We start from the raw sequence: 72089 nt of genomic DNA on the forward strand, positions 1-72089 counted from the left end.
TAATTTTAATCCTCCACAGCTTTTTGCAGATTTTAAAGTTTTTAGACTAATTCTTGCAGGTTTGTTGTTCCATAGAAAGCTTGATATGGATGAGTCTAATGTTTTGAACCATTTTAATGGCGGTTGTGTGGGAATCATTGAGAAGAGATAATTAACCTTGGGTAAGATTTTCATTTTAACCGTGGCTACCTTGCCCATAAGGGACAGAGGCAGGTTGGTCCAGCGTGTTAGATCGTCCTGTATGCTTTTTAGTAATGGGGTGTGGTTTAGCTGCACCAGTTCTGATAGTTTGGGGGGAAAGTAGATACCCAGATATTTGATATTTCCTGTTTTAACTGGAATTGTGAGTCTTTGTTCCATATTCCTGTTGAGTGGTAATAAAACAGACTTATTCCAATTAATGGAATAGTCTGATATGGAGGAGAATTCATACATTCTTGCTCTCACAGTCATATATACTCTCTTTCCCATACATATATTCTCTTACGCATACATATATTCTCTCTTGCACATACATATATACTCTCTTTCGCATACATATATTCTCTTACGCATACATATATTCTCTCTTGCACAGTCATATATACTCTATATCGCATACATATATTCTCACTTGCACATATATATTCTCACTTGCACATCCATATATTCTCTCTCTCGCATGCATATATATTACTTTACACATATATACATTCTCACTGTCATTGTCACTCTTAAAAAAGAATATATGTATGTGAAAGCCAAGTATATATGTACGTGTGAGGAAGAATGTATATGTGCGTGTGAGAGAGGAGAATGCATGAAACGGAAGTGACTTTGCATGAAAAGGAAGGCACTTTGCATGAACCGGAAGGCAGATGATTTCTCATGCTCTGATTGGACGAGAGGCCGCCACTTCCCATTTTGAACAGACGCTAACATGAACCAGCAAGAAGAAGCCACGGGGGTCCTGCAGCAGGCCATCGGAACCTTAAGAAATATTTTATCTTCACCTCAAGTGGTCACAAATCTGTCTGCATCTCTAGAGGCACAAAGGAATGTCTCAAATACCAATAATGGTAATAGAAGCGACACCGAAACAGAAAAACCGTATCCACCTTATTCCAAGCCCCCATGAGCCTTTGCATGAATTATGGGCGACACTTCCTGTAGACGCCGGAACACGCAATTACATTAAAACAAATTCCTCTTGTTATCGATCCATAACTACATGTAAATGTGGGAAAACCAGCTGTCATGTCTTAAAAAAGGCAATAGTGAGGTGAAGATAAAATATTTCTTAAGGTTCCGATGGCCTGCTGCAGAACCCCCGTGGCTCCTTCTTTTTTTTTTTTTTTTTTTTTAAACTTTATTGAATGTAAAAATTCAATACAGAACAATTTTAAACAGTGAACAACAACAACAAAGGAACAAGCCAGGGCGTTAATACATTTTATGCAGATATATTGAAACTAACACACAGATCTAATGTTTTGATGGTGTTCTTATTATCAGAGTTTCTTATTGTCTTGATGTATTGTTTGAACTCATTGATAAAAATTGAGAAATGAGGAGTATGATTCGTAACTTTTGATTTATGAATGTGCCATTTGCATAAAAACAACAAAAGATTAATGAGGTACAACTGTTCTTTTTAATGAGATGGACAGTGGGTGATGCCAAACATAACATTTTCTAAGTACAGGCGAAAGTCAGGGTCAATGTGGGCGGAAATTAAATGACAAACTTTAGACCAGAAAGTAGTGGAAAAGGGACATGACCAAAATAAATGTACAGCATCTTCAGGGTGTTCTTGACAAAAAGAGCACACGCACATATATACTTGGCTTTCACATACATATATTATTTTTTAAGTGTGACAATGAGAGTGAGAATGTATGTATGTGTAAAGTAATATATATGCATGCGAGAGAGAGAATATATGGATGTGCAAGTGAGAATACATGCATGTGCAAGTGAGAATATATGTATGTGCAAGTGAGAATATATGTATGCGTAAGAGAATATATGTATGCGAAAGAGAGTATACATGTATGTGCAAGAGAGAATATATGTATGCGTAAGAGAATATATGTATGCGAAAGAGAGTATATATGACTGTGAGAGCAAGAATGTATGAATGTGAATGGTTCAGAATAAATAATGTCTTATACGGCCCCTCACACGTGATCTTAGGTTAGTATGAATGTTCTGTAGATGTGAGAAAGACTGCTCGCATGCAGACGCGGGGCCAAACATATACTGACACGCTGAAGTATGTGACGGGCAGCATGTTTTATTTTTTATTTATTTATTTTTTTCTCTTAACTTGTCCTGTCCAACAGCTGGGCAGGCAGATGAGAACTGAGGGCCTCTTGTGTTGGACATATTTTACTTTAACAACAGGGGTTGTTAATCTTCAGACAAACCAAAGGTATGTCTGAATAAACCCCTTTTGTAATTGAGGCCAAACTTTATTAATTTCAATCATGTTTGAAAATCTTTGGTGTTGGACCAGACGGAAAAGGAAAGAAGGGAAGAAGACAGAGGGATTTTAGAGAGGGAAGGGGTAAGAGGGTGATGATAGGAGGGGGGGTAAGACCATGAAGCAGCATAGAGCAGACAGGTTTACTGGTTGTTTATCATTACGGTATGGTTCAAATGTAGTACAAAAAGGGCGGGGCCTGTCCACACACACACTCAAATGTTATCAACACACCTGCTAGCTGCAAAAATGTCCACATGTCAACATATACACAAAACAGATAGTGTTCACACACGCATACTTATGCCTTCAAACCAACTAGTGTGAAATATTTCATTCATTCAATCACACAAACTATAAGTGCAAAGGTGAGCTAACACCTGTGCCCAGGTGAGTGTTTAGACCCCCGCCGCAGCAGCAGCGGCAGCCGGAACCCCCCCAGCATGTTTTAAGTTTTGACAATCCCTGCACAATTCACCTTGCTACCTGTGCCCACAAGACCCCCCCCCCCCCCCCCTTTCTTCCTCACACATCCCGCTTCTACTGCGTGCTCTTTCTCAGATACGGGAGCACGCAATTGAAGGGACGGCGGTTCACAGGTTTTAGGCTGTTATAAACTCTGTGAAATAATATGATTTTTTTTCTCCAAGCACCGCTACTACTGCGCGCACCCCTGGCATCGCATCCCACCCGAGAAGGACTGGTCTGATGAATAAAAAAAAAGTATAAATAAAGATTTGTCTGCGAGCCACATAAATGGCTCACATAAATGGCTCGCGAGCAATAGGTTCCCGACCCCTGGGGCAGACAGACTCGCTTCTCTGAGCTTCATTGTTTTGTTCACATGTTCCACGGTATGACGGTCTGATTCTGTGGAAAGCTACACCGCTAAAGACGAGCTTTGGCTGGTATTTCTGTTGGAACTGAGAGACTTTATGAGCAGAATCTGAACAAGTGAAGACTTTAACCACTTCTGATTGGTCAGACTGCTGACGTGTGATTAAGCCTCCAAGAATGATTGGTGGAAACAGTTAAAGACTTTTCCACAAACAGCTGAAGCTACGGCTAAATCGCGGTACCGTCATTCTTATCAAAATGTCTTTAATAGAATCAAATAAACACAAAGAAAAAGTATTTTATTTTATGTAATTAAGTAAAACAACTTTGTTAAATTGGTGAATATAACTTAAAGAAAATTATGTTCAGCCAACCTGCAATGACGTCATCTGATCTGCGCATGCGCACACCATGCACCGGCCATTTTAAGACCAGATACGCGTGCTTCACTTTCACTGCAGACAGAACAGGGAGCGGGTTGAACGACGTTGCCTGGCTTTGGTAAGTAAAGTTTTCAAACTTTTTTTTGTCTTTTTACTTGAATTTAATCTTTTAAAATTGTTTTGACATTGGTCCACAAAGTTACTTGCCTTAACAATGCCTCGTGGTTTTGTTTTTAGCCAGCAAATTACCGTAATTTCCGGACTACAAGCCGATACTTTTTTCCTGCGCTTACAGCCCTGCGGCTTATTCAGTGACGCGGCTAATTTATGGATTTAATTAGTGGCCGCCATGTACGTACTTTCGAACTCAGTGAATAGTTTGAATTCTTTATCTAACACCAAGCACAAGGCATTTATATTCAACACACCTCTAAGCAGCCAAACAGCATGGACTTGACTTCAGGTCTTAGACACTTCAGTCATGGTTCAACAAAATGAAACACGCATGCCCGGCCACATCCCAGAATCCTTTGGTGCCATTAGAGCCAACGTGCACCAGATCGCCGCTACAATATGATGAAGCTTTCAAGTTAAAAGCAATTGTTAAAAGCAGCGTAAAAAAGTCCACCACCAACGGGTTTGGAAAAGCCGGTTTGCTGCGTGACGGAGAGAACAGCGCATGGAATGAATTTACACTCCATTTACGGTTTCTAAGGAAACCGTAAAAGCGGAATTTTGCTTTGAAAAACTCACAGCCTCCGTGTGAGCTGGAGACATCTTCTCCTGCTGATTGAGCTGCGGGGCCAATGGCAGTCTGAAGGCTCCCACACGTAACAACGCACCCGCCCCTCATACACAAAACGTACAGTATTAAGTCCGATTGCTTTGCACAGAAACGATTTGCTCCATCCACCGGCGCAATGGGGACGAAGTGCTCCTCCTTGAAGCCGCCCTGGCCAGAGGTGTCGGAGTAGATAGGAAGGGGAGACAAGGAGCGCGCGGGGCGGGAGCGGAGCGCAGACGCTTCTGAATTCTGACGCACGCGCCGCACTGAGGCGCGCGTATCACGCTGAGGCGCGCGCTTTTCAGTCGCCGCTGCTGTATTTTACCGGTGTGTTTTTTAACCAGCCCTGTTACTCCCATAACGCTGCCGCGACACAAGCGGAAGGAGAGCTGTACCCGTTCACCCCTCCATGCACTGCTGATACTTGCTCATTCTTAAACACGTACAACAGAATGGCGAGCCGGGCATTGGCCCCGCCTTTAGCCCCTAAGACTCATGGGAAATGTGGAATCGCGGATGTAAATTTCCTCATCATAACTGAGGGATGTAATGTTGATTATATGGTTACTGTTTGTAATTTTATGTATGATACCTAGATTGTCAATAAGTAAAAAAAAAAATGAAATAAAAACACCATAACTGAGGAACTTGTGAACAGAATATAGGTCCATGCTGTTTGACAGATGTCGATACACTCAAAGACATGAGCCAGAGGCAATGCTGGAACCACCCACAATGTGCTAATGATTTGCACTCACTCTGGAATGCTGGCCGTGATCTGTCAGGATGACAATATCGCCTAACACATTGCGCGGCTTGTACTCTGACGCGGCTTGTGTATGTATAAAACTAATTAAACATTTGAAAATGGGTGGGTGCGGCTTGTAATCGGGTGCGCTTTGTAGTCCGGAATTTACGGTAGTCATTTCGAGTAATTACTAGCTTGTTTTGCAGACTAGCCTGTAGAGCAGCTAGAGGCCGCGTTTTTGAAACTATTAGTGATACTTTATTACTGTTAGATTCTGGTTTTCATCCAAGAAACGTAACGTAGAAAATTTCAATTCCGGAGCTGACCCCTCTTGATGAGAGACTGGCGGCAATAATTGGGGAATCCCTTTTAAGTGGAGTGGTGACTGAGACGCAGGGGGAACACCGACGCCCCAGACGCACCGGGTGACACCCCCCCAAAAGCCCGCAGAGGTCCAACAGGACGGCTCGAGGAAGTCGGAACCAGCTCATGAGCCACTCGTCCTCGTTTGCCAGCAAGTCTTCTTGCTGTCTAAAGATTGTGCGTCATTAAGCATTGTGATGGGGCATTTTATTTCCCTCCATTTAATTGCATCTGACAAGCTACAGATGTCGGTAATAATCGATGTGGAAATGGGAAATTGATCAGCACAAATGTAATTTCTTGTTGCTTTCTGAATGGTTGAGACATACGCCATACATTGTTTTATCAAAAATAAAACAAACTAAAGGCAAATGCATGAATACCATAATTCCGTAGCTTATGAAGAAATGTTTTACTATGAAAACAACTTTCCCCAGTGGACAATTAATATGTCCGTCTGTCTGTCTGTCTGTCTTTCTGTCTAATTGCACCTATATCTGCTCTGCCAGACGGACACACTTTGTACATTATTTCGTTCTGTTAACTATATTATTTATGAGGATGAATTGCACAACATGCTAATATTGCAGAACATATTTCACTTTTCTTTCTGCAAATATGTGTTCATTTGAATTTCTGTTGTAATTTTCGTTTGATTTTTTTGTTTGTTTCACTGCTGATCGATCAAACGGGTGTTGGTGTAGCTGTTAATTGTAAGACTTGCTTTGTGAAGTCTTCATGTTATTTATGAGAGGCAGTATTGTCATTTTCACTTTCACGTGTTTCTTTCATCTGCCGACGGTGTCGCCGTTTCTCATTTCACCCGTTTTTGTGCGTACGCCTGGGTCAGAGCTTGCGTGAAGGACCACACATTTTCCCGTCAAGTTTTTTTTTTTATAAATCTCAATTATTGCGTAGAGAGTGGCGTACGCCTTCTTTTGTGCGTACGCAACGTTTATAAATGAGGCCCCAGGTCTCTGACAAATCTGATGTAATATGAGCACTTGCGTTGCTGATTGGACTTCAAATCCAGCTGTGCTTGTAGAATTGTCAGTTGGAGAAGACTTGTCCTTGTGGGAAGTAGTGTTCTTGTGTGGCGACTGAGTAGTCTCTGCGCTGGACTGGAGTTCAGACCTTGAGATGGTGTGTTGCGATGATCCAGCATGGCTAGATAAGGATCTTGTCCTGCTATTTTGGCCTTTAACAAGAGCTTTTTTGCCGTTTTCACTGCTGATTCAGCTTTGCCGTTGCTTTGGGTGTGTCCTGATGATGATGTCTTAGGATGGAATTCCCACTGTCTGCTAAACCTTTTGAACTCTTGTGAAGTGAATTGGGGACCATTTTCTGATATGACTGTATCTGGGATGCCTTGACGAGCAAAGTGAGCTTTCAGTTACTTTATCACTGTAGTGGGTGGATTTTGTGTCTGGTAGATAATCTATTTACCAAAAATTTGAGTAAAAGTCCACTGTGATCAAATAGTCTCTGTTGTCAAAACAAAAAAAAATCTGTGCCCACCTTTGCCCAAGGTCTATTTGGCATTTCATGTGGGAGAAGTGTCTCTCTCTACTGTTTTACATCCAGTGACCTGCAAATTTCACATTTAGCAACATGTGCCTTGATTTGCTCTGTCATTCCTGGCCAGTAGAACAGTAGCTTGTCTGAGACATTCTTCCACTCCTAAGTGGGAAGAGTGTATGCGTTTAATTATTTCTTTTATCAAGGAGTCAGGAATTATGGCACGTTCACCTCTGAAAATGATTCCATCCTGAAAACTCAGCTCTTCTTTGAATGAGAAATACAACCTGATCTGACTTGGAGCTTTGCATTTCTCATTAGGCCAACCTTTACTTATCGTCTGTTTGGAGTGTAGCATCTTGTTCTGTTGCCACACGAATTGCATTTAGGCTTTGTTCAGATATTGGCAAGTGGAGCACCATGTTTACAGTTTCTATTTCTGCTTCCACTGAGCCACAGGAAGAATGTTCTGGAAGATATGCTCTGCTCAAAGTGTCAGTTAACAGCATATCTTTTCCTGGTACATACACCACATCCACATCATACTTCTGGATCCTCAACATAATCCTTTGAAGTCTTTTGGGTACACTGAGAAGAGGTTTCTTAACAATATTCTCAAGTGGCTTATGATCACTCTGAACCGTAACTTTTCGACCATATGTGAATTGATGAAATTTCTCTATGCTGAACACAAGAGCTAAAAACTCTTTTTCTATTTGTGCATAGCCTCGTTCCGTTTGTGTAAGTGCTCGACTTGCAAAGGCAATGGGCTTACCATTCTGCATGAGTGCTGCTCCCAACCCTGTGTCTGAGGCATCACACTGTACCGTGAGTTCTTCCTCCGGGCTGTAATACTTCAGAACAGGAGCATTAGTAATAGTTCCCTTCAGTTTTATAAATGCATCTTCGTGTTGTTTGTTCCGGCTCCATTCACAGTCTTTATGTTTGAGTTTTCTCAACACCTCACACTGGTCAGAACAGTCTTAGTTTGTCAACATGATCACGTTCAGCAGCCTCTTGTGTCTCCCCTTGGCCGGTGATCAGTATATCATCTGCAATTATGTACAGCCCAGGTAGGTTCTCAAGAGCCTGTGTCAACTTCCTCTGAAAGATCTCTGGTGCAGTACTGATTCCCATTGGCATCCTGAGCCAGCGGTAACGTCCAAATGGGGTGGAAAGTGTTGTCAGGCAGCTGGACTCTTCTTCCAGTTTGACATGCCAGAATCCACTTTTGACATCACACACTGTGAAAACTTTTGCTTTGGACAGATCCGGCAGAATATCTTCGATAGTCGTCATAGGGAAATGGCTGCGCTTCAGTGCTTTGTTTAGGGGTCTTGGATCAATGCAAAGCCTTGGTTTTCCATTTGATTTTTGGACAACCACCATACCGCTAATCCAGTCTGTGCTTCGCTCTACAGGTGAGATTATTTCTCTGTGCACAAAATCTTGGAGTTCATTTTTCAGCGGTTTCATCATTGCTACAGGAACACGTCTTTTTGGTAACTGCATAGGTTTGATGGACTCATCTATTTCCAGTTTGTAAACTCCATCCAGACATCCATCTCCAGTGAACACGTCAGCATATTCCGTCTTTATCTGTTCTAATGTCCACTGCTCCTTTGAGGGAGTCTGTGAGGTGACGATGCTGTCTATTGCCATGATGTTCTCATAATGGACTTTGGTACGGAGCTCTCTGCCACTTTCACCGATAAGATAGCGAAAGAGTTTCACTTTCGTTTTTTCATCGTCGGCGGGAACCGTTAAATCCACATAGAGGATGAAGTCATCTCTCCCGGTCTTCCAAATCCGTGAAAGGTTACCGGACTCAAAACAGAACGGCTGTGGAGGTTTCAGACCTTCCATGGCTTCATGTAATCAATGCCGTAGTTGGTATTTTCAAAAAAGATTCTCCGCAGCTGCCACCATGTTATATTCTGGTTTTCCTCCAAGAAACGTAACACAGAATATTTCAATTCTACCCAACAGGGCAGTTCTTTTAATTAACTCAGGCAGGTTAAACTCTTACAGTGCAGCTCAGGTGCATGCTCCCATTCATTCAGACTGTGCAACGTCCGACTGGAAACCAAACATACAACAATAGTTCCTATTGTTACAATTACCGCAAATGTAAAGGCAGGTCTCTTTAGCAGTAGTAGGGCACAATCTCGACCCCCTCCCCCTCCCCCGTTTTTTTTCCCCCTTTTCTCGCTGGTTTCTCTAAACGGATACGCCACGTGAAGTTGACAAAATATGTGCGAGGGCGCTGCATAAGGCTGGCGGGGTGGGGGTGAGGTTCAACACCTGTAGCTGCAGATGAAGTGAACAAGTGTCTGACCCTAAGAGAAAAAGCAGTAGAGGGGCGGGGGAGGGGCTTAGAGTCATCGCTTATGATTACAGGCTTAAAATACACACTGCTGTTTCCAAGTTAGTAAATGATTGTTTTTTATTTATAAGATTATTGTTTTGTTTATTTATTATTGTTATTTATTATTATAATTATTATTTGTTTATTTATTATGTTTATTTATTATTTGTTTATGTTTTATTGGGTTACTTGGTTATTAAAAAAATAGAGGAAAACATTTAGGAACAAATCTGTACTAAAGTGAAGTTGTTTACATCATCTCATCTTAACTGTGGGTGTTATCAACAAGTAAGGTTGTGGGTGATGGACAAAAGATCAAAGGAATTATTAGTTGCTCAGTTTAGACCAGTGTTTTTCAACCAGTGTGCCGCGGCACACTAGTGTGCCGTGGGAGATGGTCAAGTGTGCCGTGAGAAATTGCCCTCATTAACTGATCTAAAAGCAATTACCATCTCCAGGAAATCAGTCTTTGTTCATCCAAACAGGCCCTGATAAAACACTGAGAAGTTAAGAATATGAAATATCATAAAATTAGTTTTTCTTTGTGTTTATATGATTCTATTAAAGACATTTTGATAAGAATGACGGGATTCCGCGATTTAGCTGCAGCTACAACTGTGTAAGGAAAAGTCCCGCCCCTTTAACTGTCTCCACCAATCATTCTTGAAGGCTTAATCACATGTCATCAGTCTGACCAATCAGAAGTGGTTAAAGTATTCACTTCCTTGTTTCGATTTAGCGCAAAAAAGTCTCTCTGTTCTAACAAAAATACCAGCTAAAGCTCGTCTTTAGCGGTGTAGCTTTCCACAGAATCTGGTATCAGACTGGAACAAGTGAACAAAACAATGAAGCTCAAACAAAGACGCTGTTCTTTCTGCGGTCGGCGGATTACGGGCACTACATCTCCCATGATGCAGTTAAGTGACTGTCTTATTGCACAATGAGTCTCTCCTCTTAACATCTTAAAACAACGAACACACATCAAACAGTTTTTGAATGTTTTGACTGAATTTTTAATACATCTTTTAGAAAAAACAGCTGCAGCTTCCAGCGTTTACTGCAACAATTATCACAAAAATGCATGTGAGATTGCAGAGCGGCTGTAGATCAATACAGACTGAGCTTTTTCTATTTTTTTTATTTATCTATTTTTTTGAATGCTGGTGTGCCGCGGGATTTTTGTCAAGGTTAAAGTGTGCCGTGGCTCAAAAAAGGTTGAAAAACACTGGTTTAGAGGACAAAAGAGAAAAACACTACAAATATTAAGGAATGCCGATGGTGTCCCAAATTAATACATGTTCCAAATGCGACCAAATTTGTTATTTAAAGAGTAAAATGTTGAAAACCTTTGCCACATGTCTGATGTTTACACCTTATGTTAGTCGGGGTAAACAGCTTATTGTTGTATTTTATCCTTGTCTTCTCTTTGAGTACAATGTACACAATTTGGGCTATTTTAAGATACCCACACCAATTAAAATTGTTTTGGTGCTTTTTAAATGGCAGTTAATAGCAGCTATTTTTTATATGGGCAACATGGGTGGATGCCCCATCAGAAGGGGGATGACAAAATGTGTTAGTTTTTTTTTTTTCTGATGGTTTATCACCCACACTTTATGCCAGCGTGAGTCTCTTTTTAAAAAAGTATAGGTAACAATCAGTTATATATCCCCCATTTCGGAAATAGCAAAGTGCATTTTGTTTTGCTGGCACAGCTAGGGGAGAGGCCTGCAGAAGCAGCTGGAAATGAAACTGCAATTTTCCAGTTTACAAAATAAAACAAAAGGAGCCGGTTTAGCTCGTGCTGGTTTGCAGCGCCTTCCGTCTGTGAAACCCAGATTCAAATCTGGGCTGCTCCCTGTTCCCTTCTCTGCCGGTCCCAAGCCCAGTTGCTTTGAGAGGGTTGCATCAGGAAGGGCATCCAGCATAAAACATTGCCAAGTTTACCATGCGACTCATTCGCTGTGGTGACCCCCGATGGGAAAAGCCAAAAGGGAAACAACAAAAAAATAAAACAAAAACAAGCCGCAAATGTAAAATCTGTTTCACATTTAGTGAGTCACTACTACTGTTTCCCACATTTCTTTACTTTTCACTAATTGTTTTACCCATGTACATTGTGTACTCCAGTGTGGCTGTTAATGCTTCACTTTTGGCAAGTGTCCATTTTTTAATAGTATTTTTGGATAGATATTTGAATTTGTGATGTATTGACTGGGCCAAAGTTACACTATGCTGACTGGACAGAATATACTAGATTAAGTTTTATAGTGATACATTTATTTATTTTTCCTTAACAGACCACAAGTAATGTTCATCAGTAAAGGGAAGCAGTTCTCAGAGCACTTTGTTGCTACCTGGGGGAAGAAGATGAGAGTCTAATTCATGAGTACAAGGTAAGCCTATAATCAAGATCTTCAGATTGTATTTATTTTTATTTATTTTATTTTTTTAATTATCTGCATCTGTAAGTCCATGTTGAAGAGAAACTTGCCCCATTTCCAGTGTCTTCTGCCACTTTTCCACAGTGGGGAAAAGTAAACTGTTTCCTGTATGTTAAGGATATTATTGTTTACATTTGTAAAGCACACTGTACACCAGGGGTGTCAAACTCATTTTCACTGAGGGCCAAATCAGCATAGTGGCTGTCCTCAAAGGGCCAGATATAACTTATACATGTAATGAAAAATGTCATGAAAAAGAAATGTAACTACTCCTTAATGTTAAATAACTCATTATTTATTTACTATAACTTTTTAAAGTGACAATTCCAGCTGCATATAATATATATGTTTGCTTGTTACTCTAGCATAAATCCTTTTACATTTGATTCTGTCAGGTTGGGTTATATGGACAGTGTTTAAGTCCTAATTTATAGCTGCTCAGTCCCATATTTCAAGTCTGATTCCCCCTAGATGTGAATAAATAAAGACCAATTTTTATCTTTTATTCCAAGAAATTGAAAACTTTTATGCTCTCACGGGCCACATAAAATGACATGGCGGGCCACATTTGGCCCCCGGGCCTTGAGTTTGACACGTGTGCTGTACACTGTGAGACATTTACTTGGAAAACACAGAGGTATGTGTATCACCCCAAAACAAATGCTTCCCAAATCTGAAATTGCTAAAGATAAACAAACACTGTAAATATGACATTCACTGAGTTTCTTAACATTTTTCTTCTTTTCCTTTGGGCTTTTCCCTTTAGGGCTCACCACATCCAATCAGCTTCCTCCATCTAACCCTTTTTTCTGCATCCTCTCCTCTAACAGCAGCTACCTTCATGTCTTTAATCACTGCATCCATAAACCTCCTCTTTGGTTTTCCTCTAGACCTCTGGCAGCTCTAGACTCGGCATCCTTCTACCTCTGGACATGCCAAAGCCATCTCAGTCTGACTTTATCTGCAAAACCTCTAACATGATGTCCTCATTCCTGATCCTTCCAGGTCCCTCCCAAGGAGAACCTCAGCATCTTCATCTATGTTACCTCCAGCTCTGCTTCTTGTCTTTTCCTCAGTGTCTCTAGACTGAACAACATGGCTGATCTCATTACAGTTTTCTACACCTTTCCTTTCTTTTGTGCTGAAACTCTTCTAGCACACCTGACACTTTTCTCCACCCATTCCATCCTGCCTGCACTCTTCTTCGCTTCTTTTTCGCACTCTCCCTCTGGACTGTTGCCCCTAGATATTACAAATTCTTCACCTTATTTATTTATTTCTTCTCCCTGTAGCCTCACTCTTCCACTTGGGTTCCTGTCATTCACAAACGTTCCCTGTCTTGTTATGGCTAACCTTCATTCCTCTCCTTTTCAGAGCAAACCTCCACCTCTCTAGCTTCTCCTCCAGATGTTCCCTGCTCTAACCACAAATCACCATATCAAACATGGTGACTCCTGTTTATCTGTTAGTCTGTCCATCACCATTGCAACCAGGAAGGGCCTCAGAGCTGATGCCTGATGTAATCCCACATCCACATCAAACTCCTCTGTCACCCTTACATCACACCTTCCCACTGTCATGTTCTGCGCTCTAACATACCTATGTCACTCCAGGCTACCACAGTTCCTCTCTTGGTATCTTGCCATAAGCTTTCTCCAGATCTACTAACACGCACCGTAGCGCTCTCTGACCTTCTCTGTACTTTTCTATAAAATCCCTCAAAGCAAATATTGCATCTGTAGTGCTTTTTCTTGGCATGAAACCATACTGCTACTCACAAATGTTCAGTTCTGCTCTTAGTCTAGCTTCAGCGACTCTTTCCCATAACTTCATCGTATGGCTCATCAGCTTTATTCCTCCAACTCCACACATCTCCCTTATTCTTAAAAATGGGCGCCATCGACCTTAACACAGTGCCTTGGACAGCTCGGCCATCCTGACATCCTCCACGAAAACCAATGGAAAGTTGTGGGCACCCTTCTCAAAAAGGACCTATGTGCTTAACAACTGCTTGTCTGTTCAGAAGGCAAAGATTGAATGGTGAAAACGGCCTTCTCTTTTTTAACTGAATTTAGACTACTGAGGTGTTTTTTCTTGTTGAGTAGCCATTATACCCAACAGTTACAATGTTGTGGAACTCTGTCTGTTGGCAGCACCAGGATGTTCTGCAGTCTACGGCATTAAGGAAACCTTGAGCGTTGATGATAGAAATGAACAGCCAGTGTGTTTCAGCGCCACATTAAATGCTGCTTCTTTGACTTCTTTGTTTACTATGAAATTTAAAACATGTGTCTCTCTTTTTGTGTCCAATGTTTACATTTTTATGACTTCACTGTAAACCCTTACTTAAAAAATATAAGTTAATTTGTACTTAGAAGGTCTGAGTTGAATGAAATAAGACTATTTATTTATTTATTTTTTCCTAACTTGTCCTGCCCAACAGCTGGGCAGACAGATGACAGCTGAAGGCCTCTTGTGTTGGACATATTTTAACAACAGGGGTTCTTAATCTTCAGACAAACCTTAGGTATGTCTGAATAAACCCCTTTTGTAATCAAGGCCAAACTTTATTCATTTTAATCATATTTGAAAATCTTTTTTGTTGGACCGGACGTAAAAGGGAAGAAGGGTAGAAGAGAGAGGGATGTTTTGGGGGGGGGGGGGGGGGGGGGGGTAGGAGGGTGATCATAGAAGGGGGGGGGGGTGCAGCCAGAACCCCCCACCCGGCCACACGGCAGTAGGCAGAGAACAACCGCCCCCCGGGCGATCACATCCGCCACCCAGGCCAGGGCCAGAAGGACCGCTGCGGGGCCCCCAGAGCCAGAGAGCAGGGAGGCATGGCCACGATCATCACAAAAATGCATGTGAGGTTGCTGAGGGGCTGTAGATCAATACAGACAATGAGTTTTTCTTTTTTTTTCATTTATAGATGTTGGTGTGCCGTGGGATTTTTGTCAAGGTTAACGTGTGCCATGGCTCAAAAAAGGTTGAAAAACACTGTACTAGAGGCCAGAATCACTTTTTTTAGTGTAGAAGTCTCTGCGAAGAACCAGAGTGCATAGATGCTTACTAGATTGGTGAATATAGACCATGATACATTGCGTTTGAGAAATTTTTTTGAGGAAAGTCAGAGCAGTTTGACAGTCGCTTCTTCTCTTGTTTTGAGTTCCATAGGAACAAAGTTTCACAGGTACGTTCGGAGCATAGTTACTACATACGTGACAAAAGTCTCCAGACACTCAGACTTTTCGGAAGAAACTTCCTAAAAAGCGCTGAAGCTCTCAGCACCATGGACAGCAGCCTTCAACTGACAGACAGGACTTGAACATAAGAAACTCTTAAACCGACAGAAATCAGCTTCTGCAAAGTTATTCTCTTTTAGCGCAACTTATATTTAAAATTTTTTTCAATTGGTTTGCATTTTCTTGATATTTTAACCACATTTTCAAATTTACAATCAATTGTGTATAAACAGATTTTGCAAAGTTGTACAGATCTGTTTTAGCTGGACTTTTTATGTCATGAAATGTGAAAATCCTGGCACGATGTGTAATGACTTTAAATCTCCACTAGAGAGCGCTCACATGGAAAATGTAATCTTCATTGTAATCTTCGTAATGAAAGAAAGTTGTCTAACATCCAACAAACATGTAATGGTTTAAGGAGAATAAAAGATTGATATTTAGTCTTTGAGACAAAGGAGTTTGGAATGAAGGAAGGTTTGTCTTTGTCTGCTCACGGATCAGAAAAGATCTGCTCTTGCTCTAAAGATGCAACACTGTAACTCCAAGTTCCTGAAACCGAGTCCTGACATTTATATAAGAAAATATTTAAAAATCTATATAAAATGTCTATAAAAAAGGAAAACAAATTTTCTGCAAACACTATTTCTGTGGAGCTTCAATGTCCTCCATTATACTGAAGATTGCATTTTACTGTCCAATGACTTGATTTTCTTCAAGTAAACAGTTTGATTCCTCAACAGAGTGAACTTTTTACACAAAGATTACGGGAACATTTATTTATTTTTGTTGACTTAGTGTGACATTTTCAAGCTTTTATCTTAACCTAATAAAACTAAGAACTAACGAGGTAATCCATAAATACTGAGGTTTCATCACAGGTGCGTCAATCAAAATGTGAGTCCAGCTGATCTGAGGAGAAAGACAATCAGCTGTTATGAACAGCAGCTGTGTTTCCTGCAGGAGGAACTTTTTTAAGCTCCTCTTGTTTGTTGGCTTCTCATTCCGTGTCTGAAAAGATGGGAGCTCAGTCGTTTGTGGCCCTTTGTGTTTTGGCTGTTTTCCTTAGCAATGGTATGTAGCTTTATTGGAAGGAGAATTTACTGCCGATTGAAATTTGTTTTACATAAACCATCAAAGCAAACATTTAACCTATAAAACTGTGTTTCTCCTTAGGTTTAAGCTTGCCAGTTGCTAGACAAACCCAGGATGCAAACCATAAAAATATTGGAAGAGGAGCTGGTGAGACTTGATGCTAGCAAAGTGTATCCAGAAAAAAATCCTGAGTGGATGTTTACTACTTTCTTTTCCTCCCCCTAAAGATTTGGCTTTAGAGAGCAGCTTTGATCTTCTACAGTCCCTGGATTCCAGGTTGGAAAATCTGGTTAAAGGTGAGAATTTGTAAAGAAATTTACAATATGGTGAACACGTGGCTTGGCTTTTCTGAAAAGGCTATGAGCGCCATAACAAACGCAAATGTTAAAGTAAATATTTGTTTTGTTAGTACAACTGGAAACCAATGAGGTGGAAGCTCATATAATGATAAGTCAAGACCAGACTGTGTCCGACGCCGCCAGCAACCAGACTGTGTCCGACGCCGCCAGCAACCAGACTGTGTCCGACGCCGCCAGCAACCAGACTGTGTCCGACGCCGCCAGCAACCAGACTGTGTCCGACGCCGCCAGCAACCAGACTGTGTCCGACGCCGCCAGCAACCAGACTGTGTCCGACGCCGCCAGCAACCAGACTGTGTCCGACGCCGCCAGCAACCAGACTGTGTCCGACGCCGCCAGCAACCAGACTGTGTCCGACGCCGCCAGCAACCAGACTGTGTCCGACGCCGCCAGCAACCAGACTGTGTCCGACGCCGCCAGCAACCAGACTGTGTCCGACGCCGCCAGCAACCAGACTGTGTCCGACGCCGCCAGCAACCAGACTGTGTCCGACGCCGCCAGCAACCAGACTGTGTCCGACGCCGCCAGCAACCAGACTGTGTCCGACGCCGCCAGCAACCAGACTGTGTCCGACGCCGCCAGCAACCAGACTGTGTCCGACGCCGCCAGCAACCAGACTGTGTCCGACGCCGCCAGCAACCAGACTGTGTCCGACGCCGCCAGCAACCAGACTGTGTCCGACGCCGCCAGCAACCAGACTGTGTCCGACGCCGCCAGCAACCAGACTGTGTCCGACGCCGCCAGCAACCAGACTGTGTCCGACGCCGCCAGCAACCAGACTGTGTCCGACGCCGCCAGCAACCAGACTGTGTCCGACGCCGCCAGCAACCAGACTGTGTCCGACGCCGCCAGCAACCAGACTGTGTCCGACGCCGCCAGCACCAGACTGTCCCCCCCCACCGCCGCCCCCACCACCAGACTGTGTCCGACGCCGCCAGCAACCAGACTGTGTCCGACGCCGCCAGCAACCAGACTGTGTCCGACGCCGCCAGCAACCAGACTGTGTCCGACGCCGCCAGCAACCAGACTGTGTCCGACGCCGCCCACCGACCGCCCCCCCCAACCAGACTGTGTCCGACGCCGCCAGCAACCAGACTGTGTCCGACGCCGCCAGCAACCAGACTGTGTCCGACGCCGCCAGCAACCAGACTGTGTCCGACGCCGCCAGCAACCAGACTGTGTCCGACCGCCGCAACCAGACCCACGCCGCAGCAACCAGACTGTGTCCGACGCCGCCAGCAACCAGACTGTGTCCGACGCCGCCAGCAACCAGACTGTGTCCGACGCCGCCAGCAACCAGACTGTGTCCGACGCCGCCAGCAACCAGACTGTGTCCGACGCCGCCAGCAACCAGACTGTGTCCGACGCCGCCAGCAACCAGACTGTGTCCGACGCCGCCAGCAACCAGACTGTGTCCGACGCCGCCAGCAACCAGACTGTGTCCGACGCCGCCAGCAACCAGACTGTGTCCGACGCCGCCAGCAACCAGACTGTGTCCGACGCCGCCAGCAACCAGACTGTGTCCGACGCCGCCAGCAACCAGACTGTGTCCGACGCCGCCAGCAACCAGACTGTGTCCGACGCCGCCAGCAACCAGACTGTGTCCGACGCCGCCAGCAACCAGACTGTGTCCGACGCCGCCAGCAACCAGACTGTGTCCGACGCCGCCAGCAACCAGACTGTGTCCGACGCCGCCAGCAACCAGACTGTGTCCGACGCCGCCAGCAACCAGACTGTGTCCGACGCCGCCAGCAACCAGACTGTGTCCGACGCCGCCAGCAACCAGACTGTGTCCGACGCCGCCAGCAACCAGACTGTGTCCGACGCCGCCAGCAACCAGACTGTGTCCGACGCCCCCGCAACCAGACTGTGTCCGACGCCGCCAGCAACCAGACTGTGTCCGACGCCGCCAGCAACCAGACTGTGTCCGACGCCGCCAGCAACCAGACTGTGTCCGACGCCGCCAGCAACCAGACTGTGTCCGACGCCGCCAGCAACCAGACTGTGTCCGACGCCGCCAGCAACCAGACTGTGTCCGACGCCGCCAGCAACCAGACTGTGTCCGACGCCGCCAGCAACCAGACTGTGTCCGACGCCGCCAGCAACCAGACTGTGTCCGACGCCGCCAGCAACCAGACTGTGTCCGACGCCGCCAGCAACCAGACTGTGTCCGACGCCGCCAGCAACCAGACTGTGTCCGACGCCGCCAGCAACCAGACTGTGTCCGACGCCGCCAGCAACCAGACTGTGTCCGACGCCGCCAGCAACCAGACTGTGTCCGACGCCGCCAGCAACCAGACTGTGTCCGACGCCGCCAGCAACCAACTGTGTCCGACGCCGCAGCAACCAGACTGTGTCCGACGCCGCCAGCAACCAGACTGTGTCCGACGCCGCCAGCAACCAGACTGTGTCCGACGCCGCCAGCAACCAGACTGTGTCCGACGCCGCCAGCAACCAGACTGTGTCCGACGCCGCCAGCAACCAGACTGTGTCCGACGCCGCCAGCAACCAGACTGTGTCCGACGCCGCCAGCAACCAGACTGTGTCCGACGCCGCCAGCAACCAGACTGTGTCCGACGCCGCCAGCAACCAGACTGTGTCCGACGCCGCCAGCAACCAGACTGTGTCCGACGCCGCCAGCAACCAGACTGTGTCCGACGCCGCCAGCAACCAGACTGTGTCCGACGCCGCCAGCAACCAGACTGTGTCCGACGCCGCCAGCAACCAGACTGTGTCCGACGCCGCCCAGCACCCAGACTGTGTCCGACGCCGCCAGCAACCAGACTGTGTCCGACGCCGCCAGCAACCAGACTGTGTCCGACGCCGCCAGCAACCAGACTGTGTCCGACGCCGCCAGCAACCAGACTGTGTCCGACGCCGCCAGCAACCAGACTGTGTCCGACGCCGCCAGCAACCAGACTGTGTCCGACGCCGCCAGCAACCAGACTGTGTCCGACGCCGCCAGCAACCAGACTGTGTCCGACGCCGCCAGCAACCAGACTGTGTCCGACGCCGCCAGCAACCAGACTGTGTCCGACGCCGCCAGCAACCAGACTGTGTCCGACGCCGCCAGCAACCAGACTGTGTCCGACGCCGCCAGCAACCAGACTGTGTCCGACGCCGCCAGCAACCAGACTGTGTCCGACGCCGCCAGCAACCAGACTGTGTCCGACGCCGCCAGCAACCAGACTGTGTCCGACGCCGCCAGCAACCAGACTGTGTCCGACGCCGCCAGCAACCAGACTGTGTCCGACGCCGCCAGCAACCAGACTGTGTCCGACGCCGCCAGCAACCAGACTGTGTCCGACGCCGCCAGCAACCAGACTGTGTCCGACGCCGCCAGCAACCAGACTGTGTCCGACGCCGCCAGCAACCAGACTGTGTCCGACGCCGCCAGCAACCAGACTGTGTCCGACGCCGCCAGCAACCAGACTGTGTCCGACGCCGCCAGCAACCAGACTGTGTCCGACGCCGCCAGCAACCAGACTGTGTCCGCCCGCCGCCAGCAACCAGACTGTGTCCGACGCCGCCAGCAACCAGACTGTGTCCGACGCCGCCAGCAACCAGACTGTGTCCGACGCCGCCAGCAACCAGACTGTGTCCGACGCCGCCAGCAACCAGACTGTGTCCGACGCCGCCAGCAACCAGACTGTGTCCGACGCCGCCAGCAACCAGACTGTGTCCGACGCCGCCAGCAACCAGACTGTGTCCGACGCCGCCAGCAACCAGACTGTGTCCGACGCCGCCAGCAACCAGACTGTGTCCGACGCCGCCAGCAACCAGACTGTGTCCGACGCCGCCAGCAACCAGACTGTGTCCGACGCCGCCAGCAACCAGACTGTGTCCGACGCCGCCAGCAACCAGACTGTGTCCGACGCCGCCAGCAACCAGACTGTGTCCGACGCCGCCAGCAACCAGACTGTGTCCGACGCCGCCAGCAACCAGACTGTGTCCGACGCCGCCAGCAACCAGACTGTGTCCGACGCCGCCAGCAACCAGACTGTGTCCGACGCCGCCAGCAACCAGACTGTGTCCGACGCCGCCAGCAACCAGACTGTGTCCGACGCCGCCAGCAACCAGACTGTGTCCGACGCCGCCAGCAACCAGACTGTGTCCGACGCCGCCAGCAACCAGACTGTGTCCGACGCCGCCAGCAACCAGACTGTGTCCGACGCCGCCAGCAACCAGACTGTGTCCGACGCCGCCAGCAACCAGACTGTGTCCGACGCCGCCAGCAACCAGACTGTGTCCGACGCCGCCAGCAACCAGACTGTGTCCGACGCCCGCCCCGGCAGCAACCAGACTGTGTCCGACGCCGCCAGCAACCAGACTGTGTCCGACGCCGCCAGCAACCAGACTGTGTCCGACGCCGCCAGCAACCAGACTGTGTCCGACGCCGCCAGCAACCAGACTGTGTCCGACGCCGCCAGCAACCAGACTGTGTCCGACGCCGCCAGCAACCAGACTGTGTCCGACGCCGCCAGCAACCAGACTGTGTCCGACGCCGCCAGCAACCAGACTGTGTCCGACGCCGCCAGCAACCAGACTGTGTCCGACGCCGCCAGCAACCAGACTGTGTCCGACGCCGCCAGCAACCAGACTGTGTCCGACGCCGCCAGCAACCAGACTGTGTCCGACGCCGCCCAGCAACCAGACTGTGTCCGACGCCGCCAGCAACCAGACTGTGTCCGACGCCGCCAGCAACCAGACTGTGTCCGACGCCGCCAGCAACCAGACTGTGTCCGACGCCGCCAGCAACCAGACTGTGTCCGACGCCGCCAGCAACCAGACTGTGTCCGACGCCGCCAGCAACCAGACTGTGTCCGACGCCGCCAGCAACCAGACTGTGTCCGACGCCGCCAGCAACCAGACTGTGTCCGACGCCGCCAGCAACCAGACTGTGTCCGACGCCGCCAGCAACCAGACTGTGTCCGACGCCGCCAGCAACCAGACTGTGTCCGACGCCGCCAGCAACCAGACTGTGTCCGACGCCGCCAGCAACCAGACTGTGTCCGACGCCGCCAGCAACCAGACTGTGTCCGACGCCGCCAGCAACCAGACTGTGTCCGACGCCGCCAGCAACCAGACTGTGTCCGACGCCGCCAGCAACCAGACTGTGTCCGACGCCGCCAGCAACCAGACTGTGTCCGACGCCGCCAGCAACCAGACTGTGTCCGACGCCGCCAGCAACCAGACTGTGTCCGACGCCGCCAGCAACCAGACTGTGTCCGACGCCGCCAGCAACCAGACTGTGTCCGACGCCGCCAGCAACCAGACTGTGTCCGACGCCGCCAGCAACCAGACTGTGTCCGACGCCGCCAGCAACCAGACTGTGTCCGACGCCGCCAGCAACCAGACTGTGTCCGACGCCGCCAGCAACCAGACTGTGTCCGACGCCGCCAGCAACCAGACTGTGTCCGACGCCGCCAGCAACCAGACTGTGTCCGACGCCGCCAGCAACCAGACTGTGTCCGACGCCGCCAGCAACCAGACTGTGTCCGACGCCGCCAGCAACCAGACTGTGTCCGACGCCGCCAGCAACCAGACTGTGTCCGACGCCGCCAGCAACCAGACTGTGTCCGACGCCGCCAGCAACCAGACTGTGTCCGACGCCGCCAGCAACCAGACTGTGTCCGACGCCGCCAGCAACCAGACTGTGTCCGACGCCGCCAGCAACCAGACTGTGTCCGACGCCGCCAGCAACCAGACTGTGTCCGACGCCGCCAGCAACCAGACTGTGTCCGACGCCGCCAGCAACCAGACTGTGTCCGACGCCGCCAGCAACCAGACTGTGTCCGACGCCGCCAGCAACCAGACTGTGTCCGACGCCGCCAGCAACCAGACTGTGTCCGACGCCGCCAGCAACCAGACTGTGTCCGACGCCGCCAGCAACCAGACTGTGTCCGACGCCGCCAGCAACCAGACTGTGTCCGACGCCGCCAGCAACCAGACTGTGTCCGACGCCGCCAGCAACCAGACTGTGTCCGACGCCGCCAGCAACCAGACTGTGTCCGACGCCGCCAGCAACCAGACTGTGTCGACGCCGCAGCAACCAGACTGTGTCCGACGCCGCCAGCAACCAGACTGTGTCCGACGCCGCCAGCAACCAGACTGTGTCCGACGCCGCCAGCAACCAGACTGTGTCCGACGCCGCCAGCAACCAGACTGTGTCCGACGCCGCCAGCAACCAGACTGTGTCCGACGCCGCCAGCAACCAGACTGTGTCCGACGCCGCCAGCAACCAGACTTTGTCCTTCAGCCTTCTTCAATAAATGTTTCTTACATCTTAATGCATTTTTGTTTTTCTCACATTTGGGGAAGACCTCCAGTATTAAATCACTCAGCAAAAATTGTATTTAAATAGAGAAATTGTAAGTAAAATTAGGGAGGTTTAGCTTACTTTGAGTAGTTTAGTGACTTGAATGAATTGGATAAAAGTTGTTCCAATGGCTTTAAATGAAATTTAGGTATAAAAGCAAACAGTTCTGAGATACTATTGGACTAGGTTAGCTTTTTGAGGAGGAAGACCTTGATGGACAGCCGTGACAGTGATTCATGATGCAGCTTTCCTTTATATCACTCGCTCTTACAACAGTACTTGGATGACTGCCCTACCACTGCACCATGGCACCATTGAAATTTTTAGAGAGGCATGTGTAGTTGGAAAGACTTGGATCAACGTAAGACTGCGTTGGCTTCATTTTAGCAGTTCACAGGTCATGTTTCCCACATCCCCACCCCCGTTAGGTTTCAACTGAAAAGTATCAACTCTGCCCCTGCAGCTATGGTAACGTTGGGTCACACAAAGAAGTTTTACACAGCTTGGGGTCAAATTGAACCTTAAGGAACAATGTATGCAATATGTGCTTAGGACATTGGGGAAAAAAAACATTCTAATTTTATGCTTAATCAGTTGTCCCCATCAAATTAGGAAAAGTCATGAAATATGATGTAAAAACTAGTTATTTGTATACTGTTTTTTTTTTTTCTTTACTAATAGTTTTAAAAGCTAATTTTTTCTTTTTTTCGGGTGTTTTTGCAATTGGACAGATAATCTGCAGATTCTTTCATCAAATTAAACAATTTTGTTTCTCTTCATGTGTGGAAATGTGCAGATGAGTTTTTCAAAGATACTCAGATAAATCTTTATTTACAAACCTACTAAACGGGCCAGAGTACAACCCCCTCCCACAGCAGCAGAGCACTGGCAGAAGAATTGAACAGCTTCTTTGTCCGCTTTGAAACCTTGTCTCAACTACAGCCACCACAGCACCAACACCAATGCTCTACTCATCCTTCAGGAATATGAGGTGAGAGGAACCCTGAGAGCTACGAAACCAGGAAAGCTGCAGGACCAGACGTCATCCTGGGCGCCGTTATCAAGGAGTGTGTGGATGAGCTGGCTGGTGTCCTTACTAAACTGTTCCACCTCTCTTTGTCCCATGTCTCTGTTCCAAGCTGCCTTAAATCCTCCACCATCCTCCCTGTCCCCAAAAAGTTGTCCATGAACTGCATCAATGACTACAGACTCTTAGCCCTCACGTCTGTAATCACAAAGTGCTTGGAGCGACTCCTGCACGATCCCCTAACCCCCTTAGACCCCCTCCAGTTCGCCTACAGGGCGAACAGTGGGTTGATGCTCCTATTATCAAATATAAACATGACAACATTGGTGAAGAAACAAATTTAAAAGAATCTATACATGTAAATAGATTGGTATACTGTGCTTTGAGAACTATGTCTCTGAATTGTAACTAGGCAGTAATGTGCAGCAGAAGATAATAAAATAAGCTTTAAGTTTATTCCACTGATTCACACAGGTGGTTTGGCAGAGAGTTTGTATGCTAGATGATCCTTTTAATGCAACCCTGTATTGCAGAGGAAGACACATAGAAGCAGTGTGATTTGTGGATTTGAGATTTTTCGCTTTTTAGCAAGATTGGCTCCTCTGGGAAGCAAACCAAGGTTTCGTGCGCAGCAGTGCTAAATTCAGCCAACAGAGCTGTAATGTGTAAATTTTGCCTTCAGTTAGTGCAGTGCTTCTCAATTATTTTTTGCAAGGTCCCCCCTAGGAAAAAGAAAATGGCCCCCACCCCCCACTCGCCGCGTTGACAATTTATTAGGTTAGTATCTATCAAATTGTGTAAGTATACCTAAAATTGTATCTTTTAACATTAACAAAAGAAAAAAACAATACAAATCCACTTTCAACAAATATTAAATGTATTTGGCCACACACAAACCCTGTTATAGTCTAAAACAGAAAAAAAGCTTACAGTGCCTGAAATAAACAGGGACTGCAGTTCACAGTTTCAGGCTGTTCCAAACTCTGTGATATAACCGATAATAGGAAACCAACAGTGGCGCAGATTTTTTTCCAAGCACTGAGCCGCTTTCACTGCAGCCCCCCTTTTGCACCCTGAGCAATTGCCCGTATTACCTGTGCCTAAAACCGCTACTACTGCGCCCCCCCCTGGCATCGCGCAGGTTGCTGGCGGCGATCCAACTTTGAGCAGCAAGCTAATTTATTTTCGACACACCTCTTAGCAGCCAAACAGCATGGACTTGACTTCAGGTCTTAGACACTCCAGTCATGGTTCAACAAAAAGAAACAATCATGCCCAGCTGCATCCCACAATCCTTTGGTGCCATTAGACCCAACGTGCACTTAATCGCCACTACAATATGACTCAGCTTTCAAGTTAAGCAGCGTGAAAAAATCCACCATCACCAACGGGATTGGAAAAGCCAGTCTGCTGCGTGACGGAGAGAACAGCGCAAGCTCAGGAGTGAATTTACCTCTGAGTCACACTGACACTAGCCCATCTATTTAGTAGCTCCGTAATATATGAGATGATCTTTTAAACATGCTTTTATTATTGTTATGAAGCCCCTGTTCGCTCATCATTTTATTTTTAATCTGTGTGGTCAGTGCTTTTTTGTGGCAGAACGAAGCCGGAAGAAGGGTTAGTTAGAAGGTGAAGGCTAACATGCGCTAACAACAAAATTTAGCCTTTAAGGAACATAAATCGATACGGGAAACACCGCAATCTGCACCTTGGCTGCACGTAAATATGTGGGAATAACTTCAGCCTTTATTTTGTCTGGACACGACTGGAAACACAATTCCACGTGATGGTTTGAACAGTTTGAACAAGGACTGAGCGGAACTTTGCTTTGAAAAGCTCACACCGCCCCAAAGCCGCTGTATGAGATGGAGACATGGTCCTCCTGAATTCGGCTGCTCTTTCACATAGAGCTGCGGGACAGATGGCAGTCTGAAGGCTTCCACACGTAACAAAGCATCCTCAAACACAAAACGTATTAAGTCCGATTGCTCTGCACGGACACGATTTGCTCCGTCCACTGGCAGCCACGCGCAGGGACCGGATGCAGCGGGCACGAAGCGCTCCTCCCTGGCACCCCCCTCACGAGGGGTGTCAGAGAAGATAGGAAGGGAGAGACTAGGACCCGCGGGGAAAGGGCGGGGCGCAGAGGCGTCTGCGGAGTAACAGTGTGTCACTGTTGTGGAAGGAAACTTCTGGCACACGCGCTGCGCAGAGGCTCATTCTTAAACACGTACAACAGTGTGGCGACCCGGGGGTTAAGCCCCTAAGACTCATGGGAAGTGGGGAGTCGCGGGTGTAAATTTCCTCATCATAACTGAGGGATGTAATGTTGATTATATGGTTACTCTCTGTAATTTTATGTATGATACCTCAATTGTCAATAAGTTAAAAAAAAAAAACATAACTGAGGAACTTGTAAACAGAAGTCAGGTCCATGCTGTTTGGCAGATGTGGATACGTTCACATACATGGGCTGATGCAATGTTGACTCCTCCCACAGTGAGACCGAAAGGTGTCTCAAGACTGGGAGTAAGGATGTTCAGTGTCAGGCTGATCGTGTTGATTACAACATGAGGCTTGAAGACTGATGCGGCTTATGTATGTAAGAAATAAACGTAGTTCTTGAAATTGGGTGGGTGTGGCTTATAATCAGGTGTGCTCTATTACCCGGAAGTTTAGGAATTCTTAGAGTAGATACTGGAGATTGCAACAAATGGAGAGTTCAGAAAGATCCATACATTCCTTCCAGTCACACTGCTGGTTCTCATGTCACCTTCCTCTACAAAGAGAACAGAATGAAAAAGAAAAGATAGGAATGACACTAAAAAAAGATCCTGGACATCGCATCTCCTAAAGTTTTATAATAAATACAATATTCTATTATATGAAGGGGCATCTCAGGTCACCTAAATAATCTAACAGAATGAAAGCATGCAGGAAAAAACTATGAATGAATGTGTACAACAGCTCTAGCTTCAATACTACCTGATGAGATGGATTCAGAAGGCATCTTTTTCAGTGAAGCATCATCTTCATCCTGAAAGTGGCAGAGGGATTCACAATAGCCTCAGAGAAGAGCTTCAATATGTACCTCGTGAATTCAATGACCTCCTTTCAGCTGGAGTTTCTGCTCCTCCCGACGCCTTTTTCTGGCTGCATTCTTTCTTCTTCAGACCTTGGTGAATCAACGACAATGAATGTTCACTATCAAAATTTGAATAAAAGGTCAATCCATAGAGTTTTCAGTAAAATATGTAATAATAAAATAAGGATTGTAACCCTTGTGCTATCCTAGGCACTATAACATTGGGAGTTGGGTCATCTAGACCCACTAGACAGTGCTCTGAACCTTTTTTCTTCAATGATTTGTGATCTTCACTGGTGTCCATGGATTACATGAAATCTTTCCACCTTTATCCACCTTTGTCTTGGTAGGGAGAACACGTCAATGTAAGGGTGGGGTCATCAAAGATATCACAAGGGTTAAAAGTGTGATCGTGTAACCCTTGTGGTATCCTTGGCACTTTAACATTGGGAGTTGGGTCATCTAGACCCACTAGACAGTGCTCTGAACCTTTTTCTTCAATAATTTGTGATCTTCACTGGTGTCCATGGATTACATGAAATCTTTCCACCTTTATCCACCTTTGTCATGGTAGGGAGAACACGTCAATGTAAGGGTGGGGTCATCAAAGATAGCACAAGGGTTAAAAGTGTGATCGTGTAACCCTTGTGGTATCCTTGGCACTTTAACATTGGGAGTTGGGTCATCTAGACCCACTAGACAGTGCTCTGAACCTTTTTTCTTCAATGATTTGTGATCTTCACTGGTGTCCATGGATTACATGAAATCTTTCCACCTTTATCCACCTTTGTCATGGTAGGAATAGCACGTCAATGTAAGGGTGGGGTCATCTAAGATAGCACAAGGGTTAAAGAGCACTTACAGCATTGGAAAGTTAGTTATTAGATGAAGACATCACCATCTTCTAATTTGCTGCATGTTTTCCTTTGAAGAAATAAAAACAGAGTAGTTAGTTTGTGCCACAACCCAAAAGTGTCTTGAATTCACTTGACACAAACTGACCAGAATTTACACACACCTCACTGAAATCACATTTAGTTTATATTTAGTTAGTTATTGGATTTAGTTTATAAACATATTATACTCTATGTGACTATGAATGAGGAGGCCTGAATTGGTCTATCATGTCAATATCTCTGCTTTTCTCCAGTTAATCTACTTCAAACTTGCTGTGATGATCATGAACATCATTACCAACAATAATCCAGTAAAGGTTTTGCGTCACCTTTTGAAAAAGTAGCATTTTGGATGGTTTACATATTCCACTCCGACTATGTATGAGGGAAATCTGTAATTTTCTCCAGTTAATTTTCATCAAACTACTAGCTACCAGTGTAGAATGCCTTTGGCCAGTATGGGGATTGAACCCATGACCTTGGCGTTATTAGCATCACGCTCTAAACCATCTGAGCTAACTGGCCTTTCACAGCATGTTTGCTTGTCGTTAGAGACATGATCAGCAAATAAGTTCCGTTCCAAAAGCAACACTACAAAACTGTCATATCTCCAGACGTCTCCAATTTAAGAAGTAAACACATGCTTCTGCCCAGTTTAGAGCTGGGAACCTTTCGCGTGTTAAGCGAACGTGATAACCACTACACTACAGAAACCTTTCATTTTGCTGGACTCACTTTTTGGATCAGGTAAGAGAATATGAGGAAGAAACATTGCGTGAAAGCCAAAATTTGGAGTTAAATTCTTCATCCTTTTCAGTTCATCATGAGGATCCAATGCTTTTTCTTGGGAATGTGAGCCCGGTTCTATTGCCTTCAGATGAGGATTTTCTTCCATATGCATGATTTGTAGCTTGAAATAAATGGACAATACTTTCTTCACTCAGTTTTGTATAATCAATGTCAGACGATGGCATGTTGTGACTTGATTAGTGGAAGGTATATCACGAGCAAAGAAATGCTGTCCGGAATCCGGTTTTTTGGGAGTTTTTCCTTACCGTGAAGGGGGGTCTAAGGGCAGGGATGCCAGTATAGCTGAGTCAGTTTGTTAGTTCATTTTAGTATTTTACTATTGCACTCTTTGTATTCACGATCCTTTTGAGTTCATGTTTCCCTTCGAAGCCCATCGAGACGACTGTTGTTGTGATTTTGGGCTATACAAATAAAATTGAATTGAATTGAATTAGTTAAGGATTTATAAATGTATCTTATAGATAGACAGCAGATAACTAACAAGCTTTTAGTTAGTGAGCTATAAATGACCTGTTTCCCGTATATTAATGAGTTCTAACTGTACCTTATTAATTAGTCAGATCGAGATGAAACTGTTAATAAATTACTTACTAATGATTTTGCAAATGAGGATCAATTCCAACTTTATAATAATGTCCAAATAACATTTACAAGCTAATAACTAACGCATTACTGGTATATTAACTCACACTTTACAGGTCAGTTGTTAATAGTTTGTTAACCATCTACTAGTGACGCTTTGTTGAAAAGCAAATGGGTAGGACAAGTTCACGGTACAAAAATATGTAATATTCAAAATATCAGATGCTTTATCTCAACCTTCTTTCACTAATAGCTTTTTCTGTGTACCGTACTTGACCAAAGAAACACCACAAATGAAGTGTTGAACACTGTTTATTCCTTTTCCACACATACTGAGCCGTCACATGGCAGATCAGCAGAATAAAACAGAATTTTGGAACTTTTTGAGCAGAACAGAGAAAACAAATGAATCAATAACAAGCCATTGGCATTTTTGCTATAGAACAATTTTAACTCAATATATTTGGTCAACCGGACCTGAGCTACATTGAACTACTCTATGACACCATCCCGCAGTGTTACACCTACGCTTTCCTAGACAGAGGAATCAGTTTTCCCTTCCTGTTTTGATGTTCAACATCCCTTAAAAGGTATGGATCACTATTTTATCACTTCCAGACATTTTTTTGAAAAGTCCAGAAGTCGTTGCTGTGGCGTGTGGGCACCCAGCAACTCCTTATTTGTCTTTGGGGCCACCACAGCCAATTCACAGATCGGAGCATTGCTGACAATGGTGTTTCGGTCAACACCGACCTTTTGATATGCCAAACTCAGCTTTCTCCCTTTCTTGTAAGCCTTAAGACTTTCTTGTATCTCTTGTGACCTCTTGAGGATGACGTGCTGAAACAGATAGAAATTTAAGTACAACAAACATAAAATAAGTGAATCAACACTGGGACACAAACACAGATGCTATGTGGTTGCAAAAAGTAATGAAGATTACACACACAAGGCAATTGGAGAGTTCACAATACCATACCCACCAGGACATACATTTTGAAAAAAAACTTTATACAAAAACAGAAAGACAGATAGACAGAAAAAGAGAGATACAGACAAACAGAAACACAGAGAGACACATGTGATGTCTCCATGCTCGACACCCTGACACACATGAGGGGAGTGGCCTTTTTGCTGTCCTCTTTTCACGCTTACTTCTTCGCCTGCTGTGTTCCCTTTTTGTCTTCTTTTTCTTTCTTTTGTCCTTTTTTTTTACTCCAGTGGCGTTGCATCTTTTGTTTTCTTGCGTTTTTTCTTCAATTTCCGATATGAAAAATCAGTTGATGAGGTGCTGGATGAAGAGGAGCTGAATGAAGTGGAGCTGGATGAGCTGGAGGATGAAGACAAAGAAGATGCACCAGGAGATGTGTTGGCCGAGGAAGATGAATCATTTGTCCCACTGTTATCTGTATAAACAACATAATAAAAAAGCACAATTTAATAGTTCATTTGAAATTATTACCTATGATAATACAAGTCAACTCACATACATTCTTTTAACATTTATGTTTCCCAAGACTTGCTATGTAATCAATCAGCAAAACTGTGGGTCATCAGTTGAACAGATTTTTTTGCTGTTATTCGATGCTACAGATAGGCTATTATCTTTTAGGTATTAACTGTGCAATAACACATTTGTGTTCCAATAGACCGGGGCAATAAATGAATTTGATCAATTAATTCAATTTTGTAGTTCAAGATTTTCCCATTTTTTGGGAGAATCTGGCCTTTTTTTACCCAGCACTTTGCTTCTTGGAGTAAATCTGTCCTTGCTTTCAATGCATGTTTTAGTTATAGTTTACAGTTGCATGATATTAAAAATGTCTTCATGCCATTTACGAATTACTTTTAGATCATTTCATTTTCTCAAAAAAAAAAGTTTTAATTCTCGTCAGCTGGTTCAGACTACAGTTGATCCCTTAGGCGATGCATGGGGGTCTTTTTAAGAGACATGTTCTGCTGCTGTGCTAAAGGAAACAAAAACAACTTATTTGTGATAGGAAATGAAACACATTATTGATTGTGGCTGGTGACTCAAAAGGAAAATTTGGTCACTGGGGTGGTGACTTTAAACTTAGAGCATCAAATCACAAGCAGCAAAATCCGTTTGAAGGTCTTTAGCAGAAGAGGGAGTATGAGGACAACTTAGAGAAAGTTTTTTGTTTTTTTTTTTTGGCCGTAGCCCCCAGCCCCATGTTTTGATGAGGGCCTTCTCACCATTAAATGTTGGCCTTTCTTTCCCTCAATATATATATTTCACAAAGCACCAAAGTATTATTACCAGGTGTGCAGTCCTGTTTCGAACAACCAAACAAAACTGTGGGCCCACTTACTTTGACCAACTTGTTGGCAGAGGGAGTCTCTCTCCTTAGGCAGGTCACAGATTTTTTTGGTGACTTTGTGCTGCTTCTTCTTCTTGGCCTCACATCGTTTAAGCTCTTTCTTCTGAAATGATACCATAAAGAACAAATTCTAATTATAAAAGCCAGGTTAGGGTAAATGTATAAAATATGACCTTTTAAAAAAATGTTTTGATGTTCTGAAGGGTCACCAATGAGCTCATTAACAAGACTAGGCTAATGAAGAGCAAACCTTCATTAGCCAAATGTTGCTCTTAATTTTACTCCTCCATCAGTAAATTTGGTCATATTTGGCACCTAGCGAGTTTTTAATTTTGGACCCCGCCTGCATTCTTATATCCTTGGAGTGTTTTCTACTTTCTACACTGGACGCTGATGTTTTATTTGATCTTTTGTCCATTTTCCACAACCTGGAATAGACTTTTCTGTCTGTCAAACACCCAGAGTCAAGATGAGATAAGAGAAACAAATTCACTTTGATGCAGACGTGTTTATTCTCCTTCCATTTTTCAGAAAATCCAGTAAACCCAATGAATTACATCCATTTTATGGATGAAAACTATTTTCTATTTGGAAGCAGCTGTTAGTTTGTTGCGGGATCTGTGGTCATAAGCGGTGTCTAAGCCCCTCCCCGCCTATGTACCTGTTCACCTGTCCACGTCCTCTGCAGCCAAGTTGGTTTGCCCCGCGCGTTAACCCCCCACCACCACCACCACCACAGACACACACACACACGTGTACGGGCTCCTCCAGTGTTCTTCGCAGAGTGCAAATACTGTAATTACAACAAGAACACACGACAGTAAGGGTGCCCTTGCGCACATTTCATTAACTTAGACGTGGAAATGAGCGGTTTTAGTCTAGAAAAACTGCGGAGGGGGGGCACATTTTTGGAGCGCTCGTGGCACGAGTCGTGCAGGAAGATTGTGCCCTAGCCACTGGCTTCACTAATATGGTTGAATTGTGTAAAACAAATCAACAAATCCGATGTTTAATCAATCCCAATCAAGCTTCTTTTCATTGAAAGAAGGGATAACACGTTTGCTTACCGACACCGTCGTCCATCATCATGTGCACATCCGGCTGGTCCACAGTTGAAGTTTCCCTCCCCCCGAAATTCCCGCTGTTGACTTCTTCCTCTTTTTTCCGACAGTACGTGGATTTATTGCGGTAGTTTGCGCATTCCCACTGGGGTTCGACATTTTACCAGACCGTGTGTTCATCTCTATGCCTTGAAATCCAACTTGCTACATGACTTGTGAGTGAAAAATGGGCGCATCTGTCTAGGTTGTCGCCGGCTGCAACTAATCAAAATGGGCCTACAACGGTGATTGACAAGTTGATAACCAGCCGATATGATGCAGGAGGCCGCATGACACCGCCCCTAGCCCATGAATACAAATATGATTGGTTTGTTTTATCCTCATTACACCGAATTATTATAGTTTACAATTCGAAGGTAATCTGGCGGGAGCTAGTCACTGAAACTCAGGAATAGTGGTGTTGCTCCCATTTTTTATGGTATGAACTCAAAGATGTGAAACTTTTTCCACATACACAAACTAACCAGTTCTCTGAAATATTGTTCACAAATCTAAATCTGTGATAGTGAGCACTTCTCCTTTGCCAAGACAACCCATCCCACCTCGCAGGTGTGCCATATCAAGATGCTGATTAGACAGCATGATTATTGCACAGGTGTGCCTTAGACTGGCCACAAGAAAAGGCCACTCTGAAATCTTCAGTTGTATCACACAGCACAATGCCACAGATGTCGCAAGTTTTGAGGGAGCGTGCAATTGGCATGCTGATAGCAGGAATGTCCACCAGAGCTGTTGCTAGGGAATTGAATGTCCATTTCTCCACAATAAGTCGTCTCCAAAGGCGTTTCCGAGAATTTGGCAGCACATCCAACCAGCCTCACAACCGCAGACCACGTGTAACCACACCAGCCCAAGACCTCCACATCCAGCATGTCCACCTGCAAGATCGTCTGAGACCAGCCACTCGGACAGCTGCTGAAACAATCGGTTTGCATAACCACAGAATTTCTGCACAAACTGTCAGAAACCGTCTCAGGGAAGCTCATCTGCATGCTCGTCGTCCTCATGGAGGTCTCGACCTCACTCCAGTTCGTCGTCGTAACCGACTTGAGTGGGCAAATGCTCACATGCAATGGCGTCTGGCACGTTGGAGAGGTGTTCTCTTCACGGATGAATCCCAGTTCACACTGTTCAGGGCAGATGGCAGACAGCGTGTGTGGCGTCGTGTGGGTGAGCGGTTTTCTGATGTCAATGTTGTGGATCGAGTAGCCCATGGTGGTGGTGGGATCATGGTATGGGCAGGCATATTTTATGGGCGAAGAACACAGGTGCATTTCATTGATGGCATTTTGAATGCATAGAGATACCCTGACGAGATCCTGGGGCCCATCGTTGTGCCGTACATCCAACAACATCACCTCATGTTGCAGCATGATAATGCATGGCCCCATGTTGCAAGGATCTGTACACAATTATTGGAAGCTGAAAACATCCCAGTTCTTGCATGGCCAGCATACTCACCGGACATGTCACCCATTGAGCATGTTTGGGATGCTCTGGATCGGCGTATACGACAGCGTGTTCCAGTTCCTGCCAATATCCAGCAACTTCGCCCAGCCATTGAAGAAGAGTGGAACAACATTCCACAGGCCACAATAGACAACCTGATCAACTCTATGCGAAGGAGATGTGTCGCACTTGATGAGGCAAATGGTGGTCACACCAGATACTGACTGGTTGTCTGAGTCCCCTGACCCCCTCAATAAAACAAAACTGAAGATTTCAGAGTGGCCTTTTCTTGAGGCCAGTCTAAGGCACACCTGTGCAATAATCATGCTGTCTAATCAGCATTTTGATATGGCACACCTGCGAGGTGGGATGGATTGTCTTGGCAAAGGAAAGTGCTCACTATCACAGATTTAGACAGATTTGTGAACAATATTTCAGAGAACTGGTTATTTTGTGTATGTGGAAAATGTTTCAAATATTTGAGTTCATACCATAAAAAATGGGAGCAATAACAAAAGCGTTGTGTTTATATTTTTGGTCAGTGTAAGAAGATGGATGAGATGCAAAAAATGCAAACACAAGATGAAATTCAGGGAATCACTCTGTGTGGATCACTATGCATGGTAAGTTTCTTTTTATTGAATAAATGACGACACACATTGATAATTTGTTAAAGAATTTCTTGTGAAAATTAAATCTATTTATTTGTGCTAATAAGAGTGCATCTAAACTCACGTTAAGATTAGGGTAAACATGCTGACTATTGGTCCTTCTTGCCAAATTTTTGACAATTAAAATAAACTTTTTTAACTCCTCAATTTATAACCATCTGCCTTCTGCCCCTGACATGAGGTAGTGAAGTTGATTTTCGGGATTCATCAACTGAGTCATCGTATCTATGGGCAACTACTGTCCCGATGACTCAGAGCGACTCAATAACTGTTTACTGATTTCAACACGGCGGCGCCCGTGTCAGGAAGCAATGGTGCACCTCGAGTCGTACATTGTTTTTACAGTCTATGAGTTAACGTCAATGTCAATCTCAGATCCAGACCACATCTTCCCAGCTCAGCCTGCCCTCACGAGCCCCACTCCTTTTTTTCTTTTTCTTTTGCATTTTTATGGTCTGAGCGTGGAGTCAGCAACTGCCCTGTTGTTACTGTTACCCTTTAATTTCTAGATACACACTACTATAAACTAAACAATGTACATGTATGTACATGATTACAACACGCTAAAAGGGGGTGCATATCTGCTATAAAAAATATCAACACTATTCACCCCCTAAAAATATACATTCCAACACAAACACACACACACCCTCACAAACACACATACATGCACACACATTTTGCAAGGAAGGTGGGACCTAGGACCATCTGTCCCCTACCCCTTCCCTGGTGGGGGGTACGGGGCCCTTGGCAACGGCGGCCGTGTGCCCGGGGTGCCGGTTTGTGGGGGGGGTGTCACATTACACCTGAGCCGAGGGTGTCCGTGTCCCTAGGGGGTGGGTTCTAGTTCTTGCCCCTGGGTGCTGGGCCCCGCCAAAACTCCGAGCCTGGTCGGGCCAAGTTCACAACACCCCTCGTGGGCCCCCTTTTTCCCCGGGATGCTCCCCCCCTGGGCGGGGGCGGCTGGCCCCTGCCTTGCTCCTCCCTGGACCATCCGTTGGCCGGGTGGGTGGCTGCCTGGAGTGCGGGGCGGGTCTCCCTTGGGGGGTCCTGGCTCGTACCTGGGGTTGGGGCGGGGGGATGCCCGTAACTCCTGGGTGGTGATAGGCTGCTCGTCTGGGGCTGTGGGCGCCCTTCTCGGGTGGGGCCCTGCGTTGGGCTCTCCCGGCGCGGCGGGGGGGCTTCTCTCCTGGTTGGGCTGGGGCGGCGCTCTCTTTCCCCCCGTGCCTCCCTGCTCTCTGGCTAGCAAGCAAGAGGCCAGTACATCGGGGGGCAGCAGCAGTTTGTCACAGTTGATGAGAGCCACTTTAGACTTAAAAGAAAGGCAAGCACTATTACGTAATAATGCAAATATACTAATTATCATTGAATGACAGATATTTTTTTGGTTTGATGAAGAACAATTTCTAATATTTCATGTTTTCAACAGTATGGACGGGGACGAATGGCTGGTGGGTGGAAGAGGATGAAGTGGGTGTTTGGGATGCTAGGTGTTAACCGGAGGGGGAGAAGACATGCTAAACCTATTCTTCGTTTGGTCGAGAGAAGAAGGAGAGATCTGGTGCCACTTATAGCTCACCATGTTAAAATAGGCTCTACAATAAAAATTGAGGAATGGCGGGCTTATCACAATGCTTTACCTCAGCTAGGTTACACTCATTTCACTGTCAATCACAGTGTGTCATATGTCGATGCCCAAACAGGTGCACATACTCAACACATAGAGAGAGCCTGGAGAACAGTTGAAGAAAATGTGTGGAGACTCAGGGGAAATCGTACAGAAGAGTTACTGTTAGACCATCTCAGAGTTATGGCATGAGTGGCTTGGCCGTCAGCATCGCAAAGGGCCGCTAGGACGGGTAATCCATGACATTGCTGTGATGTATGGACATTAAAAGATCTGTTTAACCAGTGTTCTGCTCAAAAAGTTCCTAAATTCTGTTTTATTCTGCTGATCTACCATGTGACGGCTCAGTATGTGTGGAAAAGGAATAAACAGTGTTCAACACTTCATTTGTGGTGTTTCTTTGGTCAAGTACGGTTCACAGAAAAAGCTATTAGTGAAAGAAGGTTGAGATAAAGCATCTGATATTTTGAATATTACATATTTTTATACCTTGAACTTGTTCCACCCATTTTGTTTTCATAAAGCGTCACTAGTAGATGGTTAACAAACTATTAACAACTGACCTGTAAAGGGTGAGTTAATATACCAGTTATCCGTTAGTTATTAGCTTGTAAATGTTATTTGGAGATTATAAAGTTGGAATTGATCCTCATTTCCAAATAACTGAGAAGGAGGAAGATTTGTTAAAAGATCTCCCTGAAAACCCTGTGGTCTAAAGGACCCACAGATTTAGGGTTAATTAAAGGCACTTTACCAGTTCAGATTGGACCAAGAACAGAATTTAGACCATGTGTTCGACAGTACCCTTTAAAACCAGATGCACAAGAAGGTATTAAACTAGTAATTAAAGATTTAATAGCTGCAGAAGTAATTATCAAGTGCAATAATTCACCATTTAACACTCCTGTATTTCCAGTGAAAGAACAGGCGCCCTCCACTTGTTGGAGGATGGTACAAGACTTACAAGTGGTAAACAATGCAGTTATTCTTTTTTTTTTTTTTTTTTAACCTTGTCCTGTCCAACAGCTGGGCAAACAGATGAGAGCTGAGGGCCTCTTGTGTTGGACATATTTTACTTTAACAAGAGGGGTTATTAATCTTCAGACAAACCAAAGGTATGTCTGAATAAACCCCTTTTGTAATTGAGGCCAAACTTTATTAATTTCAAACATGTTTGAAGATCTTTGGTGTTGGACCGGACGGAAAAAGAAAGAGGGGAAGAAGAGAGAGGGACGTTAGAGAGAGGGGGGGAAGGAGGGTGATAGTAGGAGGGGAAGGGGGATAAGACCATGAAGCAGCATAAAGCAACAAGTTTACTGGTTGTTAATCACCATGGTAAGGCTCAAATGCAGTACAAAAAGGGCGGAGCCTGTCCACACACACACCCAAGTGTCAAACACACCTGTTAGCTGCAAAAATGTCCATCTGTCGACATGTACACAAAACAGATAGTGCTCACACGCATACTTATGCCTTAAAACCAACTAGTGTGAAACATTTCAGTCATTCAGTCACGCAAACCGCCAGTGCAAAGGTGAGCCAACACCCGTGCTCAGGTGAGTGCTCATGTTCTTCTAAAATGGATGGTGGAATGTGTAAAGAAGGAGGGAGAGCGCCCAGCCATCCCCACCCCAAGACCCCCACCGCAGCAGCAGCGGCAGCCGGAATCCCCCCCACGCCACACGGAAACCGGCAGGGAACAACCGCCGCCCGGGCGACCAAGCCCGCCACCCAGGCCAGGGCCAGCAGGACCGCCGCAAGGCCCCCAGAGCCAGAGAGCAGGGAGGCACGGAGGGAAAGAGAGGGCCGCCCCAGCCCAACCAGGAGAACAGCCCCCCCGCCGCGCCGGGAGAACCCAATGCAGGGCCCCACCGGAGAGGGACGCCCACAGCCCCAGACGAGCACCCCACCACCACCCAGGAGTTCTGGGCATCCCCCCGCCCCAACCCCAGGTACGAGCCAGGACCCCCCAAGGGAGACCCGCTCCGCACTCCAGGCAGCCATCCGCCCGGCCCACGGTTGGTCCAGGGAGGAGCAAGGCAGGGGCCCGCCGCCCCCGCCCAGGAGGGGGGAACCCCGGGGAAAAAAGAGGGCCCACAAGGGGTGTTGTAAATATGGCCCGACCAGGCTCGGCCACAGTTGGAAATTTGGCGGGGCCCAGCGCTCAGGAGCAAGGACCAGAACCCACCCCCCAGGGACACCAACACCCCCGGCTCAGATGTAATGTGAACCCCCCCACCGCGCGGAGAGAGCACCGCCGGGCCCAGGAAGCCGGCACCCCGGGGACACGGCCGCCGTTGCAAAGGGGCCCGTACCCCCCACCAGGGAAGAAGCAGGGGACAGATGGTCCTAGGTCCCACCTTCCTTGCAAAATATGTGTGCGTGTATGTGTGTTTAAGAGGGTGTGTGTGTGCATGTGTGTGTGTTTATGTTGGGATGTATATATTGAGGGGGGAGGGGTGTGTGTACTAAGGGGGGTGCAGTTAAAATTGGCGGGTAGGGCACTAAGGGGACATCTCCTGATTACTCACAGTGATGTCCCCTCACCCCCCCCACCAAGGGGCCCTAAATGTCTAAGGTGCGGTTAAAATTGGCGGGTAGGGTGCTAGGAGGACATCTGCTGATTGCTGGCAGTGATGTCCAAGCACCCCCCCTACCAAGGGCCCTACATGTCTAAGGTGCAAATAAAACCGAAAGAGGGGGGGCCCACTCCATACGGCAACCATAGGAGGGGGGGCCACTGCCTAGTAAACCCCCCCCAAGGCTCATCGCAGGCTAAGCCCCCCACCCCCTCACCCTATTATGAGGTTATATGAGGAAGGGGGTAAGTTGGGGACAGCTGCAACAATGCAGTTATTCAAAGAGCACCCTGTGTGCCTGACCCCGTACATCCGTACATCCAACAACATCACCTGACTCCTTACGATCGGATGAAGCTGTCTTCACAGTGGTAGACATCAGTAATGCATTCTTTCCTGTGCCTGTCCACAAGGACAGCCAGTACTGGTTTGTGTTCACATATGACGGCCAAAGGTACACTTACACCAGACTACCGCAAGGTTAGTGCGAATGCCCTACTATTTATTCTCCAGTAATGATAGCGAGCATGGCAAAATTCCAACCTCCAGGGGGAAGTCAAAAACTAATTTATGTGGATGATGTTGTGATAGCATCACCAGACAAAAAAAAATTGTATGAAGGATTCAGTGGCACTGTTAAAACATTTAGCTGATGAAGGCCATAAAGTCAGTTATAAATAATTTACAGCTGTGCAGGGAACAGAAAAAATATCTTATAACTTGGTCATATTTAAGCGCAGCAGTATGCACAATTATGGAAGAACTTAAAACTGCAATTATGCAAGCACCAAAACCTCTAACGAAAAAGCAAATGATGTCATTTTTAGGCCTGACTAATTATCGCAGAAACTGGGTATCGAGTTATGCCGTAATAACGGTTTCCCTCCAAAAGTGAATGTATGAAGAAGATTTAAAAATGACTTCCCCTGTAAACTGGACGCAAGAAGCAGACATGGCCTTTTGTGACAAAACCTATCCAAACATTCGGACTAGAAATCAACGCAAATGATGCTCAGGGAAATCTTAGACCAAAACGTGGGAAGTTTCCAACTCCCTGATGTCCATTTCAAGTTATACACATGGACTTTATAGAATTAAACAAAAGTGAAGGAAAAATTCTGTCTGGTCATAATAGATTCATTCTTTAAATGGATTGAATTGTTCCCAACAAAACATCCTGGTGCAATAACAGTAGCCAGAGCATTATGCAAAGATATAATATCTCTGTATCGTGTACCTGGAAAAAAAAATGAAAAATTTATAGTGACAATGGGTCTCATTTTGTTAATGAAATCATAAAAAGGATAGGAACTATGTTTCACATTAACACAATAACAAAGAATTAATAATTTAATAATTAATAATATTAATAATTAATAATAATTAATAACATCAGCCCTTTAATTAAGTGCTTGGAGGAATTACAAATCTGGATGGCTCTTAATTTTCTCCACCTCAATGAGGAAAAGACAGAGGTGATTGTCTTTGGTCCCAGTGGCAACAGTGGGTCACACCCAATAGCTCTGGGCTCTCTCACTCAATCTGTTAAATCTACTGTCACAAACTGAGGAGTTAAGATGGACAATGGTTTTAATTTTGACCAGCAGATCAGTTCGGTGGTGAGATCCAGCTTCTTTCAATTAAGGCAGCTGGCTAAAGTCAAAGCGTTTTTATCAAGAAAGCACTTTGAGACAGTAATCCACGCCTTTGTTACAACTCGGCTAGATTACTGTAACTCTCTTTACTTTGGTGCCCCTCACTCATCCTTGTGCCGTCTCCAGCTGCTGCAGAACGCTGCTGCACGCTTGTTAACTGGAACGTGGAAGCGAGAGCATGTTACACCAGTTCGGGCTGCCTGTCCATTTTAGAGTTGGTTTTAAAATTCTTTTATTTGTTTTTAAGTCTTTAAATGGTCTTGCTCCACCCTACCTCTCTCAGCTGCTACATCTGCATTCGCCTTCCCGCTCACTTAGATCAGCTGATCAGCTGCTCCTGGATGTGCCAAGGACACGGCAGAAACTCAGAGGGGATGGAGCATTTGCCGTTGCTAGCCCCAGCTGGTGGAATGCACTCCCTATGTGGATTAGGAAGGCCTGTTTGTTGAATGATTTTAGATCCAAGTCAAAAACCCACTTTTCATCCCTGGTGTTTAACTCAGCGTGAGTTGATGGTTTTATTGGTTTTATTTATTTTATTTTATTTTTTTTAATTTATTGATTTTATGCTGTTTGTTTTAGTTTGTTGTTTTGTTTTATTCTGCGTTGTTAAGCCCTTTGGTCACCTCCTGCTGTTTTAAAAGCGCTTTATAAAGTTGACTTGACTTGACTTGACATTGACTTAAAGAATCCCTGTGCCTACCACCCGCAGAGTGCTGGGTTAGTAGAAAGAATGAATGGTACAATTAAGAATAGGCTGAAGAAATGTATTGATGAAACTGGACTCAGTGCCTAGATTTAGAAACTTAATTCTTTTACCTTTTTCTGTGTACGGTTGACGTTTTGGTTGCTAAAATGTCTAGTATTTATCCTCACAGATGGAGACCTAGCCATAAGCGAGAAGTGTGGCTGACAAAAACTGACCCTACTTACATAGATGCCATAGGGGTTCCTCGTGGAGTACCAGATGAATGTATATAAGTTCATCAGGTGGCTGCCAGCTGGGAATCTTCACTCTGTTGGTGGTGTACGACTGACAAAGGCGTGGACAGGATCTACAGCAACCAGACTACATCCACTACAACGTCCCAAAAATTAGGTAACTGGACAAGAAAAGGGTTTGAAGCTGTTCTGAACAGCTTTCTGTTACATATATAATGGCATTCCAGAACAGGACCACTCTCGACATGCTGAGGGCTGAAAAGGGTGGCATGTGCACCATGTTCAGTGAACAGTGTTGCACGTTCATTCCTAACACCGCTGCAGACGGCAGTCTGACCAAGGCCATAGAGGGCCTTCGCACTCTAAATGGTAAAATGAAGGACCATTCCGGTGTTGATACCATGTGGGACTCCTGGCTGGGTGTGTTTGGGAAGTACCACTCACTGGTTGCATCCGCTTTGGTGTCCAAGCAATATTTATGGCCATCTTGACCTTGTGTGGATGCTGTTGTATTCCTTGCCTGCGTTCTTTGTGCAATCGTCTCATCTCCACAGCTATTACACCTGAAGAGACCCAGCTGCGTCGCCTCTAAGTGTCCAACACACACCCTCCAAGTGTAAATGTGGTTGAGCTAGTAAACAGGGGGGAATTATGTTGGAATAATGTATATAGGTTCTCATATTTGCATCACCTATAGGTGATTTAATCATCAAGTGTGTGTCCGAATCCGTTTCACAGGAAGGTGGAGGTGACACCCTTGGTAGAAAATGTTTCTTTGCGTCTTTTTAGCATTTTCCTTAGAACCTTTGTCCAAACTGAATCGAAGGACGCTCCGAGTTAGTTTATCCGTGAGAAAAAGCTTTGCAGGGCAGTGAAAGGAGGGAGATGAAAAGACTGGAAGTATAGACATGTTGCAATTAATGTTTGATAGCGCTGCAGCTGTGTTTTTATCCATTTCCCCTCCTTAGAAGTCAGCGCACGTGTAACTTAGGGACAACCCAAAACAAATTAAAAGAGGCAGCAGAACATGCGCCAGAGTGGACAGAAATGGTTTACTGGTTAAATCTGTCTGCTCTCCTCGTAAAGGTACCTTGTTCTGTTTGTCTTTCCTTTTTGAACTTAAAACCAATTTCGCCATTTCAATACATCAATGCATTAAGATGTAAGAAACATTTATTGAAGAAGGCTGAAGGACACAGTCTGGTTGCTGGCGGCGTCGGACACAGTCTGGTTGCTGGCGGCGTCGGACACAGTCTGGTTGCTGGCGGCGTCGGACACAGTCTGGTTGCTGGCGGCGTCGGACACAGTCTGGTTGCTGGCGGCGTCGGACACAGTCTGGTTGCTGGCGGCGTCGGACACAGTCTGGTTGCTGGCGGCGTCGGACACAGTCTGGTTGCTGGCGGCGTCGGACACAGTCTGGTTGCTGGCGGCGTCGGACACAGTCTGGTTGCTGGCGGCGTCGGACACAGTCTGGTTGCTGGCGGCGTCGGACACAGTCTGGTTGCTGGCGGCGTCGGACACAGTCTGGTTGCTGGCGGCGTCGGACACAGTCTGGTTGCTGGCGGCGTCGGACACAGTCTGGTTGCTGGCGGCGTCGGACACAGTCTGGTTGCTGGCGGCGTCGGACACAGTCTGGTTGCTGGCGGCGTCGGACACAGTCTGGTTGCTGGCGGCGTCGGACACAGTCTGGTTGCTGGCGGCGTCGGACACAGTCTGGTTGCTGGCGGCGTCGGACACAGTCTGGTTGCTGGCGGCGTCGGACACAGTCTGGTTGCTGGCGGCGTCGGACACAGTCTGGTTGCTGGCGGCGTCGGACACAGTCTGGTTGCTGGCGGCGTCGGACACAGTCTGGTTGCTGGCGGCGTCGGACACAGTCTGGTTGCTGGCGGCGTCGGACACAGTCTGGTTGCTGGCGGCGTCGGACACAGTCTGGTTGCTGGCGGCGTCGGACACAGTCTGGTTGCTGGCGGCGTCGGACACAGTCTGGTTGCTGGCGGCGTCGGACACAGTCTGGTTGCTGGCGGCGTCGGACACAGTCTGGTTGCTGGCGGCGTCGGACACAGTCTGGTTGCTGGCGGCGTCGGACACAGTCTGGTTGCTGGCGGCGTCGGACACAGTCTGGTTGCTGGCGGCGTCGGACACAGTCTGGTTGCTGGCGGCGTCGGACACAGTCTGGTTGCTGGCGGCGTCGGACACAGTCTGGTTGCTGGCGGCGTCGGACACAGTCTGGTTGCTGGCGGCGTCGGACACAGTCTGGTTGCTGGCGGCGTCGGACACAGTCTGGTTGCTGGCGGCGTCGGACACAGTCTGGTTGCTGGCGGCGTCGGACACAGTCTGGTTGCTGGCGGCGTCGGACACAGTCTGGTTGCTGGCGGCGTCGGACACAGTCTGGTTGCTGGCGGCGTCGGACACAGTCTGGTTGCTGGCGGCGTCGGACACAGTCTGGTTGCTGGCGGCGTCGGACACAGTCTGGTTGCTGGCGGCGTCGGACACAGTCTGGTTGCTGGCGGCGTCGGACACAGTCTGGTTGCTGGCGGCGTCGGACACAGTCTGGTTGCTGGCGGCGTCGGACACAGTCTGGTTGCTGGCGGCGTCGGACACAGTCTGGTTGCTGGCGGCGTCGGACACAGTCTGGTTGCTGGCGGCGTCGGACACAGTCTGGTCTTGACTTATCATTATATGAGCTTCCACCTCATTGGTTTCCAGTTGTACTAACAAAACAAATATTTACTTTAACATTTGCGTTTGTTATGGCGCTCATAGCCTTTTCAGAAAAGCCAAGCCACGTGTTCACCATATTGTAAATTTCTTTACAAATTCTCACCTTTAACCAGATTTTCCAACCTGGAATCCAGGGACTGTAGAAGATCAAAGCTGCTCTCTAAAGCCAAATCTTTAGGGGGAGGAAAAGAAAGTAGTAAACATCCACTCAGGATTTTTTTCTGGATACACTTTGCTAGCATCAAGTCTCACCAGCTCCTCTTCCAATATTTTTATGGTTTGCATCCTGGGTTTGTCTAGCAACTGGCAAGCTTAAACCTAAGGAGAAACACAGTTTTATAGGTTAAATGTTTGCTTTGATGGTTTATGTAAAACAAATTTCAATCGGCAGTAAATTCTCCTTCCAATAAAGCTACATACCATTGCTAAGGAAAACAGCCAAAACACAAAGGGCCACAAACGACTGAGCTCCCATCTTTTCAGACACGGAATGAGAAGCCAACAAACAAGAGGAGCTTAAAAAAGTTCCTCCTGCAGGAAACACAGCTGCTGTTCATAACAGCTGATTGTCTTTCTCCTCAGATCAGCTGGACTCACATTTTGATTGACGCACCTGTGATGAAACCTCAGTATTTATGGATTACCTCGTTAGTTCTTAGTTTTATTAAGTTAAGATAAAAGCTTGAAAATGTCACACTAAGTCAACAAAAATAAATAAATGTTCCTGTAATCTTTGTGTAAAAAGTTCACTCTGTTGAGGAATCAAACTGTTTACTTGAAGAAAATCAAGTCATTCGACAGTAAAATGCAATCTTCAGTATAATGGAGGACATCGAAGCTCCACAGAAATAGTGTTTGCAGAAAATTTGTTTTCCTTTTTTATAGACATTTTATATAGATTTTTAAATATTTTCTTATATAAATGTCAGGACTCGGTTTCAGGAACTTGGAGTTACAGTGTTGCATCTTTAGAGCAAGAGCAGATCTTTTCTGATCCGTGAGCAGACAAAGACAAACCTTCCTTCATTCCAAACTCCTTTCTCCTCAAAGACTAAATATCAATCTTTTATTCTCCTTAAACCATTACATGTTTGTTGGATGTTAGACAACTTCCTTTCATTACGAAGTTTACAATGAAGATAACATTTTCCATGTGAGCGCTCTCTAGTGGAGATTTAAAGTCATTACACATCGTGCCAGGATTTTCACATTTCATGACATAAAAAGTCCAGCTAAAACAGATCTGTACAACTTTGCAAAATCTGTTTATACACAATTGATTGTAAATTTGAAAATGTGGTTAAAATATCAAGAAAATGCAAACCAATTGAAAAAAAAGTTTTAATATAAGTTGCGCTAAAAGAGAATAACTTTGCAGAAGCTGATATCTGTCTGTTTAAGAGTTTCTTATGTTTCAAGTCCTGTCTGTCAGTTGAAGGCTGCTGTCCATGGTGCTGAGAGCTTCAGCACTTTTTAGGCAGCTTCTTCCCAAAAGTCTGAGTGTCTGGAGACTTTTGTCACGTATGTGGTAACTATGCTCCGAACGTACCTGTGAAACTTTGTTCCTATGGAACTCAAAACAAGAGAAGAAGCGACTGTCAAACTGCTCCGACTTTTCTCAAAAAAATTGCTCAATTGCAATGTATCATGGTCTATATTCACCAATCTAGTAAGCATCTATGCACTCTGGTTCTTCTCGGAAACATCTAGGGCACTCAATTCAGACAGCACTTCAAAATAGCCAACGTGCACAGGGCATAAAAGGCAGAAGAAGAGAGCAGTTGTGTTGTAAGAGCTAAAAAGAAACGTAACAATAAGTTAGCTGTGAGAGAGCTGTGAGAGATGGTGGTAATATTGTTAGCTCTTAAATGGGTTGAGGAGGTCAGACCAAGTAGGAGCTTCAGTTGGTCTGACTCATGTTCTTCAATGATCAATTTTGACAGTTGCCATTCAGGAAGTAGACCCGACATCTTAATTGATAGATATCCCACAAACTATAGACAACAAGTGAATAATAGCATATTTCTTATGTTTACCGGCCCATGTTGGTATTGAGGGAACAAGTTGGCAGATAAGAATGCAAAATTAACAACCATAAAGGATGATTCAGATTTACACATAGATCTGAGTAGGGCTAAAATTAAGAATTGACTTAAGAGAAAATGAATAGGCGTCTGGTAAGAGAGGTGAGAGAGGGAGAAGACAGGAAGTTGGTTTTCACCATGTGAGATGGAATGTGGGGAAAGAAATAGGAGGGAGGAGGTGGTCCTTTCTAGTTTACGACTTGGACACACAAGACTTAGTTACCACACAATTACTTAATTATAAAACGAGTAAGCGCTGTGGAACATGTAATATTGACATGTAAATATTATGTGACATACTAAAATTTTCATGGAATATTTATGATTTTTTTTTAAAACAAGCAAAGTTATGTATATGTGATTCCATCTTTAAGGGAGACACTTCTGATGGGGCAAATCTGGCCATGAGTAGGACATAAATAAACTTTATCAACATAATAAAGCCCTCGCCTCTCACTCCAGACCAGGTGGTGGCGGTAATGCGCCCTTCTGCTGTTTCCCAAAAGCCCAAAACTACACAAGAAGAAGAAGTTGCGTTGCCTTCAAACATGTTGCTCTGCGTCGTTGCAGGCGCAGTCTCCTTTTATTTGCTCATTTATTACGGAGTTTTCAGAGTCCAAAGATGCACAAGTTCAGTGAGGCTGAAAGGGAAGACGGTGATCGTCACAGGTAAAGGAAACTTCAAACTGCCCTGCGTTTGTGATTAGACATACAGAAACGGATGTTTCGTTTGATGTTTGGAGCCGACATGCGTTTGCATGTATGTTTTGGTAAAGTGTAGGCTAGCGTGATTGTGTAGTAGCCCTATTGGTTATACAGTGGATCTGCATACACGTTTTGATTTGCACATTTGTGTGTGTGGAGGTTTGTACGACAGTCGTGTTATAGCCTGTGCTTATTTGTGTTTGCGTGTGTAGATGATGATGTGTGTGATTGTGCAAGAAACGGTCCGACTGTAGACAGCTATTTATGACGTATTAGTGAAATTTAAAGTCCCACTGACTGAGTTCGGTAAACAAAGTTAGAAAGAGATTGACAGATTCGGACTTCCGGCCTAAATAGTTATTCTAATAAACATTCAAATGTGTCAGCAAGCATCTCAATCCTTTTGTATTAACCCAGAGAGTGAACTACAAATGCATTTCAAAATAAAAATAAAAAATCCAAATTGTTCTGCTCGAGTTGTGAATGCAGACATGCAGCGAGGCGGCTGCCAAGGGACCGTCAACAAAGTGCAACTTCTGTGAAACACCCATTCTGTAAAAATCCATAATCTTTTAAAAAGCGAATAAATGTCTACATTTACATGAACTGGTAATGAATAGCTGTCAGCATATTTATGCTACAAAAATATTTGGTAAGAAATCTATCATATTTTGTTGCATATATTTTTCACATTTTAATAGAGAAAGGAATCATGCTTAAGTGATCAATAGCTCTGAAAATACTTAAGCTACAGTCACCAAACTTTCCGTCCTGACTAATCGTGGCCTTTGTGTCTCACTACATGAGAGATTTGGTCAGAAATCCACTTTATTTTTAAGACTTTATCATTTAGAAATGAGGATCATATTTAGTGGAAGTCCACAATAGTTCTGAAGATGTTTATGTTATTGTCACCAAACTTTCTTTACGGACTATTTATTACTTTTCAATTTCTAGTAATTGCAACATAGAAAAAACATCATTCATTTAATTTAGTCCTGGAGTGTACTCAGAAGTAATCCTTTTGATGAAGTTACAAGTAAAGTTTGTTGACAGACACATTTTGAAACAGTAAAATATTTTGTTCTCTAAATATTATTTCACCAAATATGTCTTGTACTTACCTTTTTTCTGAGAAAAGAAAATGCACTTCATTGTTTTAAAATTTCCTGCAGATAATAAAACTAAAAAATTTTCAAATTGATCAAAGTTTAGCAGGGTCTGCCTTGACCTCTCTCATGTAGTCGGACAATAAAGTCATGCGAAGTCAACATAGGAAGTTTGGTGACTGTAGCTTCAGTATTTCCAGAGCCATTAAACATTTTTGACCAAACATGATTCATATTTCAATATGAAAAAAGACGGCCAAAAGCCGTTGTGGTGGATGTGGCAGTGCCAAGCGATGGAAACATCAGGAAGGAGGAACATGAGAAACTGGAGAAATACCAGGGACTCAGAGAAGAACTGGAGAAAGCCTGGAACGTGAAGGTGACAGTGGTGCCTGTGGTAATTGGAGCACTCGGGGCAGTAACCCCCAAGCTGGAGGAGTGGCTACAACAGATACCTGGAAAGACCTCAGACCTCTCAGTCCAGAAAAGCTCAGTGCTAGGAACAGCTAAGATACTGCAGGACCCTCAATTTCCCAGGTCTCTGGTAGAGGACCCGAGCTTGGAGGAGAAACCACCCGCGGAGGGTGAGAGGGGCGGTTTTTTATATAAACACACAGCTTGTTATGGCTTAGGTCAGTGTTTTTCAACTGGTGTGTCGTGGGAAATTACCAATTTTCACTGATCTAAAAACATATATCATCTCCAGAAAATCAGCTCCGTGTTTTTCCAAACAGGTCCTGATAAAACACTGAGTGGTTAGGAACATGAAAGATCATATTTTGATCTTGATTTGGAGCAGACAGCAGAGCTGTTCCTCTTGTTCCACTGTTCTTCATGATCATCATGACTGGAACCAGAAAAAGTTTTCCCCAGTATTTGCATTGGAAGATTATGTTGCCCAATGTGCTCCACATATCTTCCTTGTAATGAGGCAAACAGGTTTGAAATGAACTCTGACGGTCTAAGATGCTTTTTCTTTGAAAGAATGGAGTGCTTAACCAAATGAAACCAAAGTTAAACATGATAGTTTGGGTCTCGCGCTTTTTTTTCATTTCTTCAGGTTTGCCTTTTGTTTTGCTTTGATGCCATGTCAAACCCCCCAGTAACACACCACTCCACAATGGGAACATACCCATGTAGGTCCTGAAAAGGGTGTCACTGATTCCAGGGCAGAAGTACTTGTTTTTATGGCAACTGCATCATCCGAGAGGAAGTCACAGTTTGCTTTGTCCCGTCTGACTTGTAACGGGTGACTTTCCAAAGAGGGTTGCTGTGGTTTTCTTTGTGCTGTTGTCTTACTCTCCCATCACAGTTTCACCTTCCTCAAATGTCTTGTCCTGGATTTGCAAAACACACCTGTCCAGATACACTTTGCTTTCTTTTACCACATTTGCACACTGTTTGGCATCAAAAAGGATACACATGTGATAGAAGGCTAAAAGGGCAGAGTGGATGTTGATGCAGTTGATTAGGTCAGTGTTTTTCAACCTTTTTTGAGCCACGGCACACTTTAACCTTACAAAAAATCCCGCGGCACACCAACATCCAAAACTTAAAAAAAAAAAGAGAAACTCAGTCTGTATTGATCTACAGCCCATCCCTCCACAATCTCACATGCATTTTTGAGATAATTCTTGCAGAAAAAGCTGGAAGCTGCAGCTGTTTTTTTCTAAAAGATGCAATAAAAGATAAGTTAGAAGATTCAAAAACAGTTTGATGTATGTTCGTTGGTTTCAAGACGTTTAACAACAGATCTCCTTGTGTGTCACTCTCACAACCCAATGCATCATGGGAGATGTAGTGCATAAAACGGCCGGAGATCGTTTCTCTGAGCTTCAGTGTTTTGTTCACTTGTTCCACGGTCTGATACCGGATTCTTTGGAAAGTTACATCGCTAAAGACGAGCTTTAGCTGCTATTTTTGTTAGAACTGAGCGACTTTACGAGCTAAATCGGGACAAGGAAGTGAAGACTTTAAGCACTTCTGATTGGTCAGACTGATGACATGTGATTAAGCTCCCCAAGAATGATTGGTGGAGACAGTTAAAGGGGCGGGACTTTTCCAAAATACAGCCGAAGCTGCAGCTGAATCGCGGTACTGTACCGTTATTCTTATCAAAATGTCTTTAATAAAATAAAACAAACGCAAAGAAAAAGTATTTTACGATCTTTTATATTCTTAACTCCTCAGTGTTTTATCAGGGCCTGTTTGGATGAACAGAGAGCTGAAATCCTGGAGATGGGAAATGTTTTTAGATCAGTGAATGAGGGCAATTTCCCGCGGCACACACACTAGGCACACTGGTTGAAAAACACTGGATTAGGTGTTGCATACTCTTATGGATTTCTCTGCGCTTTTTTGCCCAAACACTTGTGACACAGCATTCAAAATATGAGCAGAGCAAAGATGCAGCACAGTAAAGTTGGGAATCTGATTATTTTGCCCAGACACCATTTCATATGCCCTGGCAAGGTACACTGAAATATTTTCCTTGTTGAAGGAAAGAAGGATGCAATTGATGAGAACCCAGCTGTGTTCTGTCTCAATGTGTGCTTTATGTTTTTTGGTTGTGTAGGACAACTTTCTCTTGAATTCCATGAGTCAGTGGGTTATAGATGGAATAGAATTGCTGTTGGAGATCATTTCTGTGACAGGCAGCGGAGGTTTATTTTTTTCCCATCCCTGGCAAAACTAGAGCATAGTACAGGACTCTTTTTCTTTTGGTCAGATATTTTTGTACCACACCACCTGTAGCACCAAGGTAGAGGCTGACAGGAGCTGGTCTCCTCAGATGTTCGACTAAAATCTTTATTCCTGTATCTGTGTGTAGGTGAACAGCAAAAGGATCAATCTGGAGGTGTTGAAAATAACCTTCGGATAACCTTTCATCCCTCTTTGTGTTAACATTAATTCAAGCAACATGTCGTTGTGTAGCCGTGCACTCTTCCTTACTTCGGAGGATATTTTTTCCCAACACATCTTTGGTAAGGATTCGAGTTATGTTGCCAGCCAGGATTTCCTCATCCTGCGTCTTCCTCGGCATGGAGTAAAAGTAACTGCTGACACCACTTCTTACAGCTTTGGCAATCTTTCCTTTTCTGAGATATTTGGCTGGTCTAAATTTTTTGTTATCTTCTTGGTGTGTAATGTCACCAAAGCGCCTAACAACAAAATATATTTTTTTATCCTATTGTTTGGGCTTGTTTTTTTTGGAAAAAAAAATGTATCAAATGTACATCTTGCTGAGGCACGAAAGAATAGAGGACTTTTTTTCTGGATGTCATCTCTCTTTACATGTTGATATTTGAAGGCAAGCACACAAGGATTTCTTTTCAAAAGTGTCTGATTATAGAATGTCAGTCGACGGAGAACGTAGTTTTTTCTGCCCATCCTTGGGTTTTATCTTCTTCCACTGTTTTTGTGTTATCATAATTTTGAATGTTTTTGGTGCTTCAGTGCAGTTTTGGAGAGCACTTTTAGGATGATGAACACCTGTTTTTGACTTTTTTCCCCTTCATGTTGACATGTATACTTTTGGAGAATGGCTTTTGTGTCTTTTGGCCTACAGTCATTCTGTCTTTGTCATTTGTGTCATCTTTGGAATCATGAAATGATTGTTGAGACAGATTGAGTCTTCAGCACTGGTCTTGTCCTGTTCACTTGTTTCTATCTCTTCTACACAGGAAAGCTGTTGTAGATCACTGCTGTCAGTGTCTGCAACACGGTCATTGCTTATTTTCTCCATGTGGTCTGCTGTTGCTTTTTTTCCCCTTTTCTTTTTTAAAGCTTTTGTTTTTAGATTCTGAAGTACTTGCTGAACCGACATGCCTGCTCTAGATCTCTTGCCTGGCAGCTCTAGAATCGGCGTCCTTCTACCAATATACATATCTATCTATCTCTCTCTCTGTCTATCTGTCTCTGTCTCTCTCTCTCTCTCTCTCCATACACATACACTGTCTTTTCTTGGACACGTCTGAACCATCTCGGTCTCTTTGAACAGTAAACTTGCTTGTAACGTTCAAGGAGATTTACTTTACTAAAGTAAATCATCTTTATTAAGTAACTAAACTGTGTTTTAATTTATTAGAAGAGTAAAAAATCTTTATTAGACTGAATACACATCATGCAGTAATGAGTCTACAGTCCAATGAAATATTTTAATTTATGCAGAAATTTAAAGCTGGGGAGAAGCTTTCTATGGTCACCATGTCAATAACAGCAACAAAAAAAAGAACGCGCCAAATTATTACACTATTTTACATGGAAATAGCTCTTGTGTTTTTTTTAGTAATATGTTATGTTAATTGCAGAGAGGAAGTCGCAACACCTTTAAAACCTAAGATAAAAGCAACATCTGGGTTTTTTTTGTTTTGGGAACCCTTTTCTAAGTAACTCCTTTATCTATTTCTAGTCAGTCTTTGCTGTACTTTTGGTTCACACCATCAATGAAATATTCTATCACAAATAAGTAGTTTCTGTTTTCTTTAGAACACGAGGACAGCTGTGTCAGTCAGCTGCAGTCTAAACCAGCTCAACATAGGCACATTTTTTAAGAAAATAAAGTTGCATAAAAGTAATTCATAAATGTTCAGAACACATTTTTTGTTGTCATTGTTTCCTAATTCGGCCTCCAGGTGATGCATTTATATATGAAATCATGTGTTGTATGTGTGCTCCATGAAAAGTTGTCTGACATTACAGGGCTCGACATAGCCATTTGTCCGCTGGCCCGGTCCTGTTTTTCGAGCAGTGCGGACCACAAGACTTTACTTTTCACTTGTCCGCTCGGGCCACTAAAATATCTAACGGTTTATATATTCTTCACCTTTTTCAATAAAGTAAATTTTGCGAAAACGTGTAGATTTACCTCGTCTTCATAATTTGGTTTTTCTGCTAGTCCTGTGTTCAGACTTCAAGGGTTTCTATGGGAAACCTTTGATCACTTCTCCTTCTCTCCCGCCTGCGCGCGCGCGGCTTTCACTGCAGAGCACCACGCGGCACGCGCTCACTACTTTTTTTTTTCAAACTTTATTGAATGTAACAATTCAATACATAACAATGTTAAACAGCAACAACGAAGGCACAAGCCAGTGGGTTATTACAACATTTGATTATAAATCCGACACCGTCACTGAAGAGAGACTGGAGCATGTCAGAGATGTGGAAGACATGGCAGGAATAGATAGGAATATGTTGGATGGAGTAGTGGGTATAATTAGTAGTATGGACAGCAAGATATTTAATGAATGCATTGAAGATGAAACTGTATCCACTAAGCTTTAAGCTGAATGTCAAAGAATTAAAGGCAACTCCAAATACCTGAATCTCAGACTCAAATGCAGTAGAATGTTAAACTACTTAATTTTGTTTTTCTTTACAACACTGTAAGCAGTAAGTATTTCTAGTTAGCTGAATGATCTCAGTTAGACCTGCACAATATGAGGAAAACTCGCGATATACGATATCAGAGATTAAAATTGCGATAGCGATATAATTTGCGGTATATAAACAAACAGCAAAATAACCAAATAACCATTCCCAGTTTAAAAATTATACTCCAAATGACCCACGTTGACATAGGTTACAAACATCTAACATAACGGTGCTCCATCTGATTGGTCAACAATGTGAAGGCGTCCATCCGATTGGTCAAATGCATTAAGGGATTTATTTGATTCGTTAAATGGTTCAAGCTGCCATTAGATTGTTTTAACACATTTAAGGTTTATGATTTATTGTGATATTTGCCGTTAGAAGCACCATGAAAACTTCTGAACTAGTGTTACCTACTACACTGCAGTGCTCTCTTCAAAACATCTGAAACAGACTAGAGCAGATTTAAGTTTGATATGGTCTATTTTCAGTCATTGAAAAGTGTAGAAATAAGTGATGTCACCAGAATGCACCAAATTGTACCATAATAAAAGTTTCCGGGGGGGCATGCCCCCAGACCCCCCTAAAGTTGCAAGCACCTGCGGAGCGGCGGGTCCCGCTATGCGCGGTGTCGGGCCAGTAACTTTCAGGCAGGGCCAGTAAGTTTCAAAAACTACTGGCCCTGTGGGCCAGTGCAAATTTCTGGGCTATGTCAACCCCTGCATTAAAGTGGTCCATGTGTCTCCAGCTCATCAGCATCAGGATCATAGTGAGTCCATGTCTAACGACAGCTGTGTCTCCAAACCAACAATTTTATTAACCTATAGGGTTTCTGCTGGAAGTCCAGCAGCTTAAATAGAGTTCCTTCTGAGAGGAACATGAAAACAATTCACCAAAAGGAGTGCAACATTTCATAAAGTGAACATGAATTCATCATGACACTGTTTATTTGCAGCAAGGTACTAAATGAGACTTTTGTTTGTCATCAAAAAGGAGACGGTGATTGCTTCACTCACCGGGTTCCGGTGAATTTTCACCGGCTACTTTTGAGGCATTTAACATGCATTGTTTTTAAGTGATTGGATGTCGATGTTTCGAAAAATGTCACTTCTTTGAATCCTGTCCTCCAGAATTATTGTTAATTTGTCTGAATGACTTTCCTGCATAGGGAGCAACACTGGCATTGGAAAGTCCACAGCTCTGGCTCTGGCTAGAAGAGGAGCCAGGGTGATCCTGGCCTGTCGCAGCAAAGAAAGAGGCACGGCTGCTGCCTTTGACATCCGCAAAGTAAGCAGTTGCAGATTTGTGAAAGGCACCCAGTTCCAGAATAAACAAAGTAGGGCTGTAGTCGACAATTTGAATAAAAAATATAATGAATTTGAAATTAAAACTATTACAGAAATCTTGTGATCAGTTTTGTGACATCAAATGACTGCCAGCATGGCGGAGCAGACCAGAACACATCGGTAAAATAATAAAATGTTAATAATGTTTATCAAGTTATTACGGTGTCTTTTGTAAGTGTTTCTTTGTCTCAGTTTACAATCTTCTTGTCATTGATCTACTGTAATTGTGGTCAACGAAACATTGAGAAAGGAAAAACTGAAAAGCATGTTTAGAATGATATAAAAGTATTATTTCGTTTTTTTTCAAAATCTTTGTGTTTTTATCTGTTTTATTAATCATTATTTATTCATTCTGCACTAAAAAAAAGTTCTATATATTTTTTTTTAAATACATACTACTCAAATTTTCATGCATTAGGTTCAAACCTAGTGTATATAAGTCCCACTCCAGTCATCTTTTGATTTTTTTTTTTTTAAAGCGTTCCCAGTGGTCATTTAATTATGACTGTGTTTTTTTTTCGGATATCAAATATTTTGTCATTTTATAGACACTGGTCCATCTGCTCCGCTTTCTGCAGAGCGGCAAGACTTCTTCAGAAACTTGCCTCTGGGTCTGTTGGTGCGGAGTAAGCCTGCGCTGATTTCCCATCATTCCTTTGTTTACACTCTGTCCTTCTAGCTTACAGCCCCTCACATCCCCTTAACTTAACATTAGCAGGTCAACAAAAATGGTGAGAAATACAAGAGCTTTCCAGCCGTACAGTTTTTAACCAAAATTCCAGCTCAGACGAGGAAAACAAAGACATTCATGGATCTATTTGTCTGCAAGTGGAGGTATCAGAATGCTGGAGTACCTGGCTGCAGACAAAAGGATAATGACCCCCCCACACACACACCAAAGTGATTATGCTGATTCACATGGATGGCGTCGAGGGTTAAAATGTAAACACTGGAGTAAGAGCTCAGTTTTGCAAGTCTGAACACTTGTTAATATCAATGTTTAAAGGCATAAAACAGTTACTGTTTGTTTGCACTATTTTAAGCTCATCTTGCACACTGCAACTTTATTCTGTATTAGAGACCGTTAATTCACATACAAAGGTTTTAATAAAAAGTGCTTTAATTCGGAAAACTTGTGGAATTTGTGCTCCCGGTGACGCTAATGATGTCAGGGAACCAGGTCCTCCTCTCAGAATGGAGCTTGTGGCCCAACGGCTGTAGCAGCTGCGTCACAGCTCCAAGCATGTTTTTGTCCGTTCCTGATTCTCCATGATTTGAATAAAGAAATACTGAGAAATGCAACTGTAATCCTAATTTCCTTTATTTATGTCGTCCGTCATAAGAAAAATGCAGCAAGGACATGTTAAAACCACCAAAAGATCCATTTCCATTGGAGTGGGTCTTTAGATGGATGGCGGTTCGGTTTGTGAATCATTGATCTTGATTCGCCTCCTAAGTAATGATCCACAGCTCTGATATAAAGAGACATTAAACAACTGATGCTGAATCAAACTTTAGCAACTCAAAGATTTCTTTTAATTGGTGACATATCTGTCATTTAATAATAAGAACAGCTAGGTGCTTGTGCTCAGCAGCTGAGCAGCACTTACGTTTCTTGAAGCTTTAAGCAAAAACCAAATTGCAGTTGGGTCATTGAAGATAAATCTTTGCCTTCATTTCAGCCTGCGTTGGCATATAAAGAATGTAACGAATGTAACCTGTGCTGACTTTGAAAAAGAAATCATTTTAAAAAAAAACCTCTGAGCTTAGTTTCAACTACAGATGTGAGCATCACAGCTGGACTGATCCAGAACTTGTGTTTTCCAGGAAAGTGGAAACAACCAAGTGGTTTTCATGCCCCTGGATCTAGCGGATTTCCGATCTGTTCACAGTTTTGCAGAAACCTTTCTGGAAACTGAACCTAGACTGGACATCCTCATTAACAATGCAGGTGAGGCTGTCAGCAGGCCCATCCCCCACTCTCCTGAGTGTTTGCTGATATGTGTATTAATAATCAAACATGAAACTGAACCTTTCAGGCATAATGGGTCCGGGGCGCACTGTGGACGGCTTTGGCATGGCGTTCGGAGTAAACCACCTGGGTCACTTTCTGCTGACCAACCTCCTCTTGGAGCGACTGAAGCAGTGTGGTCCCAGCAGAGTTGTCACAGTGTCTGCTCTCCTTCACCACCTTGGACGTATTGACTTTGCTTTACTGGGGTCCACAAAAGATTTGGTGTCTGGTCAGTCCACTTGGCAAAACTTTCAAGCTTACTGTAACAGTAAACTCTGCAATGTACTTTTTACCAGGGAGCTGGCAAATCACCTTGAGGGAACTGGTGTCACCTGCTTTACATTGCACCCAGGTCAGTAACGTTTGTATTGTTTCTCAATTAACCCTTGTGCTATCTTAAATGACTCCACCCTTCCATTGACGTGTTCTCCCTACCATGACAAAGGTGGATAAAAGTGGAAAGATTTCATGTAATCCATGGACACCAGTGAGGTTCACAAATCATTGAAGAAAAAAGGTTCAGAGCACTGTCTAGTGGGTCTAGATGACCCAACTCCCAACCTTAAAGTGCCTAGGATAGTACAAGGGTTACGTACATGTGAAAACGCTGTCTACGACTGAGTTTTTGCTTCTTTTTTTTTAATCGTAGGAGTGGTTTACACAGAGCTGTGTCGGAATATGAGCTGGTGGCAGCAGCTGCTTTTGATCCCCGTTGCCAAGCTCTTTTTTCTGGATACTGATGGAGGCTCTCAGACAACCCTGCACTGTTCCCTTCAGGAGGGCATAGAGTCTTTCAGTGGAAGATATTTCTCCAACTGCAGGGTGCAGAACATGGGAGTCAAGGGACGTGACGATTCTCTGGCCCAGAAGCTGTGGGAAGTGAGTGAAAGGTTGACAGGCTTTCACACCAGAGTGAGCCAACATGCAGAAAGGGCTTAAAAACTCAAAGCTGTCATCAGGCTTCTTTTGAGATTCATTTTCTTTGTTGAGTAACTTTTCTAAATTTCTAGGTTTATTGTGGGAATTTGTGTAGAAAGTTCTTTGCAAAGAAATGCGAAAAAAAACCTCTGCTGGTTCAAACGTACCTTAACCCGTTCTCAAAGGAATCTTTTCTGTCACAAATTCCAGCTGTGCATGAGGGAAGCCATTGAAGAGACTTCAGATTGGCAGCTGTTTCAGTTGCATCTGTGGCAAATTTATTAATTATTTTTGTCTTGCATTATCAATCTGTGTTTATTAACTTATTTCATGTATATGATACATATATTACTGTTTTTTTATTTTGTTAAATGTGACTAAAATGATGAAAGTTGCCACAAATCTCCCCTACAGTGATGTACTGTTAAAAACCAAATTGATCACATTTTCTGTTCTTATCAGTCCTCCTCATACTTGAAAAATTATAAAGTGCCATTCGTTTTTAGTTTTTGTAATAAAGCTTTTTTTAGAGGAGTCCCTTCATTTGTTTGTCATGTGATTGAAGCTTTGTGAGATCTGCGACATGTTTTCTTGTAAACTGTTACTTGATGTGCGCTTTCACGTCATACAAAAACAGGACATAGTGCTCTTGTGGCTTGCCTTTTTTGTCCTCATTCTAAAACTGCGTTCACACTAAATGTGATTCTTGCTTCTGGCTGGCCAGTTTCAATGTGAAGTCAATGGTACAGATGTGATCTGAGGTCCTCCGTCGCGATTTAAGCGTCAGGCGCGGCGGTTCAGCAGCAGCACAATTTGACTGGCGTGGAAATATCTGAACATTGGCTAGAACGCTGCGTCGCTTCTACCAATCAGGGACTCATCTATGGACCTGTGATGTGATTGGTGACGCCACCAGCTCATTGGATCGGCCACGCCAACCCCGGGAGGCTGGCTAACAGGCAAAGACGGGAGCAGCAGGAGTATTGGGGAGACAGCCTGCTCAGGTCTCCTGAACGTAATTATATTTTTCTTATTTTCATTGAGGCAATAACAAAAAAAAAAAAGGGGTTTTAATTTTATTCTTGTTTTTATTTTATCTGTCTTGGGTCAATGCGGGACAGTCAGTCTTCAAACGCAGGAGTGAACCAAGAGAATCTGAATAAGCTCATGAACCCAGACATGAGATGGGATTACTGATGCTTTTGTGGAACTTTTTTAACGCTTCTGTAATCTTAGATGACCCCACCCTTGCATTGACGTGTTCTCCCTACCATGACAAAGGTGGATAAAGGTGGAAAGATTTCATGTAATCCATGGACACCAGTGAAGATCACAAATCATTGAAGAAAAAAGGTTCAGAGAACTGTCTAGTGGGTCTAGATGACCCAACTCCCAATGTTAAAGTGCCTAGGATAGCACAAGGGTTACGTGTGAATACATCATTAAAGACTTGGAAATAATGTGCCCTTTGCATGGTAGAAGGTTCTGTAATTCCGCTTCAACACAAGAAAAATGCTGAACCTTATCACGAAGAAGGAAAGGTAAGTAAATCCCTAAAAAGAATTGAGGAAATTGTAAAATACAATTTTGAAAACGTGTTGGTCTGGATTTGGGAATCAAATGGGATCGCCACTGAAGATCTACAGCCTCTACTATAGAGACATTAGGTAACTGATACTAAATCAAACTTTAGGAGCACAAAGGAAGCTCTGTTTCAGCAGGTGACATAAGTTAGGTGTTTGTGTCCAGCACCTCTACTAAAATTACTCATTTTTTATTTATTAGATTCATAAAATAGTTTCATCTGATCATGAAAACGATCCCGTATTCCACACTTTTCAGTAATGGGATTTTAGGGAGAAAAACATTTTCCTGCTTGCTTTACAAATATGCAAGTCAGTAAATCATACAAATTCTCAGTGTGAACTTGCTATCTTACTTCATCCACAGGGTGGCAGTAGAGCACAGCAGCTAAAGGAGACCGACAGATCTCATGTCTTGGTCACTGTTGTTTGGAGCAAGGTTGTTGAAGACCATAACCCTGTAGACCTATAGATTGTGTTCATTCTGAGCTCTGAATATTGACACAGTGAGCCCTTAAAAAGCTAGGTCCCTTCTCTGTGTGTTAAGAGAGATGCTCTTGTAATTATTTAGTGGGACGTTCCTTTTCAAAGGTTTCTCCTTTAACCTTTGTGGTGGTGAAGAGGAACACAATCGATTCTTATCTCCTTCTGCCTTCAGCCATACTTCAGTTCTCTTCCTCTATCCTGCAAGCTGAAAAGGAAGGTGATAAACCTGATTGTATTTTGGAAAAATAAGATATCAGTGTTTTGATTACCACATCTCAGCAGACACAGTCATGATGGGGAGTGCTCCAGACGACCATCGACACAAAGTTCAAAAGATCCATGCTGCAGTATTACCAGCAAACCGGCTGACAGGCTTGAGAAGGTGTTGATGAATTTAGTTAGTGAATTTTGCTTTGCTGAAGTAAAAGATGGAAAGGGAGATAAAACATGGGAAAGAAAAAAGTTTTCAAATGTTGAAACCTAGACTTTAAGCAAAAGATATCTGTGTACTCATCAAACTGATGGAAACAGGCAGGCTTCACTGTCTGCTGATTCAAACATTCAAAAGACAAAAAGGTCTGCAACACACTGAAGAAATTATTTAGATACATTTGCATTGATTTTATTAGTGATGACGTTTAGAAAAAAAACATTTTGTAACATAAAGGAAGTAAAAAAGCTCAATGTCATTGACCTAAATGCATGTCTATACCTGCAAGACACAAAGAGGGCTAGTTGTTTTGTTACAGAAAGTGAACATTGATAAAAGGAAGTAATCACTATTAATCAGAACAAACTCAATAAATGGTAATACTATCCATGAAGTATTCAATAAGCCATATTTTGTAAGTTGCTGGTGTTAACAATATGTACTTAACATTTTAAGACTGTTTCCTAGTGAACTTGTCTGTCAGTAACACCTTTCTCCTGAATCAGTTAGCTCAGGCATACCAGAGACAAAGCCCTGGCCTCAGTCCAGGGGTGTCCTGTGTTTTCAGCTTAGCCTTCTTCTTTTGTGGTTATACATGTTCTCTGATCATTTGCTGGGCAGTAAATTCAAATGGGTAATTAGAGGATTATTAATTGTCACAAATTGAGCTTTTGACAAATTCAAGTCTGCATATGTCGTAGCGGCTTTCTTAACCCTTAGACACCTAATGTCACACGTGTTGACAAACCAGAGTACTGAGACAGCCCTTGCTAAAATAGTCACTGATATTACGTGTAACCTGGACCTTCAGCAAGTTGCTGTCCTGGTGTTAATGGATCTAAGTGCTGCCTTTGAAACAGTAGATCCCAATATTTTATTAAATAGGCTGAGAAATTGGGCCTCGCTGATGCTGCTTTTATTCTTATCTCCCAGATTGATGATTATATGTAAGTATGGATGTATGCTCCTCAAAAGTCCATCAAATCAATAGTGGGGTTACCTAAGGATTCATTCAGGGTCTTTTACTTTTTAAGGCAGAAAATGCTACCCTTAAGGGAGGTCATCAGGGGTCACGGCATTCTTTTTCACAGTTATGCTGATGAAACACAACTTTACATTGCTGTGTCTCACGATGACAAAGAGTCCGTTAACACACGTTTAAACTGGAGAACTAAAACAGGATTTTATCATCTTAAAAATGTTGCCAGAGTTTGCCTATTAAACTATGAATCGATTTATATTCCTACAATCATACTAGATCGATCTGTTTGAGGCACATTATCAATCGCATTAAAAGAAATTGTTAATAAGTACAGACAAGAGAATTCATCTGTACTTATGTGTTTTATTGACGCATCTAAGCCTTCCACAGGGTAAATCACACCAAACTTTTGATCCAAATGAAAAATCGGGGTGTTCCATGGTATGTTTTAGGACTACTAGCCTTCTGGTATGCCCAACAGAAAATGGTGGTTAGGTGGGGATCAGGTGTCTCTTCCCGTTTGGTATGACTAAAGGGGTAAGACGGGGTAAGACAGGGGGTAACTTGTACATTGATGACCTGTCGAAGGACCTGAACGCATGTAATACCGGTTGCATGGTCGGTGGTTTTAAGGTAAATCATCTGATGTATGCAGATGATTTAGTTGTCTTCAGCCCCAGCAGCTCCGGATTACAACAACTTTTAAATGTCTGTTCAGAATTTGGTTTTAAGAATGATATTTTATATAATTCCAGTAAAAGTGCTGTCATGATTTGTCGTACAAAGTATGATGTTGCATTGAATGTTCCTGCTTTTAAACTGTCTGATTCTGAGTTTGCTGTCTGTCACAAAGTCAAATATCTTGGTCATATCATCAACGATAAGCTTACAGATGACGATGATATCCACAGACAACAGTGTAATTTATATGCTCAGGCAAACACGCTTGCACGCAGGATTTATTCATGCTCGGACAATCTTAAAATTATTTTATTAAAAGCTTACTGCACACCTTTGTATACTGACAAATTATAGGGAATCCAGCATCAGGAAGCTACAAGTAGCCTATAATGATATCCTAAGGATTTTATTAAAACAGCCTCGGTGGTGCAGTGGAAGCAGTTTGTTTGTTGGTGCTAGAGTAAATACTCTCCAAGCTTTATTAAGACATTTTATCTATGGTTTTATTTATCTTCTTAATGCTTCAAATAATTAAATCATTTTAACTTTCACCAATATAAAGCACACCACTTTTAGATACCAATCCCCTATTTGGAGGTTTTGGTACAGTTGTCTTTTTTGAACTTTTAATTTTCCTTTTTTTTTTTTTGTTTAAGTCAGCAGTTTTAGTCTTTTTATTAAGTTCATGATACCTGGTTATTTTACTGTTTTTATACTTTTATGTCATTGTTTTTATATTCTTATGTCATTGATTTTTATACTTTTATGACACTGTTTATTATTATATTCCTTTTTGTCATTGTTCTTATACTTGTTTGAGTGTTCTATTTTTATCCTTAAATCTTTTTTATGTTTTGTGTATTTTGTGGTAAATGGACCTTGAGTCTGTAATAAAGTTTATTATTAATTAAAGTGAATTTTTGACTTATAAAGTAATATCAAATGTTGTGGAACTCTGTTGTGCATAATAATGTGGAACAGGGACTTTGAAGGTTTTTATTTCAGAAAAAAGAGGTATCTTTAGGATGTTCGTTCAATACCATTTAATTTAAACTGTAATGGTTAGTGACTTGAAAGTTATGCTCACTGTCATTTGCATCAAGTATTTAGAAAAAATCATAGAAATATATCATTTGCATAATCATTTGGAACACGCTGTAAATCATGAGGTATAGTATACTAGCACAGCACAGTTCACAGCCAACAAAGTGATAAACGTCGTCCTTACCGTTAGAAGACTGTAAAACCCAGGTTTTGGGGTGGTGACAAGAAATGCTCCAGTTCACTTATCATAGCACATGTATGTCTTGTAACACCATTTAAATTGCAATAGTAACTCTGGTAAATGCCTCCAGATGCACAAAAAGTATGGTTTTGATTAAAAAAAATATATCCCACCATTTATGCAGGCATCTGCAAAAGCCTTACTTTTTAAAGAGTGCCGTGTGTGCTGTGTTTATCTGCAAGCCTCCAGAATTAATCCTTTGCTATTTTTCTGCACCAGTTGTGCCTGCGATAAAAGAAGCATGAGGATTCAAATTGGATGAGTCCATGGTGGCATTAAGTTCTTACCATACTGGGCAGCAGTCAGGCCTACAGTTGGAAGAGCAGACTAGTGCTAACCATTGAGCCTTGCAAGGCTTGTTTCCTGTCTCCCAACCTTCCTCACTCTCAATCTATGTGTCTTACAGATAAGACAACAAACAGTAAGGAGAAAAGATAGTTGTATCTTTCCCCACAATCATTAGCTCTGTGAAAAAAAATAATCTCGTTTCTAGATGCTTTTTGTGTCTGTGTGAAAGTATAATTCACAAAATCAGCCTGTGAAAAGACAGCTGCATGGCTAAGGTTAAGGGTTTTTTGGAGGTGCATTAGCTTATCAACAACCTGCTGCAACAATTACACAAATGATGTGTGTCAGATGTGTCTCAATACCCAGAAATGCCAAAAATTCTCCTGCCAGCACTTTTCTATTCACTGTAGTAGAGCTCAGTATCCTGATAGTGCCCTCTCCCTCAATTCATGCTATGAAAGTCACAAGCTAGTTCCACAATGGCTGCGAGGAATAAATGTTGAATTGCTTCAAATTGTTTGCAAAATGTATTTTTTACATTTTTGAATGAAAACTAATTCTCCACTCAAGTGTAGTAGCATTAATATTTTGACTAGAAAGCTAAATTCACTTCATTAGTTTACAAAGTCAAAAAAATTAAAACAGTTAATACTTTTGTGTGTACATAAAATACTAAACATATTATGGCAGAAATGGATATGACTGCTTTGTTAATTGTTGTCACACTGATTCACTGAGACAGGGAGCCATGGCTCAGTGAATCGGATCGACATGAGGACCTGGTTATGAGTGGGTTCGGTAGTCCACTTTGACTGGACCGTTCCCTAGAGATCACCAGGAAGAATCGCGGACGAAGAGTGTGTCTCTATGGAAACCAGAAGTTCTGTAGTACCGTCGTGGTGCAGGAACGGTTCTGCACCCCGGACATTGAACTGCTTTCTGTCCCACATTTATAAACAATTAGAAAAACCAAAACCATAACTTTTTATCTGTAGATTTCTTTTCAGCTTTTAACAAGGTGCAAAGGCATGTTTTAAACAACCAGCTTGCAACTCATTTTGACTTACATGATTGACTTCTTGCTTTTAAACATCTGAATGGATTGAAAGCAGCAGGTTTTGGTAAATGGAGTTCTTTCAGACGTCATCAAATCGTTCATAAAAAGTTGTTGGATACACAAGAAATGTACTTCTTACAATTTGAAAAACAAAGGAGATGTATGGAGTTAAAGAAACAGAAAAGAAAAAAATCTGAGAGTTAGGCCAAAAAAGAGAGACATGGATTGGGAATTTTTGGCGCGGTTTGTTAATTACATGAAATTCAGAGTTAAAGAACTTTGAGGAGTGGAGCATTTCTGAACCCACTGAATCCATTTTGGAGTCCCAGGGTTCTTGGAGCCAACCCAGATACTGGTGGGCAGAGGTGAGGTACACCCTGGACAGGTCACCAGTCTGTCAAAGGGTCACACACACAAAAGCACACAGACACTCATACCTCAGGGACAAATTAGTATAACTAAATAAGCCATTTTCAATAACATGGACCTGCTAAGGGACTGCAGATGGAAAGAAACTAGCTTATAGCTAAAATCTGGCATGTTTTTTGTCGTCCACCTTTCAGCATATCCCATCAGAGGTCGCCACAGCAAATCAGCTTTCAGTGATTTGCCCAGGTGGTTTGGCAGAGATTCCTTCCTGACACAACCCTCTATTTTATCCGGCACAGGGGACCCCAGACTTTGGCCCCCTTGTGACTACATTGTTAGGCCATAGTGTGAAGCCCAAGGACCCACACTGGATGAAGCTCACCCCCCGGGAATTGCACCCTAGTTTCCCATGTACTAGTCCTACACACAGGGGTCTCACATGAGCCATCCAAATCCAAATTTCTTTTTTAATGTTCATTAATAAAACAATGTCCCTTTCTCAACAATAAATAAATGTTCGAACCTACAAAGCTTATTTTTGGATTGTGGAGGGAACCAGTGTGCTGAGAGAAAACCCCCACATGAATGAGGAGAACATGCAACCTCTACGCAGAAAGATCCCAGCCCGGATTGGAACCAGGGCCTTGTTGCTTAGAGGTGAGTGTTAACCACTACACCACCATACAGCCTTGCTTTGCATAACAACATTCAGAAAAGCACTACAAAAATGCAGACCATTTATCATTACCTATTCATCAATCAGAATAAGCAACATTTATGAGACTGCAAACCGTACACAACACACATGTTGTGTTTTTTACACATAGGTTTGTGCAAAAATTGTCCACATTTACAAAAAACCTAAAAAATCATGCTATGTGCACCCCCAGGTAAAAGGATGCTCCTACAGCATTCTCTAAGCACTGATTTGAATCTGACCCCTTAACCAGCTTCATTTTGTGATTTACACACCTGCTCTTTACCAAACCTCATTCTAAGCCTGTTGTATTTTCTCAGTTCTATCCCTTTCACACTCCTCTCTCTGGGGTTTGCTCCCTCTTAGATCATTTCCCTGGCACTTGCTGTCCAGGCTGGGCCCTGTCTGTTTTAATTCCCCTTCTACAGGACAAGTAATTTTGGAGAGAAAAAGGGAGAACAGATGACCAGTGGCTCCTGACCTTTAGTCTGTCAATTGAAATTCTTGCTGTCGTACCCATTGAACACGTCACTCACACTAGGCAGAAGTGACACACTCATCTCAGCATGGTTGAGCTACACACACAATCACTGTGTCACTTTCCATCTATTTTAGGGGCAAGTTGTTAAGCCGGAACAGGCCATGAAAGAAAGCAGGGTTTTCTTTATTAAATGTTTACCAGTCATGCTAAATGTGAAGCTACTCTTTGTCTGAACTGTTTCCAGGTGCTTTTTTTCTTGTGTGGACCATTTTCAAAGATAATCATGCAATGTAGATGTTAGTCCAAAGGGTGGGGTCCAGACACACTCATCCACTCACTCAAATATTACAAAAATACATGTAGGCTCCAGGAGGCAGAGCACTTCCGGGCTGACTTACCTGTTCCTGTTTAGATTGTCTTCTGCAGTTCAAATACAGAACTTGGTCATCTGTTCCTGGCTCTGCTCTCTTTTGGCATGTCCTTAATCCTCTAACCCGGGGGTCGGGAACCTTTTTGGCCAAGAGAGCCATAAATGCCACATATTTTGAAATTTAATTTCGAAAGAGCCATACAATAATGTAGTGTCCTTTCCCCACACTGAGGCACGGAGACTTAACCTCTTTTAAAGTTCTTTATTCCGATTACTGCAGACCGCAACAAACGCCCTTCAATTAATTCAGCAACTCCTGAATCTCTCCCGCCGACACGAGAGCGCTTCTCCCAACTTTATATTCCCCTGCTCCCGCTGCAGCCCTCCCATTTCCCTTATTCGGCCCATAGCTGAACCCCATTGGTCCAAACTACCTAACAACAGGCTGAACGACAGAACTGAGGGCCAATCAGATCTCTGCTTGACGCGTTCAATGAACTCCAGAACTTTTAACGCGGCCCAACAGCCATCCAAGTCAGTCCGCGACAATTTGTTTAAAACTAAATATACAAATGAATGTGTGCATTTGATTTAATTTTAACATTTTTAAAGTAAAATAAGTCTGTGGATTCTTTTTAATAACATTGTTATTCTGTTGCTAATAAATGATGAGTATTTCTCGTGGTAGTTTTGCTGATGGTCTAGTCTGGTTGATACGTGGTGAGTTTCTGCTTCGTTCAGGCGTTGAGACTTTAAACGTCATCGTAGGTCTGAATGTTCTGTAGATGTGAGACAGACTGCTCACATGCAGACGGGGAGCCAAACACACACTCACACGCTGCAGTGAGTGACAGGCAGTGGGTTTTACCTATTTACAATCCCTGCGCGATTCACCTGCTGTCCCCACAACCCCTCACCCCCACCCTCTGCTTTCTCCCTCACACATCCCGTCCCCGCATCTGCGCGCTCTTTCTCAGAGACGGGAGCGCGCAGTTTTAGGCACGTCAATTCACAGGTTTCCAGCTGGTACAAACTCTGTGAAATAATAGATAATAGTAACTGATAGCGCTGGCGCAGATTTCTCTCTCTAAGCACTGCTACTACTGCGCGCCTCTGACATCGCATCGCGCCCGAGAAGGACTGGTCTAATGAAAAAAAAAAACTATAATTAAAGATTTGTCTGCGAGCCACATGTGACCATCAAAAGAGCCATATATGGCTCGCGAGCCATAGGTTCCCGACCCCTGCTCTAACCCAAGGGTGTCAAACTCATTTTGGTTTGGGGGACAAATTCAACCCGTCTGATCTCAAGTGGGCCGGACCATTAACATAAAAGCAAAATGACCGATGGTCAGCTTGTTATCTGTAACTTTGTTTTTGTTTTTCTTCACAGTTGGAAAAAATGCCTCAACCAACAATAGTGGCCTGATCACTTACTATTAAACAATCATTCACAGACGCCAATGGATCTCAAATAAAATGCTTTTCACTTAATAAAAAAAATGGTTTATTCAATTTTATGCAGACTGAATATTTTACCTCTGACACTGAAGCAATCCTGATAAACTTAGGAGGGGGCTACAGAAGAAATGAAACACATTGTCTAAAATGTAAATGTCATGAAAATTAAATTAAACTTAAAACATTTGTGAAAATAACAAGAATTGGGAGTTAACCTCCCTTTCTCTTCTGAAACTTCACCCGGCCATCAATAGGTAAAAGGGCGACAGCTTTTAGGGGCACAAGACTTGTGCAGCCTTCAGCATTTTTCCATAAGTCACTGTCTGAAAATGGTTTGGATGTTTGCACCAACTTGCACAATAAGGTCACTACTCCATCACTGACGTCACGGCTGTAGTAAATGCAGACGGTTGTTTTGTCAGTCCAGCTAATAGTTGCTAAATCTTCTCTTTTATTAACTGCAAATGGTGAAACTTTTCTTTATGGAGAGTCTCTTAGTGGTGCTGAATGTTGTCTTCTTTTAGCGCTGAGACCTGTTGATAATATACCAAGCATTTTTTTTTTTGTTGCATTCAGTTCTGTGAACAAATAAAACTCTTCATTTTCCTGGAAAGCTCAGCTCTTCACTTCAACCTTTTTTTCTTTTTGACAACATTCTGGTCATTATTGTGTCACTACTGATCATTCTTAGAGCAACGTAACAGAGGTGAGGCTATAAGGAGAATCAGACTGCATCTTACCCAGAAGCAGAGCTGTTAGGTTTTGCTTTTGGCACGTGCAGAGATGTGCTGTTTCACCTGTTCAGCTTTTCCTTTGCTCCCCCTAGTAGTGGAATTGTGCATTTCGGTTATTTCTTTTTAAAAACACAGGAATGGACTAGAAATGTTTTTTTTAACTTCCTTCTAATTTTTACTTTTCATGAATAGGCCGGATTAAACCATGTGGGCCGTCTCCGGCCTGCGGGCCGTATGTTTGACATCCTGCTCTAACCTGACACTATTTTGTCGACCATAATGGGCGCAAAAATAGCCCAGTAGTGAAACTAACTTCTGGCAATCGGGCCAAGTGATGGAGTTTGGCAGAGTGGGACAGCGTAGCTCAGCTTCGCCACTCGTTTCAAGTTTTTTCCCACTCAACTTCTAATGGTGGTTGATTCTACCATCTCACACGCCTCCCAAGGCCACTTAATGAGGCATGATGATCTCTGTAAGAAGCCTGCAGTGTTCCCGACTTTTGCTGTCACCACCCGGTACACATCTTTCTTCAGGGTCTCTCCAGCACACTCACGAGCTGATGGCGAGGGAAGTTCTTCAGGAGTTAAATTGTATAATTCTGATATTTTTATGGAGAGTAAAATATTTTGGGATATTTAAAATGTAAGTTTATTTATTATATTAGACTGAATGACATTTGCATAAAGATAATTGCATGTTTTGTCTTTCAGAGTTTACTTTATGTCTAACCTGAATCATTTTGACAGGATATATTTTTGCAAAACATTATTATTATTAAAGTTATTTAAAATTTTATCAGATTTTTTCAGGAATAATATTCCTGTCTGTTTTCCTTCGTATTTAAGTAAAAAAATGTTAAGTTTAGTTATAGTGTGTTCAATAAATGTTTGGCCTGCGACCCAATGCGTGTTTTGGATTTTGGCCCTTCTGTAAAATTGAGTTTGACATCCCTGCTATTAATATAACTAACCTATGAAGCATGTTTTTTGACTGTGGGAGGAAGTCGGAGTGACCGGAGAAAATCCACTCATGCACAAAGAAAATATGCAAACTCAACACAGAAAGGTCCAAGCAGAGACTTAAAACCAGGGCATTCTTGTTGTGTGTCGAAGCGCCAAACACTGCGCCACTGTACACACCTGAAATAATTAAGGATGTCAAATTATTGCGTTAATCACGATTAATTAATTACAGACAAATTAGTGCGTTTTGTCATTGCGTTAATGTCATTTTTTTATCTATGACTGCTGTCATGTTCAAATATAAAGAACAAAGTTCAAACTGTTTACTTGCATGAATGTTTTATTTGAATTCAGCTGAAAATGCCGTTCTCCCACTCCCAGTCTCTTGGTGTCTGTGTACCGGTGTGTACGCTGCTGCTGTGACGTCATCAATGTGAAATGTATTTAATTATAATCACACCTTTACTAGTTCTAATGATTGTTTCTTTTATTGTTTTATGTAAAGCGCTTTAAATTGTCTTTGTACATGAAATGTGCTATACCAAAACACTTGCATTGCAGCATCAGGTGAATAAAAAAAATACAGCTTAAATGTAAAATGTGCTTCTGTGACCTAATGTTTGTGCCTGTGAGACTTTGTGTTTATGCTTTTTCAACAAATTGCAATTGCTTCCCTTTATTAAGAAATCCCAACTTTTCCACTCTATTGGGAGTCATGTGTTTTTCTTCCTGCATAAGATTTCACCTACTTTAGAGAAAACCATTTCACATGACATGGGGCATAGAGCATCGCCAGTGCAAGCTTGTACACGTTTGGAAAGTCATGTTTTTGCCTCTCTTAGTACTGCAGTGGGCTTCCCTGTCTTGGATTGGTTCCCCAAACAGGTTCTCTTAAATCACATGTGTCAAACTCAAAGCCCGCGGGCCAAATGTGGCCCGCCATGTCATTTTAGTTGGCCCTTGAGAGCTTAAAAGTTTCTCATTTCTTAAAATAAAAATTGGTGTGTATTTATTCATATCTTGAGGGAAACAGACTTGAAATATCGGATTGGGCAACTATACATTTGGACTTAAACACTGTCCATGTAACCTAGCAGAATCAAATTTAAAAGGATGCTAGAGTAACAAGCAAACACATTTTCTATGCAACTGGAATTGTCACTGTAACCCTTGTGCTATCCTAGGCACTTTAACATTGGGAGTTGGGTCATGTAGACCCCACAAGAAAGTGCGCTGAAACTTTTTTCTTCAAAGATCTGGCCCTTGGAGGACAGTCACTATGCTGATGTGGCCCTCGGTGAAAAGACTTGAGACTGGTTGGGCCTTGACCTAGGACTCAACTTAAACTTTCCTGTTTTTTATCGGGACTTGAGGAAAAAACCTTGAGACTTACTTGTGACTAGTCCTACCTCTGGTGTCTTGTGAGTGGGTACCAAGGGTTCTGATTAATCTGCACCCTTGCTCAGCTGAACGTTCACACTTTCCAAACAAAGTAAGGGCTGAGGAAAAACGCAGTGGTGTGAATCAAACCCGCTAGAGTGAATTTACCTGTTTGTTAAACACAGCATGCAACTGTTACTGCTTCCATCTGTCTCTAACTTATTAAGTAACTTCAAAAGACAAAACAAACAAGGGCAAGGATAATATGTCACTAAATTGGCACTCTGTCACTACTTCAGACATTGTGATGATAGACAACAGATGATGAAAAACAATAAGAAGATAAAAAAGATTAAGGTAAAGTGTTCACTGTAGATTTCCGGGCACTAGTGGAAATAACCAAACCTGAAAGAGTAGCTCTAGCGAAACAATATTGTATGAGGATTGGTTAAAATACTAAACATGATCCTCAATCTAGAGCAGGGGTGGCGAACACGCGGCTCTCGAGCCGCATGCGGCTCTTGGCCAATGAGCGTGCTTATGAATGCAGCAAGTTCACCGGCAGTGTTTCGCTTGTTTGCCTGCCACTTCGCGAATGAGATGATCCGCTGATATGCATTAATTTTGCATAAATTATTAGTTTCAGCAGGTCAATCATTCATGGTGATTAATAAGAAAGTGCAAAAGCAAATTTTTTAATGAAGGTTAATATTAAATTAATCCTACACACATCTGAAATCTAATTTATTTAATGTTTTTATTGTGAGTATGAATTACTTGGACACCAGAAGGATGCTCTGTCCAGATGTTTGTGTATTTGTTGGTGTAAGGGTCATTGAAAGAGGAATGTTGAGATAAAA

At 43.7% G+C, this 72089-nt stretch overlaps 1 protein-coding gene and 1 non-coding gene across 3 annotated transcripts; one reads left to right on the plus strand and one right to left on the minus strand.

The window, feature by feature from the left end:
- Positions 1-28385: 28385 nt before the first annotated feature.
- Positions 28386-28460, minus strand: trnai-aau. The gene has a single exon. It is a non-coding gene; the product is annotated as a tRNA-Ile (tRNA).
- An 18522-nt stretch (positions 28461-46982) lies between these two features.
- Positions 46983-59047, plus strand: LOC101159213 (dehydrogenase/reductase SDR family member 13). 2 transcript variants are annotated; one of them, XM_011482978.2, is made up of 6 exons: positions 46983-47187; positions 54874-54992; positions 56879-57002; positions 57091-57294; positions 57362-57417; positions 57715-57888. In XM_011482978.2, the coding sequence occupies exons 1-6, from the start codon at positions 46998-47000 to the stop codon at positions 57745-57747; spliced, it is 726 nt and encodes a 241-aa protein (XP_011481280.2). In that variant the 5' UTR covers positions 46983-46997; the 3' UTR covers positions 57748-57888. The 2 variants fall into 2 exon arrangements, with proteins under 2 accessions (XP_011481280.2, XP_004075984.2); XM_004075936.4 differs by having other exon boundaries at positions 57091-57417; positions 57715-59047.
- The last annotated feature ends 13042 nt before the right edge of the window (positions 59048-72089 follow it).

The sequence above is a fragment of the Oryzias latipes genome, chromosome 13 (genome assembly GCF_002234675.1).
Source record: "Oryzias latipes chromosome 13, ASM223467v1".
Taxonomy (NCBI): Eukaryota; Metazoa; Chordata; class Actinopteri; order Beloniformes; family Adrianichthyidae; genus Oryzias; species Oryzias latipes.

What these genes read in the sequence shown, in the direction of transcription:
- LOC101159213 (XM_004075936.4), top strand. Translation starts at nt 46,998, where the DNA reads ATGCGCCCTTCTGCTGTTTCCCAAAAGCCCAAAACTACACAAGAAGAA. An exon ending in CATCCTCATTAACAATGCAG is followed by an intron (nt 57,003 to 57,090) that starts GTGAGGCTGTCA and finishes TGAACCTTTCAG; the next exon opens with GCATAATGGGTCCGGGGCGC. An exon ending in CTGCTTTACATTGCACCCAG is followed by an intron (nt 57,418 to 57,714) that starts GTCAGTAACGTT and finishes TTTTAATCGTAG; the next exon opens with GAGTGGTTTACACAGAGCTG.